The 72089-nt window shown below is 40.8% G+C and overlaps 2 protein-coding genes and 1 pseudogene across 12 annotated transcripts in view; all 3 read right to left on the reverse strand.

Annotated features, from left to right (window-relative positions):
* Window positions 1–16570: 16570 nt before the first annotated feature.
* LOC100483936 lies at window positions 16571–30560 on the reverse strand (annotated as a pseudogene).
* Window positions 30561–45204: 14644 nt separating this feature from the next.
* Window positions 45205–48608, reverse strand: PHLDA1 (pleckstrin homology like domain family A member 1). Its single transcript, XM_011226758.3, has 2 exons — window positions 46186–48608; window positions 45205–45733 (listed from the first exon to the last, which is right to left on the reverse strand). The coding sequence occupies exon 1, from the start codon at window positions 47364–47366 to the stop codon at window positions 46212–46214; it is 1155 nt and encodes a 384-aa protein (XP_011225060.2). The 5' UTR covers window positions 47367–48608; the 3' UTR covers window positions 45205–45733; window positions 46186–46211.
* An 11622-nt stretch (window positions 48609–60230) lies between these two features.
* NAP1L1 (nucleosome assembly protein 1 like 1) overlaps window positions 60231–72089 on the reverse strand; it is a 35573-nt gene continuing 23714 nt past the window's right edge. For 4 of the 11 annotated variants that reach the window (XM_034644514.1, XM_034644508.1, XM_034644515.1 and 1 more), the window contains 12 exons: window positions 71400–71541; window positions 71049–71126; window positions 70199–70327; window positions 69189–69260; window positions 68234–68373; window positions 67431–67576; window positions 67316–67335; window positions 65351–65508; window positions 64629–64658; window positions 64066–64116; window positions 62544–62587; window positions 60231–61826 (listed from right to left, as the gene is read on the reverse strand). In XM_034644514.1, the coding sequence (XP_034500405.1) occupies window positions 61717–61826; window positions 62544–62587; window positions 64066–64116; window positions 64629–64658; window positions 65351–65508; window positions 67316–67335; window positions 67431–67576; window positions 68234–68373; window positions 69189–69260; window positions 70199–70327; window positions 71049–71126; window positions 71400–71541 (1120 nt within the window). In that variant the 3' untranslated portion in view covers window positions 60231–61716. Of the gene's footprint in view, window positions 61827–62515; window positions 62588–64065; window positions 64117–64297; window positions 64394–64628; window positions 64659–65350; window positions 65509–67315; window positions 67336–67430; window positions 67577–68233; window positions 68374–69188; window positions 69261–70198; window positions 70328–71048; window positions 71127–71399; window positions 71542–72089 lie in introns of those variants that run through there. The other 7 variants (XM_011226763.3, XM_019801169.2, XM_034644510.1 and 4 more) reach the window with 6 other exon arrangements.

Raw genomic sequence — 72089 nt, forward strand, 5'->3', positions numbered from 1 at the left:
CCACATTTAGTGTGACTCAGATGTTTCTCCCTCCTGAAGTTAATGACATGGATTTGAACAATTCATAAGCACCTCTGAAAATAACTTCAACATGCTCTGTTAATCCCACCTCCAGACACACTCCAAAATTAAATCCCTGCCTTGTTTGTTTTCCCAACACCTGCTCCTTGACTGACCAAACTGTTTCACACAAGCATTTAACCTGCTCTCCTCTCGTGGGGAAACACCAGCTACAGGAACCACACTGGGGAACTGCCTTATAGGCAACATGAAAAGTCCCGGTGGTGCTGGAACCACCTCTTGGATAAGGTCCAGGATGGACAGGCAGCAAACAGCACCATACAGTGAGTAGCACTACAGTGCAGTGGATGTGTCCGGGGCAGTCCAACGCCATATTGTCTTCACTGTCTTCCAGTTAGCTTCTCTCACTCTATGCTTACAATGCAGACCACAGGCTCAAGACCACCACTGTGCTTCCTGACATCACGGGTCTGGCCCCCTCTGTGACCTGGTGCCTGGTACCCCTAGATGAAGGCGGTCAATAGTTTAAAAATAAACAATAATCATCATTGTTATTATTATCCCATAGTGTAATTAACATTTAATAAGATAATGGACTCAAAATTAGGGGTGCAATAAATGTTGGTTTTCCTTCTCTCATCCACAAACCTGCTTGAGCCAATGAAGGAAGTAAAGGAAGACAGGAAGTAAAAATGTTTAAGAATCAGGTTTTAAGTCCCATTCCCACTTCTCCTTTTTTTCTCATTCAGCAGAAACTATGACAGACCAAAGAAGGTCAAAGAATCTTTGTGGGGAATTGCAGTGAAGAGTATGATGAAATATTCTAAGTGGCATGCATGTTCTCAAAGGAGGAGGCAACACGGGGGAGAATCCAGGGCCAGTAAATGGGTCCTTTTCATGTCCAAGTTCTGTAGATTTTAGACCTTGCCAGGCTACTTCTCAGGAAAGTGAAAGAGAGGAGGACAGTATGGGGAGAAGAGGAGTGTTCCTACTCCTGTTACAAAATCGTTCAATTTTACTTGCAGCTCAAGAAACCCAGAACACAGAAGAGAGACCACTGAAATTTTCATGTTTGTTTCACCTCTTCACTGTCTTCACTGTAAACATGTGTCCTCGTAGGAATATTGTTAGTTCACGACACAGGAAACACAGATAAGCAGTTCTGCAGAATTTGGGGGTGAAGGAGAGAACAGGACATGTATACAACTGCACCCCAGTGTCATCCCATGGTCATTACTTAATGCAATGAATTATATAGTCCCACCAACAGAAGATAAAAGAGATATTACCTTAGAAAATAGCAATCTTTCAAACATAGGCGGTAAGAAAAGCAAGGAAGCGATTACCACAAAAGTCACAATAGTGGTTACCTCTAAGGAGGAGGGAGGAGGTGTGGTGTAGAAGGTAAACAAAGGAGGGGCTTCTGGGCTTGCCCTGGTCCATTTCTTGATTGAGGGGTGTTCATTTTATAATTATTCATTATACTATACATTTATGTTTTCTGTTTGTATATTCTGTTTCATGATTTTTAAAAGGTTAAAAAAAAGAAAGAAAATAATATCCCTCCCATCACTGAGGGAAAACAAAACAAAACAAAACAAAACAGTTTACCACAGAGCTTAGCTCTTGGTAATTTCAACATCTTCCTCAGCTGACATCCATGTTTCTCCCATAGATTGTTTTCTGGGAGAGAAAGAGGAAGACGGACTTTTGAGGAGCCACAAGTAGACTGATGACTTACCAGAGACGTTTTAATACTGGAGTATGTTTGGGATAGATTTTTTAAAGTCCAATTATTCTAGTTAGAATTCAGTGGGGCTCCACAAGATACCAGAAATTTCTCCAAGGGGTAGGCAGCATTCACAAGTCAGAGTCATCAGACACAAAGAAAGGGGATACAAATGGGCTTATGAACTCATCAGGAAAAAAAACACAAAAGTTTTAAGGAGATATTAAGAACTTAGTTCCTCCGACTCAGGGCATAGCAGAGCCTGGGGGCCTGCATGTGAAGAAAATCCCTCCTGTGTTTGGCATCTGAGTGACTCACCCAGAAAACCATCCACTGCATGCAGCAAAGAGGAAATGAATCATGGAAGCTTCTGCCCTTTGCCCTTGTCATCTCGGTACAGGGAAACCACCCACAGACAGTCTCAACAGAGCTGGAGACAGGGCAGTCAAACAAGGCACACGAAAAATGATGCAAATCCATTGGCAGAAGAGAGCAAGATAATCAGGTCAGGAGAATGCAGCTGGGGGCTGAGAATACAGAGTAAGCATTGATTTTCTAAGAAAACTTAGCAGTTGAATGGGCATCGCGTATGATCTGGCAGCATCCACTGGCATGTTGTCTTAGGCAGTTATCTGAACACCTTCCACCATTAGCTGGGGTGGGGGTGGAGGAGCAGCGTAGAGCGGAACAATGACCCGATGCCCCTTGGAATCCCCATCCTGTTTGGTATTTAGAGAATTTGCTTGGCTTGCTTCAAGGAAGTAGACCAAACTCAAACAAGTATGAAAGTTGGAATGAATTTGACAGAACCATTTACATTTAAGCAGATGGGAGCTCAATGTCTGCTCCAGAAGGGCAGAGTTTAAAATAACTGGTGGAGGAGTCCTAACACAATCTGAAGAATTGTCCACAGCCATAGTCCAACATTCAGGTTGTGATTATAGTTTTAAACAAATTCAGCATGCCTTCAAAATGTTAATCCAAAGGCTAAATATAGTTCATCCAAAAACATGTACAGGGTAGAAAGCCAACACCCAGGAGGAGAAGGCAAAGCTCTCCTTAATTAGGGTAATGAACACAAGTGCTTTTGCCACAGCCTCTCTGCTCACCAATCAATAGCCAGGGAATTGGTGACCACTTGCTGAGCTGCAGAGTTCTAAGGCATTTGCCTCCACTCCAAGATGAGCTTTTTAATGCAATTTTTCTCCTTATATGGGTCTACAAATAGCACAGCATCCTGGATACCTTATTATAAAATAATACACCATCCCTCAAAGAAATTACCCAGGCCTTTGCCCTCAGAAAGAATTTGGCTAAGAAACCTTGCCCTTGCTGGTTAGGAGAGTGGGAATTAGGCGCTCACATGCCACACAGCTTAATTCAGAGCTCTGATCTGTGCCTGGTAAGTCCAGTCCTAGAGGACATTAGGCTACAAATGATGTTCTGGTCCTAGTTCAAGAATGCAGATTAAGCTAACCTTAGAACCTTTCCTTTCCCTTCCATCCTTACTTCCCTCTTTAGCTACTTTTGTATTCTCTCTTCTTACCCTCACCAACATTATCCCACTTTATTAAATTAGAGAAAGGAGTTTAGTCATTTCCAGGTAGACAGGCAGGATTTCTTGGTCCGCACCCTGTTATTGCCCTGAGCATTTACTGATGGAAATGGAAGTGATTCAGTCTTCTCTCACAGCACGGAAGTGCAGGATGATCTATGATCCTTTGAGCACCGCTAAATGATTTACATACAATTGGTATCAGGGAGTCCTGCTATTATCTTCCTACTCCCTTTATAAACGTCTATCCTAGCAGTATTTTCAGCTAATGAGCTAGTATATTTTCTGTGACTATAGTAATAATTTTTTTTAAAACAGCTGCCATCTATTCAATACTGACTGTATGCTAGGTACTCTGCTAACAGTTTTACAGACATTAATCTTTTAATCTTCATAATAACCATAGCATAGAGGTACTGGGTTTTTTCTGTTGTTGTTGTTGTTGTTATTAACATAGAATGTATTATTTGTTTCAGAGGTACAGGTCTGTGATTCATCAGTCTTACACAATACCCAGTGCTCACCACAACACATACCCTCCCCAGTGTCCATCACCCGGTTACCCCATCCCTCCTACCCTTCTCCCCTCCAGCAACCCTCAGTTTGTTTCCTAAGATTAAGAGTCTCTCTTATGGTTTGTCTCCCTCTCTGGTTCCTTCTTGTTTCACTTTTTCCTCTCTTTCCCTATGATCCTCTGTCTTCTTTCTCAAATTCCGCATATCAGTGAGATCATATGATAATTGTCTTTCTCTGATTGACTAATTTTGCTTAGCATAATACCCTCTAGTTCCATCCATGTCATTGCAAATGGTAAGATTTCATTTTTTGATGGCTGAGTAATATTCCATTGTGTATATACACCACCTCTTCTTTATCCATTCATCTGTCGATGGTCATTTGGGCTCTTTCCATAGTTTGGCTATTGTGGACATTCCTGCTGTAAACATCAGGGTGCAGTTGCCCCTTCGGATCACTACATTTGTGTCTTTGGGGTAAATACCCACTAGTGCAATTTCTGGGGCATAGGGTAGCTCTATTTTCAACTTTTTGAGGAACCTCCATACTGTTTTCCAGAGCAGCTGCACCAGCTTGCATTCCCATAGAGGTACTATTTTTATCCCTACTTTATAGATGGGAAACTATAAGTTAGAGAAATCATGTCACTTGCCCAAAATGAAGCTAATTGGTAAAGGAACCAAGATTTAAGCCTAGAGCTGTTATCCATCTGAGCTTTTCACTATCGCATTGTATGGGCCCTATAAGTCTGGGGAAAGGAGAAGAAACCAGTGAACTATATTTGTTACCACACTGACTCGGGTCACCTTTCCCTTACACTCAGGTATCACTGTAATCACAGTAGGCAGTAGAGGGGAAACATAATAAAGTCTTTATTTCCATGTGGACATCCCACCTGTCATACGCATATTTTCTATATTTCTTTCTGATGTGTAAGAAATGAGAAAGGAAGATACCTAGCATCAGAAGTGCTAGCAGCCTGACTTCCCTCTTCCTGGATAATGGGGAATTTGACCTTTCTGAAAAGATGATCTTTCAAGCTTGACCAATAAAAGCCCCATCAGAAACACCTCATCAACCACACATTGAAAGAGACCGATTGAGTTCAGCGTCTCATTTGGAATTCATCTTCTGACCTTCTGCTGGGAACAACAGTAAAGATAATACAAATTGCTCTTTCATCTTTTACCTCCATTTTTAACCTGAACTAATTTATCAACAATGTACGGAGCATCTGTCATATGCGTTGGGATTAGAACAGCCGTTGGGTAGCAATCATGGAAGAATTAAACAGTCTGTTTTTAATGAGTACATGTTCCCCATAGCTTGGCATTTCAGAGCTGTTTCGTCCATTGATGATGTACAGTATAGAACAGTTGGTTTCTGATTCCGGAACCCACTATGTTCAAAAGACTATTTTTTAAAAATCAGCACAGATTAGAGAGTCAGAATTTCTTTGGGTTAATCAGGGTTCTGCCTCCAGGAATAGAGAGAGGACATTGCAAAGACAACTCAATTTTTAGATTTCAAATGAGTATCACAGTAGTTGGAAATTTTCCAGGGAAACTAACATCTTTGGGAGAAGGGAAGGGAATCATCTTGATTCTCATCTGCTGGTTTAGTTTAAACCCCATATCCTATCAGGAAGTTTTGTCCTCAGGAACATGTGTTTTAGAATCAGATCTGGTGCAAGCCCTGGTTTCCCACACTTACTATCTCTAACTTGGGAAGTTATTTAACCTCTCCGAGGATCCGTCTCCATCTGTAAAACGGGTTGTGAGAATGGAATGTATCTTCCATGTAAAAGACCGGCACAAAATAAGAGCTCGCTTCGTGGCATCTTAAAAAAACTGAAATTCACATTGCATTTTCCAGTCAACCAATGTGAAAACTGTAGATGCCAAAGACAGGATGGCCTGTGCTAGATAAGGTCTAGCAGCACAATAAGGACTCACCACAAAAACACTGGCTACTGAGCAGATTTTGCTAAAGGCAGGAGAGGGCATTTCCTTCCAAGGAATTTCACCCATATTACACTCCCTATGGACCTGAAAGGGGAAACGCATTTGAGACAGCAATGGATGAAGATTGAAAACTTGCCCTTAACTGCAGCAGAGTGAGAATTCGCCAAGATAATCAACAATAATTGGCATCAGAGAAAAAAGGCTTTTGAATTCAAACCCAGCTAATTGGCGAAAAAGAGCGGGTCAGACAAAGGGAGCCCGGGTACCATGTGGAACTGGAATCTGAGTTCCAGTTAACCCAGAGTCATTAAACAACTTAAACCAAATGACTTGAACCATGGAGATCTCTGGATCAAATAACTTCTTCCCAGAATAAAACCGGTGGGAAACTTTCGAGTAGAGTTTGATAATCTCGAAACAAAATATTAGTGGCAATTGTTATATGTTTTATCCCAGCTGGCAATGGTATCATAGACTTAGCATGGGGGAGAATCACCAAAACTTACCCAAATAAAGTTTCATTATTAGGAATGTATAATTGATTTCCAAATGAAACTGAGAAACCCACAAGTAACATAATGAATGTTAAAAACACACACACACACACCAAAAATCTCCATTCTGAGCCTTATTGATTAGAGTCAGATAGAACAAAAATGCGAACCAAATCTTAGCATAAAACAAGTCAAAAGAAATACAATGGGGGAGGAGAAAGGGGGAGAATAAGGAACAAAAAACAAGCCAGAGAGACAATTGCCAAGTTCTCACAGCATCTACAGAGAAGGGGCGGAGCAAACATAGAAGCTGACAGGAAAAGATTCAAGAAGGAAAGTGTGGGAAAATGTGAAAGTGCCTTGAGGAGGAGCCAAGTTTTAGTGGGTGGGAGAGATGAAATGATAACATCTGTTGCCGCCTAAGCTCTGAAGGGAAGAATCAGGAGTCTCCTGAAGACCTTTGAAGAAAGGAGAGCGCTCCCGGAGGTGGAGTGGAGGCCAAGACCAGTGAGCTTCAGGTGGGAAGAGCCTCACTCATCACAGCATGGGCCAAAGACTGTGGTTGTGAACAACAGCATAATAATAAAGGCTTGTCGCACCCCACATAGAGATTTTCTTTTCTTCTGAGGTAATCTGTATGGAGAATAACTCCCACATATTTCTTTCACAGCTGCTCTATTCTGAGGGGAAGTGGCAAGAATGGGTTAACCTGGTCACACGAAAGAACACTGGGGGTGGGGGAGTGACTGAATGGTGGTGGAGCCTTCAGTGACTCAGCTAGGTCGTGGCAGCTGGAAGCGTGGAGATGTGATATGCAGCTCAGACCTTCCATCTGTCGTCTGAGGGCTCTGGTGACTTGTCTTCCCCTGGGATTCAAGAGATTGCCACACACTGGCAGCTGCCCGTATTTCTCAGCTCCCTAAGACAGTCACACCCCCCAGTAAAGTCCCCAAAAGCAGGGCTATGAACCTCACCTTATTCTAAGCAGCCTTCTTGCCCATTCCTCACCCTTGTTTTCATTTCCCTTTTCACTTGGGTGAAAGGAAACAATTCCAGATTTCGCAATTTGAAAAGATACCTCGAACTGCCAACTTGACATCCATCTGGATATCTCATAGACATCTCTGACTGAACATGTCACACATGAACTCATGTTCCTCCCCTCCCCTGCTCCAAACCAATCCTGCTCTGCCTGAAGTTTCCCCCTTTCACTGAATGGCAACAGCATCTTCCTTAGTCCCTTCTTCTCCACTGGCACCCCGCATCCAGTCCATCAGCAAACACTACTGGTTCACCACAAAATATAGCCAGACTCTCACCACTTCTCAGCACCTCCATTATCCCTCACCTGGAGGGTTGCTGTAGCCTCCTAACTGGTCTCCGTGCTTCTGCCCTTGTCCTTCTTCGTGTGACATGGAGGGCCGACTGGCTCAGGTCACAGCACATCTCCACTCAGACCTTCCAGTGATGTCCAGTCTCAGCTAGAGTAAAAGGGAACATTCTTACAGTGACCAAAAGAGCTGTACACACTCAGGCGCCCGCTCCCTCTCTTACTTCACCTACTTCTGCACCCTTTCCTCACTCCAGGCCACCCATCGGCCCCCTTTCACGCCTCCAAATATGCTAAGTCTACCTAGAGTGGCCAGATTTAATAAATAAAAAACTGGACAGTGTGATTTTTTAGTGTAGGTATCCCCCAAATATTTCATGGCACATACTTCTATTTAAAACATAGGTCTTGGGGCGCCTGGGTGGCACAGCGGTTGAGCGTCTGCCTTCGGCTCAGGGCGTGATCCCGGCGTTGTGGGATCGAGCCCCACATCAGGCTCCTCTGCTATGAGCCTGCTTCTTCCTCTCCCACTCCCCCTGCTTGTGTTCCCTCTCTCGCTGGCTGTCTCTATCTCTGTCAAATAGATAAATAAAATCTTTAAAAAAAAATAAATAAAATAAAATAAAATAAAACATAGGTCTTGTTTATCTGAAATTCATACTTCCTGTATTTTCTCTGGCAAGCCCAGGTACACCCTCACCTCAAGCCCTTTGTACTACTTGTCCCCACTGCCTGTGAAACTTCTGTGGCTTGTTCCTTCACCTACTTGAGTCTTTTGCTCAGATGTCACCTTGCAAAGGCTGGCCCCAGTCACATGAAAAACCATACTCTGGTTCTTCCTATCCGCTTTCTCCTCTTTATTTTCTTTATTTTTCTCTAAAACATAATTTACATAATTTACTTGGTCTCCCCAACCTGGACTATAAACTCTATGAGGGCAAGGTGGGTGTTTTGTTGTTTTTCTGCCTGGTTCACTGCTATGTCTCTAGCACCTAGAACATTACCTGACACCTAGTTGACCATCAATGAATGTTTGTTGAATGAATGAACAAACCTCTCAAAGCCGTTGATAATAAACAGCCAACCACAAATTGCCACTGATTCAAGGATTTTTAGACTCTACCCTCCATCCATGTTGAGATTCCTCAAGAAGCCCACCCCATCCATTCCCGACAGTGCCACCCCAGAATGAATCACCTTTCCCGGCTACCCACAATATGGATTTCTTGTTTGATATCGATTTTAAAGATGAAAACTCCAAACTTCACAAAATGTAAATAATGCATTAACTTACTTTGCTTACTGCTTTACAACTTACAAAACACCTTCACTCCGTGAATTCCTTTGAAGGCCTTAAATGCAAGAGAATCAGACTCATAAGGACCAACAAGTTTCACAAGGGGAAAATTTGATTTTCATCACAGTAATTACATTTGCGAAGACAGTACCCAACTCAACCCAAAATAATTCAGCACAATTTCTGCCATAGTCACCCTGCTGAAAATGTTCTCTTTCGAATCCAGTTGAAACTGTTACTTCTGTGACAAAAAACTTATGAAAATATATTTGCAGTAGATAACATCTTGACTTCGTATGTGTGCGTATGTTGTGTGTGTGGTTTTAAGAAATTAATAACCCGCATCACCTCTCCTGAATAATGCTAGCCCAATTAATCATTAAACATGTGAAGGTTTTATGCTCATCAAAGTCTGTTCGGTGTTTACGTTAGAGCATGAGAAAAGTATACATTGCTATGTGCTTCAGAGTGACCAATGTGCAGCCCCTCTTAATTTTCAACTGGAGGGAAAAAAGTCAGAGGCACTTCTCTGACTCACATACTGCAAACCAGTCTCCTTGAGTCTTTCTGGGAAAAGGTAGGGAACACAGGTGTGTCTTAGGCTTACTGCAGCAGGGGTTCCTAGCCTCAGCTACACATTTGAATCACGTGGGGAGTGTTAACAATCACTTACTGATCCCTCAAACCTATTCCAGAGAATCTACTATAATTGATCTGGAGGGGGTCCTGGATCCTGGGAGTCTGAAAAGCTCCCTAGGTGAGTTTAAGAAGCAGCGGGGGTTGAGAACAACTATGGAAAGTTTCCCAAAAATACACCCTGGAAAGAAGCCCTTTTTTGTTTTCAGTGAGAAGTCACATTTCCTGGTTTCAAAAGCTCATCTCCAGGTTATAGTAAAGTAGATGAGTTTGAATGAGGGGGAAAAAGCCTCTCTGATTTTATCTAAAATCAATGTGTACTGTTCGAGAGGGGGAAAAAAATTATCCAGGCTTTAGTATAAACAAATTTCAGTTCAGCGGCCCTGGGAAACTCCCCAATTTAACGTAGCCTTTCAACGACTCTCACGTGCCCTAACTGTGGCAGCAGAAATAACTGACAATGTGCTCTTTATTCACACCAAACACGCCAGTGGTCTTCAAAAGAAAATCAACATTTACAGTTTAATTACTGTTTATTCCCTGTATTCAAATCAGCTTTCTTTGGCTGCCCCCTCCTAAATACTCGGAAGGGAATTTAATCATCTGATCTAATTCTTCCAAAGAATAGAAAGTTATCATTATGACAGCACAATGAAAAAAATCATTAAACAAATAAATCCAAAAGAGACTGTAGGAAGGATAACCACATTGGGTAATTTTTAAAGCCTCTGTAAAACGAAACTGTTCATTTTTTTGAAAGAATAATTTAGGGGTTAAAAAGCCTGATTTCTCTTTTTTTAAAAGATTTTTATTTATTTATGAGAGAGTGAGAGAGCATAAGATGGGAAATGGGCAGAAGGAAAGAAGCACACTCCTCGTGGACTTGGGACTCCATCCCAGGACCCTGGGATCATGACCTGAGCCAAAGGCAGACACTTAACCTACTGAGCCACCCAGGAGCCCGCTTTTTTTCCTTAAGATTTTATTTATTTATTTAAGAGAGAGAGAGAGAGAGACAACCTGATTCCTCTTTCTTAACTGACTTTCAACTTATTATGTCTGTGCTAACAGAACAAAATGCATCAATAAAAAATATTAGTGCTTAAACTCAGTGTGGTATATCTACACCTGTGCTATCCAATAGAAATATCATGTAAGCCACTTACGGAATTCAAATTTTCTGGCAGATATATTAAAAAGTAAACAAAAAAAAAAGTAAACGGGAACAGGTAAAATGAACTTTTATAATTTATTTAACTTTAACCAAATATAGTCAAAATACTATTATTTCAATGAAATCAGTATTTAAAATCATCAATAAAATACTCTACATTTTTTGTACTAAAAAATAACGACTCCCGTATATATTTTATATGCATAGCACGTCTCAGTGCAGGCTAACCACATTTCAAATGCTCAGTAGCCGCGTGAGTCGGTGCTGGAGAGAGCAGGTCTACAGCAACACAATAGCCTGAAAATTAAAGCGAGTATTTTCCCTTCTGGTCTTTACGTTTTGGCAAAGCACCTTTAGTTGTGCTAAACAGAAAGCCGGGCTTCATGACAAATGACCCATGCTGAGCACTTTCTACCCTTTAAATTTTTTGTGCAACTTTGCTGGAAATGGAAACTATCGTTGGGCCCTTTTCTGCACTAATATAATTCATGTTCACTTTTCATTAGCCAAAAAGAATGAATCTGACTCAGCCTGGTTCTTAGTTACCCCTGAAACTTAATAGCACTTGTCTCCAACATATGACCTATCCATGTAGACACAGTTGTGTTAGCACCTTGTTTCCCCTGGTTAGTAATATTTGTTGATTACACTAGAATGGCTCGCTCTACCTTTATTAACTGCAGTGTACTGGGATTTTGCAATTTTATTACAATATCCTGACAACAGAGCCTCTTAAACAGTCCGAGGGACTACCATTGTACACAATTTTTTTTTTTTACAACTTCATGTTATTACAATAAGTTAAGCTTATTCTTAACTTTCAATGACCTATGCAACAGGACTTGTTCAAATTTAACCCAAGTCAACTTCCCATAGTATCTAGAAGAGATCCAGGCAATCTTTACCTAGGCCTCTCTCCACACACTCTTTGAAGTTACATTATTTCTTAATCACTCTTCAGCCATTGGTAAATATGCTGCCTTCTCCAAATCAAACAAAAGGTCTCCATGTTCTCCAGCTAGTAGATGATGTCAGAAGAAAAAAAGTGAAGGCAACATTTGTATTTATACCACAAGTCAACACATTGTGACCCTCGCCTCAGCCTTCAAGGAAAGCAGATCAGATAACTAGCTACGGCAGTTTGTCCCAGGAATGGATTTCAAGAATTCGGTTATCAGTTGTGTCATTTACTGAGATCACTGGAGTGTAGTCATTGTGCACTGTGCAAATATAATTTGCCTTCTTTGCAATGGCTTCATTTCTTTCATGCACAAAGCTTTGCATTTTAAAGAATCTTTGCACATAGCAGAGCCCTTAGAAGAGGCATGAAGAATTCTGAAGGCTCAAGGACATATTTTTCCATCTTTTCTCAAGAAAGCAATCTCCCCACTGGAAAGGATTTATATTTTGACATACACAATGCTACACAAAACCAGAATAAGAATCTGCCAATGCCTATTACTTATACACCAAACCTGAATTCCTTCTGTAGTCTGACTTCACACAACCCATCATTTTATCTCACTTCTTGCTTTCATATAATCTTCCTTCCAATCAGGATGGCTTCTCTACTGCCCCTCACTCAATGCCTTTACTCCATTCACCGCCACCACCACATACTTATTCCTGCCTGCATGCCATTACCCATTGTTTTCCATGTACCTGGAATACCCTCAACGCTCAGGTGACCTCATAAGTAAGCATCAGTGAAGGTACCACACTTTATACCTTATCACTTCTAGGTTTGGGTTTGTGAGGCTAAAATTGATAAGACTCCTTTATCCCCCATCACAGTAATCATTGCCTGGCTTGACACTGTAATCTAATTAGCTAGGATTCACACAGGAATGTTTCACGGAAGTGGAAGAGACACTTTTTATTCTTAACTGCTCTTTATAAGTAAAGAGGATACTTATTCAGGGAAATACTAGTTGCATACTCATGTAATTTTTTAGGAAATGTTTTTAAATTGTGATAAGATACACTAACATAAGATTTACCACTTTAACTATTTCTAAGTGTTCAGTTCAGTGGCATTAGGTACAATCATATTGCAACCACTATCACCATCCATCTCCAGAACTTTCTCACCTCAAACTTTCTCATCTCAAACTGAAAATCTGGAGCACCTAGGTGACGCAGTTAAGCGTCGGATTCTTGGTTTCAGCTCAGGTCGTGATCTCAGGGTCTCGGGATCTCAGGGTCTCAAGATCAAGCTCCGTGTAGGGCTCTGCGTCAGAGTCTGCCTGGGACTCTCTCTCCCTCTCCCCCCCCCCCAAAAATAAATAATCTTCCTTCTGTCTCTATGAATGTGACTGTTCTGGGTACCTCGTATAAATGGAACCATGCCATATTTGTCCTTCTGTGTCTGGTTCATTTCACTTAGCATACCATCTTCAAGTCTTATCCATGTTGTAGCATGTACCAGAATTTCCTTCCTTAAGGCTGAATAATATTCCTTTGTGTATGTACACCACATTTTGTTTATCCATCGATGAACAAACTATCAAAGGAGAGGGCTTATTTGCCCTTTGAAGCTTCCTCTTAACCTCTGCTTCCCATCTCCCTCATGGCAAAGTGGAATTCCCATAATTCATTAAAACACACACACAGAAGTTTCCATAGCAACTTGCTATTAAAAGTTCACAAATAAGTCCTTTGAACATTTGGAGAGTATTTGATTTCCCAACCCCAGCTATCTCCTACCCCTATCAATCTTGCATCTGTTAACAATGAACTGAATTCAGTTTTTTTTTTTTAAAGATTTTTTATTTATTTATAAGACAGAGATAGAGACAGCCAGCGAGAGAGGGAACACAAGCAGGGGGAGTGGGAGAGGAAGAAGCAGGCTCATAGCAGAGGAGCCTGACGTGGGGCTCGATCCCACAACTCCGGGATCACGCCCTGAGCCGAAGGCAGACGCTTAACCGCTCTGCCACCCAGGCGCCCCTGAATTCAGTTTTTAATTCCAGACGCACTGACTGCTTCTCACACAGCTTGGGTATAGGACTAGGATTTCCTGAAATCCCTGTTGGTGATAGAAATTAAATTCTTAAGTCACATGTAAAGAGACACTAACGTCCTATGAAGGGAGCTTTTAAATACCTGCCCAGACCACTTCTCATTTATGTTCATCTCTCCTTTAACTCACATCTTTGTATTATTATTATTATTATTATTAATCCTTCAGGGCTTTCCATGGCATGTAGTATTTAATGCTATTCCATATTATCATTTCCTTGATTTGTGTCTTTTCATTTTGTCTTCCCAGCTCCAGTATAAATGTCTTCAAAGCAGGTTCTGGATCTTCTGTTTCTTTTTATTCCCAGTCTATACCATAACACAGCACTCATTTGTTGGTCCAAAGAAAATATCATCTGGCTCCTTAATTGCCTGAGGTTCACGGCGGCTCACACTGAGGGGTCTCAATAAAACAGTAAGCAAGAATCTCTTTCTCCATAGGTTCAAATGAATCATACTTCAATTTCACACTTTCTTCAAATATCCTGACTCACTAACTCAAATATCTAACCATTGATCTGACCACACTCAGTAACAAAGCAAGGGTGCAGGTGAAGCATGCTTCCCGCTGTCTTACACCTTGGGTGTGCTGCATTCCTGAAATGACTTAAATAGATTTCATGCTGTCTTAGAAACGCCAGACAACAAGCAACCAGCAAGTGGTCAGCAATGGAGAGGGGAGGTACTTGAAGGTACTACAAGTCATTCTTCAGGGAGGGACCCAGTTGTAAGTGGGGAACAAGTTTTCAGTAAGTGCACTTCATGAGCAAGGAAAGAGGCTGCAAATGCCAAAGCACCATGACTTCAGTGAACAGAAACTGTGTCCACCTCCATGGCGTGGTCTACCTGCCCTCGGAAAATTCTCTTTACTCATAGGGAATGATGATGATAACAACAATGACAACAGGTGACAACAGTGATCATAGCAACTACTGAACACTGACTTTGTACCAAGCGATACGCGAAGTCACTTTTTTCTAACACCTCAGCAACTCCGCTATTATAATATCTGTTTCACATGTGAGGTATTTCAATTAAATAGACTCCAGAATCTGTGCCATATATTTTGTCAGTCAGACCAAGCCTGAGGGGGCGGTGAGAATGTGCTCGAACTTACACTTTTCCTCGGAAGAAAGGTTAGTGCTGATCTAATATCCTGGACCACTCTGCTTAATCGCCTAGTATCTCAAAAGTTTGTCTGAAGTACAATGAGAATACCTACCGTAACTATCTAATGTATCATCCAAACTAGGTTTTTATTGTCTGGGACAAATGTTAAACCAACTAGGTCACCAGGTAAACAAGCATTAACTGGGACTGCCCAGAGAAAACTAAGATCTACCTACATATTAGGTTTTGACAGCAATATGGTAAATTAAGGGGCCAACTATTTGAAATATTAAATAGTTAAAGTATTTTTACAGCGAGGTCAACTGTACTATAATTTACATACAGTAAAAATTGACTTTATTTATGTATCCAGTTCTATGAATTTGAACAATCATAACAAGCTGTCCAAGTTGTTTCAACTGCTATCACAGTCAAGATAAGGAATATTTCACTACAAACTTTATAGTTCATCCTATCCCTGACCCTAGTCTATCCCTGTAGTTTTGCTTTCTCCAAGTGTTATATTAAAGGAATTATATAATGTTGTTTTTGAACGTGGCTTCCGTCTGTTATTGTAATACATTCGAGATTCATCCATGCTGTTGTGTGGATCAGTAGCCCATGTTTTTTTCTTGAGTGGTTCCCATAGTATGAATGTGCTTCCACTTGTTCACTATTCATCAATGGATAGACATTTGGTTGTCTCCACTTTGGGGCAAGTATGAATAAAGCTGCCTAGTAAACATTCACATGCAGGTTTTTGTATGGACATATGTCATCACTTGTGTAAATACCTAACAGTAGGAATTATATGGGTAAATATAAGGTTAATCTGGGGCACCTGGGTGGCTCAGTTGTTAAGCGTCTGCCTTTGGCTCAGGGCGTGGTCCCGGCGTTATGGGATCAAGCCCCGCATCAGGCTCCTCTGCTGGGAGCCTGCTTCTTCCTCTCCCACTCCTCCTGCTTGTGTTCCCTCTCTCGCTTAGCTGTCTTTCTCTGTCAAATAAATAAATAAAATCTTTAAAAAAATAATAAATAAATAAATAAATAAATAATATCAGGTTAATTTATAAGAAACTGCCAACCAGTTTTCCAAAACGGTTGTCATTTTTTGCATTCCTGCCAGCAATGGATGATGTTCTATTAACTACACAATTTTTTAAAAGATTTTATTTATCTGTTTGAGAGAGAGAGAACAAGAGAGAGAGAGCATGGGGTGGGGGGAAGGGGCAGAGAGAGAGGGAGAAACAGGCTCCCCGCTGAGCTGGGAGCCCGACATGGGCCCTGGGATCATGACCTCAGTGGAAGGCAGACGCTTAAGCCACCCAGGTGCCCCTAACTCCGCATTCTTGACAGCATTTGGTATCTTCAACTTTGGTATCTCAGGGAGGTTTTTATTTTCATTTCCCTGCTTATTAATGATGTTGAATATCTTTTCATGTGCTTATCTATCAAATGTCTATCTTCATTGGTGAAATGTCATTTTAAGACTTTGGCCTTTTTTTTTATTGAATGACTTTATTGTTAGTTCTTTTATTGTTAAGTAGTGAGAGTCTGTCGTCTATTCTGGATAACTGAAGTATTTTTGAGGTTAAAATATGTATGAGTGTGATCTACTTCACAACAACGTGAATATACTTCACACTACAGAACTGTACACTTATAAAAATGGTTAAGATGGTAAACTTTATGTCACGTGTTTTTTATTTGAGAAGGAGCACGTTCCATCGGGGAGAGAGCACTGCACGTAACCAACAGATGAAGGCAGCCTGGGGGGCGTGCTACACGTCACGCTCAAAAAGGTACACAGGAAGTTTTGCTAAGAAAGATCAACCAGAACGTGGGTTCCTCTGGGCAAGTTCCCCAACCTCATCCCTTCACGGGGTCGGGACACTCCCAACTATTTCCTTGAAGGCAGCTGTGGTCCACTAAAGATACAGTCCTCAGGGGTGTCTTCTAGTTTTTTATAAAGAAAATTTTCTTTAGATTTCTTGAAATCTTCATTTGTTACTTTCATTCTACGCTCTCTCAAGGCCATCAGACGAGCTTCTGTACAGATCGCCTCGATGTCAGCACCAGAGTGGGCATCTTTAGCCATGATCAGGTCATCCAGGGTCACATCACCGGCCAGCGTCATCCTGGCTGTGTGGATCTGAAAGATGTGCTTCTTGGTCTTTTCTTCAGGCAGGGGGACCTCAATCTTCCTGTCATTACTCCCTGGTCTGCTAAGTCCTGGATCCAAGGTTTTTATTCGGTTTGTGGCCATGATAACGTTCATGTCACTCCTTGAATCAAACTCATCCAACTGGTTCAACAGTTCCAACATTGTTCATTGAATTTCTCTCTCACCACCAGAATTTGAATCATATCTTTTTGTTCCAATGGCATCAATTTCATCAAGAAATACGATGGACAGTGCATTTTCTTCTACAACTCAAAACAATTCCCGAACGAGTCTGGGCCCATCATCTAGGTACTTCTGAATAAGTTCAGAGCCAACCACTCTCAAGATAGTGGCTGAGGTTTGGTTTGCTACTGTTTTGGCTAATAAGGTTTCACCTGTGCCAGGTGGACCATAGAGAATGGCCCCTTTCGGAGGCTTTATACCCATCGCTTCATAATATTCAGGGTGAGTGAGAGGAAGCTCCACAGATTCCTTAATTTCTTGGATTTGGTTGTCCCACCCCCCCAATATCAGCATAGGTTTCCTGGGGTGCCTTTTTTACCTTCATCACTGTGACCAAGGGATCCGTGTCATCCATGAGCACCCCTATGACGGCCTGCACCTTGTGGCTGAGCAAGACAGAGCAGCCTGGTTCCAGCAGGTCCTTGTCTACAAAGGAAAGAATGCTGACATAGCGTTCTGAGCCCACAGAGGTAGCCACGATGGCATGACTGTCATCAGTGATCTCTCCCAAGTTTCCTACTGACATTGGGGTCCCCCTCAGATTATCCACCTTAGATCTTTCCTCCTCTTGCTTTTCTTCTAAAGGCTTCATTTGCTCCAATTTATAATGAATTCTTCCTCCATGAGAAGACAGTCTTTAGTTCTAACTTCAATAATTGTAACCAGCACGGAGTGTGAGGTGTCACCAGTGGCAGCTTTGCTGGCAGCATCTGGTCCCTTTGTTTTCTTCTTCTTTTCCCCCCACTCTAGTTGGTATGGGAGGTTTGTATTTCTTCCGGCAGTGATAGTTTGAGTGGCTGAAGCAAGATCGGTCAGAGTCAGAGTGGTGGTCATGGCCCTGGAGGTGGCAAGAAGGATGACAAGGACAAAAAAAAAAAAAGAAAAAAAAGAAATATGAACCTCCTGTTATGTGTTTTTTAAGAACAATTTTTAAAAAGTATAATGGCTGAATGTCACTCTAGAAGTCAGATTGGTTGCAATGTGTGCTTTTCCAGGAAACCATCCAAGAAGCCAACGGCTAATACTCCCTCCTGCACTAGAAACAAATGTCTCCAATTCTACTAAGGCCAGAGATCCTGTCCCAAGCCCAAACTAGATGAACCTGGGAGCCCTGGAAATCTGAGGATGATGAGGTACTTGGAAAATTACTGATGAAAGTCATCCTGGGATAGCCAAGATGATTGGTGCAAGCCATGTGTGATATCCAAGATTCCTGGTGTGAGGCGCTGTGAGTTATCCAAATCTTCTGCTTTCAAGAAGTTTGTTTCTAGCTGGAATGAAAAGACATAGAAAATCAACAATACCAAGTTGCACAAAGTTTGTGCTAAATGAATTTTGCAGACAATAGGAGTTTAATAAGTCCAAAGTGGCAAGAGGAGCCCCAGTGGGCTTTACAGAGACTCTAAAAGTGGACACGTTTGGGAAGCAATGAATAGAAGAAAGTTTCCTGGGATCCAGGGAGATCTTACTAAGTGCCGGGTGCTGCACCTGAGAAAGGTATTACCCACTACACAGGGTTCTTGGGATGACTTATGTGCACCTAAAGTTCTCCAGGTCTGACACCTGTCCTCTGAAGTTAGCGGTTATTTCCTCACTTCTTACAACCCTGTAATGTGTATCTTATTCTTTCCACCTCTTTAACTTGTTATCTTGAACTAGTTTTAGACTTACATGAAAGTCACAAAAATAGTCTAGAGAATTTTCTCGTATCCCTCACCCTGCTTCCCCTAACAAACCTTACGTAACTGAGGTATGATTATCAAAAACAGGGAGTTAACACCGGTGCAATATTATTAACTGGAAAATAGGCCTTCTTCAAATGTCACCAGTTTCTCTACTCATGTCTTTTTCTGATCCAGGATCAATCCGGGATCCCACATTGCATGTCACTGTCCTGTCTCCTTGGTCTCCTATGACTGTTCCTCAGTCTTCCCTGTATTCCATGACCTTGACACTTTTGAAGAGTACTTGTCAGTCATTGTGTAGAATGACCGTCAATATGGGTTTGTCTGCTGTTTTCTCACGAATAGCATGAGCTCAGACATCTGGGGCAAGCATGCAGGAGAAATGCTGCCGTATTTCTTCTTAGTACATAATAATCATTATTTTCTCAGTTTTCAAGGTGAAGATTCTGAGGCTCATAGAAGGGTACACAGCTGGTGAGTGGTAAAACTCGGAGGTAAAAACGGGAATTTGGTTTTGACTTGCTTCCTCTGTACCAGGCTGGGGTGGGAGACATCTGGAAATGGATTTTGTGGAAGCCAGAATGGAAGGCTTTTTTTTTTTTTTTTTGAATGCCAAACACATGAGTTGGCGCTCTGTTCCGCAGAGATAGGGGAATACAAAGAGATTTTTAGCAAGACAGTAAGAGGCCAAAAGCAGTGTCAAAAGGGCGGGGCCATGGCAGGTGAATCAGTGAGCCTGTATGTAATGAGATAGCCCAAACACAGGTGAGAAAGGCCCACAGGTTTTCTCCAGGGGTGGCCCAAGAAGCAGTGACATGACAACTATCACTGGGCTTCTTAATATTATTTTATTATTTGTTTAAAAAAAAAAAACTCATTTACTAGCTCACAGTTTTGAATGTCAGAAGCCTGGGCAGGTTTAGCTGGGTTCACTGTTTAGGGTCTCACAAGGCTAAAATCAAGGCCTTGGCCAGGCTGAGATCTTATCTGGACGCTCTGAGGGAGAACCCACTTCCACACTCATTCAGATTGTTAGCAGAATGCAGTTCCTTACGGTAGAAGGGCTGAGGTCCCTGTTTCATTGCTGGCTGTCAGCTGAGGGGTGCTAGGGTTTTTTAAAATGTAAATACTTGGGCCACACAAGAGACCTTGGTTGAATCAGAATCTCTGAGTATGGGCCCAAGTAACTACATTTTAAACATGCTCTCCAGGTCATTCTTATACACATTAAATGATTTAAATAATTACAAATATAAAAACAGAAGGATCAGCTAAATCAAGGATCAGCAGACTTTTCTGTAAAAGGCCAGACAATGAATATTTAGGCTTTTCAGGGCATACAGTCTCTGTCACCTACACCAGCTACAGGTGGGGCCCAGTAAAAAAGAAAAATGCAGAGTCCCTTGTTCAAAAATTATTAATGACTTCAAGAGGGCCACAGCAGAGCACCAAATCAGCATAGACTCTGCAAACCCCGGGGCTCCGTGTAACTGCACAAGTCGGGCGCCATCAAAGCTAGCCCCGCCTGTGCCTGTAGCAACTCCAGCCCTGCAACTATTTGTCCCCACCATTGGTATGCAGAAGCAGCTGGAGACAACAAGTACGTGAATGGGCAGGTGGACGCAGGATTTGCCCAAGGGCTGTAGTCCGCTGACCACTGAGCTGGATCATCTTTTAGCATGAAGGCCTGATGTTCAGAAAGCTAGTGAAAAGATAATTAAAAAAAATACAAAATCAAATGAAATTGCATTTTTGCTGAATAAGCACCATTTCATACAGGGGCTAATTTAGCTAGGTAACTCTGCAAGTGGATTTTATTTGTATTGATAGTGTCATTTAGCGCAAGAGAATGAACAGGTTGCACTGAATGGAGAAAGAAACAGGGGAGCTTAGACACCAAAAAAACATCCTGCCATTCAGGATTTCTCTGTGGCAAGCCTTGTTCCTGGCTTATCTCTCATCTGCACACCATAATTCAGTTAAAATCTCTTTTAAAGGAATCGTAGTCTGTTGAATTCTACAAGATTACCCAAAAAGTAAAGACATTTTTTGTGTTTGGGTCAGAAACCAGATTATAGCAGTACGGGCTTTTCTATCAAAGTAACCTAAGGACGATTTAGAGTTCAATTGAAATTGGAAAAGGAAATAGCAACTTCCAACTGGAAACATCTAATCAGCTTTTTCCTGATGGAACAGTCCAACTATAGCGTTACAGGTGTCCTACTGTGTCTAACTTCATATCCTGTCTCCTACCAGATAGCATGTCAAGCCCCCGGCTCCCTCTACACTAATAAAACTAGAATCATTTTTAAAAACCAAGATGGTATATTTCGAAGTGATCCCATTTATAAAGAGCCTATACCTTGGACACATGGGAGGTGCTCAAGACATGTTTGCCATACTCTATTGATAAAATTATACAAAACCAAGCATTAAAAGAAAAAACATTATTAATTCATCAGAAGAGGGAAAAAATGCTGGCATTTTTTCCAGTCTTAATTGTCCTGGTGCCTGTGGCCATGACTGTTTGAGGAAAACATATGCTGCACAGCTGCAAATGTAAACCTGATTACCTCTAAATTAATAACATGGAAGAGGCAGCACTTGCAGCTGTGAGAGAGAGGGAGCCAAAGAGAACCCCAGTGCGATGCAATCCCCCTAACATTTGTAATGTTTTTTTTATCATTACCAGCTTTAAGGAATTACAATAAAAATCTCTGAAGAGGGGGGAGGCACAACAAAGCCATAAAGCTCACCACTGCCATTTTCCTGCTCTTGACCAACCCCTTGGGATCATCGTCATCTGAGACCTGGCTGGCTTTCTTTCCTGAGCCGCTGGCTCTGAGGACCTTCCAGCCCCCAACGGGGTCACAGAGGAAAGACTGCAAGCACCTTTCAGGGGTCAGGGAGCTAGCGTTTCCACTCTTAACACGTCAAGTCAAACATGGAAAGTTGGATATGAAAAATCACAGCTGTGAACTTCTGCTTAAGGTTTGTTTTTCAAGAGCAAAGGGAATGTTCCATGTAATGGGGGGCTCAGGGAGTGGGGGTGGGAAAACTTTGGGCAAAGCTCATGTATACTTCCTCAGGAGACAGTGTGTCTTTCAATATGCATTAAGAGGAAGAAAAAGAAAGAAGTTTGTAGGTAACTTGAAGTCTGAACGGTCTTGGGTTTGGCCTGAATGAAGGCTAACATCTAAGTTATAAAGATCCATTAGTAAACTCATCAATGAGACTTGTGTTATATTCAGGTTCAAGTAATCCTGACTGTGTAAGAACCTCCCAGGGATCTGAAAAACATATGGAGTCCCCAAGCTTGACCTAGAAGCTTTAACTCCATTTTTACTGGGGAAGCAAGAAGGGTTCTTACAAACCCAGAGAGGATTGAATACTGATTTGGTAGAGACTCTAAATGCTATGGGATTGGAAGAAAGAGAAGAGTAGTGGGCAGATTCTGACTGTAAGCAAATGATTTCACCTCTCTGAGTTCAGACTGCTCATCCATAAAATGGGTATAATAATGCTTGTATTACGATGTGATTGTCAAAGTGTCCAGCATCTAATAGGCCCACCAGTGTTAGCTGAGTCCGAATCTGAAGCGAATGTATGGAAAGTCTGGTCAGGAGGTACATGGGTCCCCCAGTGGCTCTGTGAAGCAGAGCCCTAGCCCTACCTCCAATCTTGATGCATCCCGGACCATTACAGGAAGAAAAGTCATTGTGCCCAAACTTTTAGGTCTGTTTGTTACCACAGTTTAAAATAATAATCCTAGGTAATCTAGTTAGAAAGCTGAGGGATAAAAGCAGAACGCTAACAAAATGACATGCCTGGGATTAAAGAAAAAAATACTAAAATAAGAACTACCACCTATTGAGCACCATCAAATGCTTGACATGATGATACGATCATCCCCGTCATCATAATGCTGATTATGTGCCAATAACTGCTCTAAGCACTTTATGGATATTGTGGATATTAACTAATTTTAATTCTCTGAGCTCCATTAGGTGGGTACTACTATTATCCACATTATCGACATTTCACAGATGGATAAACTGAGGCATAAAGTATTTAAATAACTTGCCCAAGATCACATCACTGTATGTAAGATCTCATTTGGCTCTTTCAACAACCAACTCTATGAGATGGGTCTTACCATCCTCATTCTGCAGATGAGACACCGAGACTGAGAAGACCAAACTAGGTGCGAGGACACACCACCAGGAAGGCGAGCAGCTGTGCTTGGCACCGAAGACCTTCCAGAACCTGTCTGTTCCCCCTCTCCCCAGAGAATCCGGAAGTCAGCATGGAGTCTTCTTGAGAACCCAGGAGGCTGGAGGGAAGACTTTATTTACACCTTGTTGTCAGAGCTAATTATCCAGTGGGTTAATCTACCGATCACCTTTCATTAGACTTCGTACTGCAGTTCAGTAAAATAAATAACGAGCTTGAATTTCACCAACCCGGGCAAATCCCACACATGTTACACTGTCTGAGAGATTCTGAGGCTTCTTATTCGCTTTCCCCCCGGGGAAAGGCTGTGACTGAGACGGGAGCGCTGCTCGGCAAAGGATTAATAGAGTGATGGCTTGATTAACGAATCCTTAAAAACTACTTTATAGCAAATTGCATGTCTTTTTTACTTGAAGGAAATTAGTGCCAACACCACAAAAGGATATTATATAGAGACAGGCAGGAGAAAAGCGTCCCCCGGGAGCTGCCCTCCCAAGGGTGAACTGACACCATACAAGGCCAAGTGGGAGGTTTGTCTTCCACTCTGGCCTCCACCCATAGCCACACCCCTTGTCCTATATTTAATCAGATGGATTCGAGTCAGTCATTTTCAGGCACACTGACTACATACACAGTAACCTGAATGCATTTCAACCCATTACTTCAACAGCATTTGTATTTTATCAGGTGTTCGTCTAAGTCTAATTTGGGGGCAAAATCCATGGTTTGCTATTAACTGAATTTCATGTTCTCTCCTGACAGGTAGAAAACTGATCATCTGAAACACCTCTGCCAGACTCCTCCAGTGACATGCGAGTGCACACACACACACACACACACACACATCTATCTATCTATCTATGATCTACCTATCTATCTGTCTGTCTGTCTTTATCAGTGAGTTCATTTGGAACAGAGAATTGTGTCTTACTCAAGTTTTTAACACAGACCTTATCAAAGTTCCTGGCAAGTAGGAAATATTCAATAAATAGTTGTTGAGTAAATGAAATAATGAAATATTGAATAATCCTTATTCAATATTTATTTAATATGTATTGAATGAAGAAATGAAAGGGGGAGAAATGATAGACTAGAATCACATAATGGTGGTTTCTTGTTTCTTGAGTATTCTCAAACACACATGCACACACACAAACATATGTGTTCAAGTACACACAAATGGCACACACACACACACCCCATTGCCGCCAACATCCACCCCCAGTTTCCCAAGGATTGGCTCAGAAATAGCTACAAGGGGAACGCCTGGGTTGCTCAGTTGGTTGAGCCTTCCGGCTCAGGTCGTGATCCTGGGGTCCTGGGATCAAGTCCTGCATCGGGCTCCTTGCCCAGCGGGGAGCCTGCTTCTCCCTCTGCCTGCCCTTCTCTCTGCTTGTGCTCTCTCTCTCCGACAAATAAATAAATCTTTTAGAAAAAGAAATAGCTACAAGGGACGGCACCTTGGGGTGAGTGGTGACAAAAGCCACTAGTCCTTGTCAATAAGTCCTTCAGAGGCAGCCAGAACAGGAATTCTCCCGTCGCTCCCTTTGCTGGTAGAAGCAGAGCAGGGCTCCTTCCTCGGTCCCCCTGGGCCTCACCTCAGTCCAGCGGCTGCTCAAGGCTCTGAGGCACAGATTCCGGGTTTTCACCGCACTCAAAGTCCCCCCAGTCAGTACTGAAAGTCTTACTAGCCCTTACTTCTGTCATCCTAAATTACATATTATTACCGTCTCTCTTATCCTACCCCTGGTGATGAAGTCTCTAACAAGATGCTGGGAAAAGCCACTGTTGTGCTATCTTCTCAATAAACCTTGCGATGTCCTTCATCAGTAAAAGGAGCGCGAGTAACAGGCGGTACGTTTTAAGGCTCTGCCGGGGGCTGACCTTTGTGGTCACCTCCTTATTTAATCCTCGCTGCCGATCTTTGAGGTAGACATTACTACTACTATTATTATTCTTATTTTCCCTTTTTTCTAGACGAGAAGCTGAGTTATAGAGGCACGAGATCGCCCAGGATCACGCAATGGGGGAGCTGGAGCTGGAATCCGTGCGCTCTCACGACGAAGTACGTGTTCTTACCGCCGGTGTCCCAGTTATTCTGAATGTGCCATTCGTCTGGGATACCAGAGTGAATATTGGAAAGACCCTGGTTTGAATCCTGGTGGTGCTCCTATGTGTTTGTGGCAAGTTCCGTGACCTCTCTGCTTCCTCACCAGGGAAGTTCAGATAACAAGAACTAATGGAGAGTTTATTGTGGGAATCGAAAGAGGTACGAGACAGGAAGCATCCTACCGCAGTCAGGCTCCAGGAACGGATCAATCACCCCTTCCTTCATGATCCCCCCCTCCCCACTGCTTGTAGCTCTCATCCAATGACTATATGTCAGAGAAAAATGTATTAAACCGTCGATGCGTATCCCAGGAAAAGTAGATCACCTCGACCTGCTAGACAGATCGAATGACTTAAAAACAAAACCAAACCTTTCTATCGCAGGGGAGGCACAGGGCAAACAGTCCTTAGCAGACACCTGCGGGAAAGTGGGGGTGGAGCCGTGAGTTTGCTCTGCACAGAACAGCCCTCCACACCCCACTGGGAGGTTTTTATTTAACCGGGCGCCTTTGCTATTAGAGGGGGGCGCTCAGCGTGAGAACCATCAAAGCTATTGACTCCTGCCGAACGAAATGTGTTGGCACGTGACGTATCACAAGCTAATAATTTTAGACTCTTTACATACATGGTCCAGGACAGCAAATGTTTCCTGTCCGCTTATTAAAGAGCCCAGAAAATTGGGAAGAGTGGAAGGTGGCATAAAAATGTTGTGTCTATATAGAAGCAGAGTCAAGGAAGATTATGTCAGATAGTAAAATAATTAAAACAGTTGATACCTAATAGTTAGGTTTTCAATTAATTGACTGTTTAAAAGTAGAGGGTTTTTTGGGGGGGGATGGGTTTTGTTGTTGACCTTTTACCTCTAGGTCTTTAATCTACCTATAGAGCCAAATGTCCCAATTCTTAACACCATGTAGAAGTTTAGAAACAGTCAGGATTAACACTTGCTGAAATATGATATCGTTTCTTGGTACAAATAGAGATCACTTGTGAAATATGAGTGAATTTCAAGTAAACAGATGCGAACAGAAATGTCATTCTATTCAAATCTCCCTTTTCTGGCTGAGATTCTTATTTAACTAAACTGACATATAGCAGCACTCCATTGTATTAAGAATCATGGTTTGGGGCGCCTGGGTGGCACAGCGGTTAAGCGTCTGCCTTCGGCTCAGGGCGTGATCCCAGCGTTATGGGATCGAGCCCCACATCAGGCTCCTCTGCTATGAGCCTGCTTCTTCCTCTCCCACTTCGCCCTGCTTGTGTTCCCTCTCTCGCTGGCTGTCTCTGTCTCTGTCAAATAAATAAATACAATCTTTAAAAAAAAAAAAAAGAATCATGGTTTGAAAAAAAAAAAGTTTTCTAATAGAAGGGTGATCACAAAATGGGTGTATTTCCAATCTTTAATCCAATCCCAGCCTATGGTAAGCACTCACTGACCAGTCACTACTTTATAATACTTGTGGAAGTACTAGAAGGGTAATAACAACAGCAATATTTATCTCCTGTATGCCAAGCACTAAAATATATTTATTTATAATTTCAAAATGAAATTATCCTATCCATGGATCTGGCATTATCAGTCCCATTGTTCAGATGAGAAAACAGGTCCGGTAAGCTATCAAGTCTACTGAGTGATGGAGCTGAATTTTGGCTCTTGACTTATCTAATTTTGAAGCTCACGTAGGCCTTGCTCTGGGAGACCAGGCGTGCTCAGCAGGATTAACTGGGAGATCAGCAAGGTCATGTGTGTCAAAACCATAACCACCAGAAACCCATCCTGGGTGGACATCAGATGAGATCCAGTAACCCGCCATCTTGGCCTCCTCTTCCCCTCTTCTCCTGTCTCAGCCATCATTCTTCTTCCCAATGCCAGGAAAATCTGGCTGAAAGATGGAGCCCACTGGGGAGGCTGTGTCTGAGGGGCTGGACATGGCTGTGGGTAATAGACATGCGTGTTTGCTTGGTGAAAGTCAGAATGCCCCAGCATATGGGGTGCTATGAGTTGGCAAAAGCCAGGAGGGCATTTTTTTCTGTGTGCCGAGTCGCTGAGTTTCACATACACAAATCGCTCTTCTTTGAAGCTCTTCTGCTGTGTTTACAGTTATGCCCTAGTCATTAGCCAACAGGGACTTGGGGAGTAGAGTGTTCTGGGAATACTTCCTGTCAGGTTTTTCCCAGCCTCTCTTTGGAATGCCTCTGCAATCCACTTTGTATCTCTGGGGGTGGTCCAATGTGCCCAAAGGGATTCTGCCTTGTATTAGTCAAAAGGATTCCCAGCACTCAACCTCAAAAATAGCTCAGGGCCTAATAAGACCTCATTGAAATAGTCTCTGTATTTGCTTAAAAACACAAGTCTGGCCTGGTCTCTACAAGTCTGTCCATGAAGAATGATTTTGCTACTTTTTAAATGATATGTCACTGTGGGGTACTAATTTATATGCTTATTTTGGAAACTGTGAAATGGGACAGGCTATCAGGTTCTCTCTATCTGTGTGAGGAAGCCCTAAGCCTCCCAGAAAAAAACAGCAAAGGGACTTCGGTCTTGACGGTAGACACCTGGTAGACTGGGATTAACACTCCTGAGCAAATGCTGCCTTGATTTCCTGGAAAAGCAGTGGGGAGGTAAGAGAGATGAACTGATAATTGGGGACCACCCAGGAGGAAGGCAGCTAAGGGCAGGTCCTGTGTGGGGACCTCCGCTGCTGGACACTTTTCAATATCACACACACGGGGGTCACAAATGACATCTGGCACAGACCAGGGAGGCCTCTCAAAGCTCCTCAGTGGATGACAGTGTAAATTGAAAGAGCCAGACTCAACTCCAAGATCTTAAAATGTCCTGTGGTCACTGCAGGGACAAACCCAAGACAGCCATGAAAGAGGACATGGCAGCAGTCACGCTGATAATAGCTTTGACTGAATGGTCAATACCAAGCATCCAGCAGGCTGTCTATACATTCTAGGGAAAAAGGGGAGGAGACAAAGGTGAACAGGTGGGGGTCCAAACCAAGTACCACTGTCAGCATTGCCTACGCATTTATCTCCATGATCAGGGGTCTGGGGACATTAGGATTCCTTAACAAGACTATAATGCTAATGGAGACTGGCTCAGCTCTTTTCCCCTTTGTGCCACGCATGCTTACTCCCACCTGTGGGTTCCCACAAGGCCTCACTCTTTCCTCTGCCATCTGTAATTCTGATCCTCCACTGAGCCCCATTTCCATCTCCAGCTTCTCTCCTTCGCTGGTGTTGTGCTATCATACACTTTGACTGCGCATGCTCACCACCAGGGAAACTGGAGCTTCTCCTTTCCTGGGATCCTAACCCTCTCAGGGCCCATGCACTCCATGAGAGAAGTCTCCTTCTAGAAAGTACTGTGAGCACCCTCATGTTAAGTAGTCAGACGTGCACCGAGAGCAGAGTGTGTGGAAAGGAGTGGGCGGGGGGAGGCACAGACTGTGGGCAGGAGTCAAAAGGGAAGGTCCCCATCCACAGAGTAGGCAGACTGCCCAGATGTCAAGCACAGGGGCACTGGAGGGATGAGGTTGCAGACCAAGGTGGGGGTCAAGTGGGGAGTACAGAAATGCAACTCTTGGAAAGAAGTTCACTACTGGGCAACATCATCACCTGCTGTAGAAGGAATCGGATGGAATCAGGTAAAAATGTGAGAGCCTCATTACGCTTCCAGGCTATTCACCCTTAATTTTCTCTTTGTAAGGGCTAGAATTTGCATCTGCACTCAAAATGTCTCCCCCTTCTGCTTCCTAGGAAAGTTGTCTTGCTGTTTACATGTCTGCCCTCTCTGTAACTTCCACATTCCTTAGAAAAATAGTCATCCTAGGAAAATGTCTTCCACACACTCACACTTGCTCCCAGTGGGAGCGAGAGGGGGCCCCTTATAAGAAGGAGGTGCCTCTCACACCAGATAGCAAGCCTGGATTCCACAGCTTTTCCTGAGCCCTTGTTCTGCAGACTGAGGGAGGCGTCTCTGCTCTGGGGCTCTGCAGAGGCTCTAAGGGCAAGTGAGACACAAAGCTGGGAGGAGAAGGTCAGGGGCAGCTCCTCCCTCTGTGCTCCCACACCGAGCCTCAGCCCCATCTGCTCGGGCGGTAGTTCTGCCTTCACTTCCTGGGGCCCTGCGGATTCAGCCTGGATCCCCCAGAAATGATGAAGGAGCTGGAAGAAACCAACGTAAGGGGTCTCATGTTGTATTGTTCTGGCTGGAACACCCATGGCGGTGGGATGCAGTCAGATGAGAGAGCCAGGGAAGGAGGGGCTGCAGGCCAACCTTAGGACAGCATCATTTCTGTGATACCATGAACCCCTCAAAATGCTTATGTTTCTTAGAAAGCAGAGAAGCAAGAGGGTCAGAAGGGGCCAAATTTGATAAATTACTAAAAAATCAAATAGAATCAAAGGCTGGTGAGAACAGGAAGAAAGAAGTATGGTGAGTGGGCCAGGGCTTGATTCCTCATCCCCCTGTCTCTTTTCCACTTGTGTTCTGTGCAGGTGTCCTCACCCCACTGGCTGGACAGTCCTCCACCAACCTTCCCATTCACTGTGATTTATGTGTCTTCCTCGGATAAGGCCAAGGGTTCGGTCTTGGCAAGGTGGTGGTGGCGGGGGGATGTTCCCATTAATTCTCCAGGAAGTCATCCTGTCATTNCGGGGGCGGCAGGGGTGGTCTCTGCAATGACAAGATGTTCCCATTAATTCTCCAGGAAGTCATCCTGTCATTGCAGTTGGGAGACAAGGCTTCCATTCCATTCCTTATAAAGGCACGTGTGTATTTATTTTTTTAAATAAATGCTAAATGATACTAGTCTTTATGTTTTTTCCCCTTGATCCACAACCCCATCCTCTGGAAATAAAATGATAACTTCAAAGCTCGCAGACTGCTTGGCAGGGTGGTCTGGGAAGAGAATCTGCAGGCTGTGTGATGGCCTCTGGCACCACACTCTTCTCTGGAAAGTCAAACTGGCCTTGCAGCTGCCCTCTGCCAAGGCCCTCTCTCCCCAGGAAAAGGTGAGCTCAGCTGTGTTTGGGGTCCCCCATTCCCGCTAAGTCTGAAGGGCTGGAAGTCTGCCTCCCATTGTGGAAGGAACAGGGCCTCTGGAGTCTCCCAGATCTGTGTCATTTCTTCTGATCTTGGAAACTTATTTAACTTCTGTAAGCTTCTATTTTCTTATCAGAAAAAGGGAGAGATAACAGTACCTACCTTGGGGCGCCTGGGTGGCACAGCGGTTAAGCGTCTGCCTTCGGCTCAGGGCGTGATCCCGGTGTTATGGGATCGAGCCCCACATCAGGCTCCTCCGCTATGAGCCTGCTTCTTCCTCTTCCACTCCCCCTGCTTGTGTTCCCTCTCTCGCTGGCTGTCTCTATCTCTGTTGAATAAATAAATAAAATCTTTAAAAAAAAAACCAGTACCTACCTAGTAGCACTGTTAAGATAAAGGATGCGTCAAAAGCAAATGCTGGAACAAAATAGTAACTAGTATTATTACAACTTTAGTATTTCCTCAATCATTATTGTCTCTGGTTACATTATTAAAGGTAAACACTGCTCACTAGAGTATTCAGGTAATAGAGGATTCAGTTCAAATAAATTTTCCACCTAAACCAAGTCTTTCAGAAGTACCCATTTTCTTTTCAGGCCGGCATGTAGAAAATAATTCTAGATCATGTTAACACTGTTTCCAGTTCTAGGGAATAACCGGGCACTTGGGTCACATAGCGGCTTCCATCATTCTGGTCAGCAGCTCTCACCGTACAGTTGGGTTTTCACTGGATAGGAGTTGAAGGAGGTTGAGTTGAAGGCATATGGGACTGTCGAAACAAGAAAAACAAAACCCTACAAGTAAGCATGTCTTGTTGTAGATCCTTCTTTTTCCTAAAGGAAGGATGAGGGGAAAGCACAGAATCAAGACAGATGGTCTTGTAAGCTGATGGAGATTTTCACTGTCTGTGGCTCCAGTGGATGGAAATAAAGGGGTCATGAGATGGGGATGCCCTTTAGCACACACTGAGACAAGCTCTTCGTAGATGTTTTGCCTGAACAGACACAGGCTTCCCAGCAAGGAAAGAGGTCTTTGGTGTTGTATCTAAACTTAAATAGGTGAACAGAAGAGACCATATATTGACCTATGGGTATAAGCTAGAAATCCCTTCCTTTCCTGCTTTCCCAATGCAGACAGAGATGACATAAAATATCTATCAATCTCTCTCTTTCTCTTAATTGGATATAAAATAGATATAATGCATTAAGTATTAAAAAGAAGTGCTACATTGGGTTAATAACATATTGATTGCATTGACTGATCACGTACTAATACACAGAGCACTTTCACAAGTATTATTTATTTTAATCTTCACAATAGCTCTATGGAGCAGGTTTCATTATTCTCATTTTACAGGTGAGGAAACTGAAGTTCCAGAATGTGAGGTGACTCATGCAAAGTCACACAGCTTAGGAGAGGCAGAGCTAGGAGTAGAACCCAGGTCGTCTAAATTAAAAGTTTGTACTCTTTTCAAAAAAAAAAAAAAAAAAGGCAGTTGAGTCTAGAAATAACTACAAATTGTAAAATATTATCATTGAAAGGGAACAATCGAAGACATAACTTTAGGTGAAGTCATTTGCTTAAGATCACACAGCTCATTAGCAGCAAAGCCAAGTCTAGACTCCAGGATTCTTTGCACTACTCTGCTGACCCTTGAAGGAACTCCCTAAAGAATAAGAAGCTTTCAGCATATAATAAACACTTAGCGTGCTCCTCTCGTTGAGCATGAATGAAAATCATTCATTTCTTCTTCTGTTTCCCTGATTAGGATCTTGCCGTGGAACCTATACATGTGGGCAGACATGAGGTCTCTACAAGGGCTGGCTGCCGTAAAACCCCCAAGCACCACCGATGGAGACCCAGCTTCAGTGCCCCGGATTCCTCTGAGAACCTTAGACCTGTCTTGTAGCTCTCCTATGTCTGACACAAAGGCATGAAAGGAACCTCATTGTTTGTCTTAAAAATCAGTTGTGTTCTAAATTGTTCAAATGTAAAAAAGAACCAATTGAGGGGCGCCTGGGTGGCTTAGTCGGTTAAGCGTCTGCGTTTGACTCAGGTCATGATCCCAGGGTCCTGTGCTCGAGTCCTGCATCAGGCTCCTTACTCAGCGGAGAGCCTCCATCTCCCTCTGCCTGCTGCTCCCTCTGCTTGTGCTCTCTCCCTCTCTCTCTCTCTCTCTCTCTCTCTCTGACAAATAAATAAATAAAAATCTTAAAAAAAAAAAAAAAGAACTAATTGAACATCATTACAACACTACCATATTTGAAAGGAACATGTAAGACCTTGGTAAGAATTGTGACAATACACAAAAGACTGTAGGTTAGTGTTTCTAAGCATCCCCTGATATCTGTGAGAGGTCTGCCTTGTATTTTCACCCCAATACATGGGCATGGCTTGCATAGGGGTTAAATACAAAGGCCACAGAGTTAGATGCCTGAATGACAATCCTGGTCCCACTGTTTGCTGGCAAAGGTCTTCAACTCCTAACCCTCAATTTCTCAACTGCTAACTGGAGGGTGACTAGAACCCTAACTGAGACTGCTAGCTCTCTTCCCCCAAATCATTCTTGCCCCTCTTTTTGCTGACAGAACCCTGATGTTAGTGGGGATGGCACTGTGCCTTCCTGAAGGGATACCTTCCTGGCCTTCCTTGCAACTTCGGATGGAAAATAAGATGTAAGTGAGAGTCATCCTGTGGGAATTCAAAAATTTCTCTAAAAAAGAAATACTTATCTGGAAAGTGTTCCTTTTGATCTGCTCCCAATTTCTCTTTCTTCTTGTCCAGGACTCAGATAACATATCTGGAACCTCAGCAACCATCATGGATCATGAGAATATATGCCCTGTACCAACTGGGCAGTGGAAGAGAAAAATAAAAGGACCTGATTCCATGATGACCAAGAAGTCACTCTACCCACCCTAAACTGCCCACCTCCGGACTTCTTTTATATAAAAGAGAAGAAAATCTCTATCTTAATATGCTTGTTTGGAGCTACTTGTGAAATGCCATCAAATCTAATGCTGATTGAAGTACCTACATCCAAGATCTCTATACTAAGCAAGTAAGATAATTCCTATAAAACATGTAGTGTAGGGCCTGGCACTTACTAATTACCCAATAAATGTTCGTTGCTCTGCTGCTATTACTAATACTCTATTAACTATGATTAGTGCTAGATCACCAATAGTACTGTGTCTTATCTTCCCTGGGCTTCAGCTGTAAGTTTCTTGAGAGCAAACTTTCTAGTTTATTTCTATTTGTATCCCCTATAGGCCCTGCCACCATCCCCTGTACGTAAATTTTCTTAAAGACATCTTCTACTTATAGAAAAAATAAGTCTAAGTTTATTTTTTAGCTAAATAGGCTGAGTAGAATCAGGCTTATCCACCATTGTTAACAAAACCTGGAGAAACCATTCCAATTTTTATACAGGTGTCTGCATTCCCTAATTCTTGTTTTAAAGTAGGTGTCTTATTTATGTGTGAATTAGCAACCAGTTTTGCTAAGGTGTGCTATTAACAAAACATTATCTTTATTTACCAAAAAAAAAAAAGTGTAAAAAATCATGGCAAATCTGCCCGCCAGACCCCACAAAGATTTGCCCGCGACCAGCAGTCTCATTGTTACTATTATAGCTAGTCCTTACTGAGTACTCACTGTGATCTTGGCACTGGTGAAGCACTTTCTGAACCTTGTCTGAATCAACAGCTGGTATCAATGCTGTGGGACAGACAGGATTGCCTTCACCCCTTCCTGTAGTCAAGTCTCATATCAGCTCTTCAAACTCAAGCCTAATTACAGAAACTGTTTCTTAAAAGATCTGAGCCTATATAAAACGCACAGAAGTTCCCCTTTATTCTGCATTTATTTCCCTTTTGTTCTCATTTAGAGGAGAAACAGTTTTCAAAAGAGAAGAAATCTTAATTCGTCATTTCCCTTTTCCTCCAAAATAATCTCTATTTAAAAACAAAATGTTCAGAGCACCTGGGTGGCTCAGTCGGTTAAGCGTCTGCCTTCAGCTCAGGTCATGATCCCGGGGTCCTGGAATCGAGTCCTGTATGGGGCTCCTTGCTCAGCAGGGAGTCTGCTTCTCCCTCTGCCTCCCCCCCACTTGTGCTTCCTCTCTCTCTCTCTGTCTCTCAAAAATAAATAAATAAATAAATAAATAAATAAATATTTATTTTAAAAAGTTTTTTAAAAATGTTCATAATCCCTTGTTAGAAACAAATCAAACCCTTAAAGGTCTGTAGGAACTTTACATCCTGAGAAAAAGGGAAATATTCATTGGTACTTGAGGAAAGTATGAATTGAGGAAGTCTTTCGAAAAATACGTTCTTTGGCCCTCCATTCTCTTGCAAGACCTCTTCACTCCCTGGGCCTGCCTGTGTCACCCTTACAACTCACACCCCCCCATTTCACACCTGATTCTTTCCATATTTCTAATTTGCACACATTCTTTGTCTCTTGTCCCTGTTCTGCATGTTAATCGCTGTGCAATAATTTGAAGTAAGAATATTGATTTTCTATGTTAAGTTAAATGCACACAATTAAGAGGATCCCCTGATTACGACACCGATACCGTCCTGAATTTGTTTAGGGGCACCGAGGGCCAGCTAATCCTACAAAAACTGCTCTGTGGACCTATGCTACACAGTCACTCAGCTCAACAGCTCAACTGGATCTTGTTTTTTAAAGCCACGTTGAAATCAAAGTGTTTTCCCAGGCTCTTGAAGTGCCCGGGTCAAGAATGCTGACAATCTGCCGTCAGAGAGAGGCTGTCAGCATCCTTCCTATCAAGCCCTTCCAGCCATCACTTGCAGAAGGACAAGCAGGCAGCCCGCTGCCTTGTGACAAGCGCTGTGACTCCGGGAGGGAGCCAAGTGCTATGAATGAAGCCCTGTAAAAGGTCATTTTATGTAAGAGGGAATAATGGCGTCACCGCGGCGCATACATAATTTTTGAATCAAAAACCTGTTCACCGGATGCTGGAGTACACACACTTGTTAAACATCGTTAAATATCGCTCTTCTTTCTCCCCTCCCCTCTCATTAAAAGGTAGGCGTTCTGAAATCTCCAAGCTGTCTAGTTTGGGCATTTAATGTCCTAGGTAGGTCAAAAACTGTTATTTATGATTGAATTTGTAGCCTTGTGGATTACGTTCCCCTAATTTCCTAAAAGGGCAGCAACAAATTTTACCATCCCACCTATTAGGATTTCATGGATGCCCATGGGTCCATCACCTTCCACAAACTCTTTTCAGGGAGTATGTCTCCTGACACCTACACAGAGAGGCTAGAAAAGCCAGTCAGCTACCTGCTCAAGTAACTGTATAAACATTTAAATCACTTCAACATTCTCAGCTTCAGAGATAATTCCAAGACCTCAAGGGTGACTAGTAACACTAGAAACATTCCCTGAATATTTTAGAAGTCATATGATAAATTCCCAACAGCTTTTTAACCCAATTCCTAAATAAATGATTTTCAATAAATTAAATATATATACATATATATATATATATATATCCCAAACACCCATACTTTAAAATATGTCCTTTGCAAAATACATATCTGCGTTCTTTTGTGAATTTTCCTCTTGCTTAAGGTTTCTGTTAACCCACACACGGATTATATTTGAAAGTTCTAAGTTACAACTCACTTTTTAAACTTGTGGAATTGAATTAAAGTAAATGGTTTATTTTCAATGTCGATAAACTCCTTAAGATGGTTTATATAATTTAAATAAAAATGTATACTTTTGGGGGGGAAAGCTGTAATGTCTGAATTCTTCAAGTAATTATCTGCAAGAACAGCAACACCTTGAATTTATGTAAATTATCTTCCACACCTCACAAAGTAGTGGTTCAGTGGGAAAAACATTAATTAAGAATCATGAAAGCTGGATTCAGGTTCTAATCTGGTAATCGACTTTAACTCGCTGTGTGACCATGGGCAGGTCTTTGCCCCCCTATTCCCCTCTACTCCCCTACTCCCCCACCCCCACCCAGCTTCATTTTCTTCCTCCACAAAAAGGGGAAGGACGAAGGAGAATTTGTCTAAACTCCTAAAATTCCATTTTCAACTCTGGTCTCAAACTCACCACTTATGCAAGAAGAAGAGAGTTATTATTGCCTATCATTTTATAGAAGGCAAATACAAAGAAGGGTCCACTAGCTGTTGAGACAATCATGCAGCTCAGGTCTTCCAGTAGCTACCTGGCACTTTTATAGGCATTGGGGACTTAATTAGAACTTCTGGCAATAATTATAATTATTGAATAGTGAGCCTGTGCACTGTGGAAGGATCAGATTCACTTTCACACCTGCAAACACAACTCATATTCTGACATCTACATTAAGAGTCTCCTTTGTTGTCAGAGACTAAGGATAAAGTTACTGAATTATTCTCCCACTGAGATGTAGCCATTCCCTCCAGTGGTGGTGTTGAAACATGACAACAGGAAATTGCAGAGGGCCCTGGCACCACCACAGACCGCTGCTTTGTAATAGGAGTTTAGGCAGGGTGGGGTAACCCTCCAAGCAGGATGCTCAAGGCTCTGAGGCAGCCAGCTCTACCCAATGCCTTTTCAAACCCTTCGGAGGTCACGTTCTGCAACAAAAAACTGACCGACCCGTCTTCATTAGCCATGAAAGTTACTAGCAAGAGAAGTGAACACACACGTATACGTATTGGGAGTTACTTAGAAGGATTATTAAAGTGCATGTTTACAAACTGCAGCCAAGTTTTGTAGAAATGGTTATTACTTCGACAGCAAAAAACCAGAAAGCGAATATGCCTAAAATTATTACAAGTTTGGCTTCTTTGACCATGATTAGTCACAAGGCCGCCCTGCGCTTTTGAGGTGATGAGTCAGCCCTGACGGGGTTAGCTCCAGTACTTGGTAGAATTTGCTCCAGCAGAGTTCAGAATAATTGCAAAATAACTGACCTGTGTGAACGATCGGCGTCGGGAGAGAGCCAGCGGAGGACAATGACATAATTAAAACGTTGAGACTCTTCAAGAGTCATTTCCTGTTTCTTTCTGTCCAACAGTCGAATACTCATTCATCAGGATGTCTGGTCTTACAGGACGGCGGTGCGTGTTTGCTCGCTCCATTAGAAGCGACTCTGGCAGGGTTTGAGAGAATGCAACATAACCGCACGGACTCTTTTTTCCAGTCTGCATTTCCGGAGTCTACCTAAACCGCAAATGCTTCAGGTGAATGCCCTGGCAGGGAACAAGCCACGCTCACATCGACCCCACCTCAGGGCAGTTCATGGCGACCATCAGGTAACAAAGTGGACGTCTCCATCCTCAGGTGCTAACAATCTCTTCAAATTACAGTCAGATGCCAAACAACCCTCAGACCACGGAGACCTGCCCACATCCGCAATGCACCCACATCGTCTCAATCTCCAAAGTCCTCTGGTCCCCACCTGTGCCATCTTTGATAACCAGATTCACTCTGTAGGCGGGCAAGACCTGAGCTCTAGAACTCACACCGTGATACTTACTTGCCTTTCTGTGTGGTGAGAGTTTCCAACAAGGTCTTTGAAAAAGAAGCAAAGCAAGTAAGAACACCTTGTTCAATATATTCATATGGCCAGTGAGTTCATTACTCGAGTTTTCCTCTGTCAGTAATTCCGGACAGTTGTAATGTTATACTCACGTGATTCTTTCCTCTTTAATATAAATATAAATTTGGCTTAAATTCTATTAAGAAAAAGACCAGAATTACTTGATGCTATTTTTTTAGTTGCAAAAACCTACTATTTCTTAAATCCGGATTATTTGGATTGGAATACACATATGTGTCTTATATACACATATGATATCTACAGGTATAATAGACATATAGATATAATATCTAATCCCTCTTAAAATAGTATCCAGATAGTAACAATGTTTTCATTTGCATGGTGTTTTGCTGTAAGTAAAGTAGTTAAGTGGTAGCTCTGGGACTTGAACTCATGGAGATTTCACCACCATTTCATGGGGTGTCCATAATATCTCCTCGAGAGCCGGGCTAGTATTCCCACTTACAAATGAGACTAAGGCTCAGAGAGATTAAATGAGCTGCCTAATGTCACAAAATTAAGCAGAGTCAGAACTAGAATCCAAGTCCCAGCTCTTTTCAATATGAGGCATACGTGAAGATACTTACTGAGGCAGTATTGACAATAGCATAAAAACAGAAACTCACTGGATAATAATAGGAGAATCAATGAAAGAATATATCAAAACAATGGGATATGATGTTGCCATATGACTTTAAATAGTAATAGTTAGGATGATAGCTATCATATATTGAATGCATGCTTTGTGACAGGAACAGTGCCAGGCCTTTATGAAGCTACCTAGTTTTGGGTTCACAATTCCATGAGACAGGTGCTAGCATTGTCTGCACTTTACACATGAAAACTGAAGTTAAAATACACCACTTGCCCAAGGAAACTCGGCTAACAAGAACAAGATTATCTGGCTCTAAAGCATGTTTTCTCAACTTTGGCACTATTGCCATTTGGACTAAATAATGCTTTGTTGTGAAGGTCTGTCTGTCCTGAGCATAGTAGGATATTGATCCCTGACCTCTCCCACCCCCTGTGAAAACCGGAAGTGTCTCCAAACATTGTCAAATATCTTCTGGGGAAAAAAACTGTGCCAGGTTGAGAGCTTCTATTCTAAAGCATAGGCTTAACCATTATACTATATACTGTGTCCGATACCGCCAGCCTTCCTACAGAACATGGTGGTAGAAACCAATATTTATAAATACTATATGTGTGTACATACAGATGTATAAGTATGTATATTCATACATTCTCTCTAGATAGGTATTCATACACAGACATAGTCACAGACAGGGTTCCTTGAGAAAGAGGTCTGAGACTCTGATTTGGTTGCAGGAGGTTTGGGTGGGAAGTGGGGAGGAGGGTCAGGGTTCCCGGGAACCTTCCCTGTGAGGGAACAAGGGAAACAAGGTTGGTCAGAGGGGAAGCCGAACTGCAGTGCAAATTGCTGTTGAGATAGTTCTCTGAGGAGCTCTGGGAGCTGGGATGTCCCTTACACCTGTCGTGATTGACACAACAGGGCCTGGTCTTTATCCACTCTCCACAGACCAGTTACTGGCTGTGGGCTATCCCCAAGGAGGGGTGCATCCTAGAGCAAGGTGGCTCTCCCTCAGACAAAGCTGAGGACAATTTCAGGGAAAGGACTCTCTGAGAGGACAAGAGCCACCAACACTCCCATACATGGGGATCCAAATCTCCTCCCTGTCCTGAAGTGGCAATCTGGGTGATTGCCTCTACGGATACATAGAAGAGTCTTTTTATTGTTTAATGGTAACTCACTTAAAATACATAAGCATGTGGACCAAGATTGGAAAGTAATAAGCAAATGAAAATAGGAGCACTATGAATGATGATTGTTTCTCTTTTTCAAAGTTCAATACAAGGATGTTGCCATCAAACTGGCCTTACCCTTTAAAAGAAGTGCTGAGATCTCGGAAAATACAATTCATATCTTTAAAACGCCATCTATTATACATTCATACAGCTGTAACGATTCTTTTTTTTTTTTTTAAGATTTTATTTATTTATTTGACAGAGACAGCCAGTGGGAGAGGGAATACAAGCAGGGGGCGTGGGAGAGGAAGAAGCAGGCTCCCAGCAGAGGAGCCTGATGCAGGGCTCGATCCCAGAACACCGGGATCACGCCCTGAGCCAAAGGCAGATGCTTAAGGACTGCGCCAACCAGGCGCCCCTGTAATGATTCTTGAGCCAGTTTATCTGCTGTATGCAGGTAGCTTCTAAGCACTTCAATGTGTGCTCACTTACTAAATCTTCTCAATAACCCTAAGGTAGAAATGTTTATTAACCATTTAACAGAGAAGGAAATTGAGTTTCCAAAAGGCTAAGACATGCAAGATGTACATATCTGGTAAGTGACAGAACACAGACTTGAACCCATGTACTAGGACTCTGAGGCCCTTCCAACCCGGCTTTACCACCTGTTCACACGGTACCCCTGACATCCCCTTGTAGTGGCAGTAACTTGTCTTCTCATTTTTCATTTCTTCTTTAAAAAACAAAAAGATGACAGAGTAATAGAGCTATCACTGTAAGACTATGCTAAAGTATAAAAAAAATTGCCTTCAAATTCCCCGTTTGAAAGTCTTTTGAGATGTAATGTATTTTAGATGCCAGTGGAGAGTGTAAGAGTAAAGTTATATTATTTTCCTTTGAAGAATCAAGTTTCTCTTCTGCTCTCAACACAAAACAGGAAGCTTTATAGATAACCTGTTTGAAGAATGATTCTCTTAGAATCAAGGCTTCAGGGTCTCAAGAGACCAAGGACTCAAATCTGTCAGGAACTCAGAGGGAACTGCCTTCAAGCTAATCACTAGGGACCATTTCTCATTCTCTGGGGTGTTATGGAAAATTCAACTCAAATTCATTAGCATTCTGAAAGCTAATTATTTCACCAAAAAATCTTAGTGAATTTCTACATTCTTATTAAAAATTCCCAGGTAGGGGGGTGCCTGGGTGGCTCAGCCATTAAGCATCTGCCTTTGGCTCAGGTCATGATCCCAGGGCCTGGGATCAAGCCCCACATCCAGCTACCTGCTCAGCAGGAAGCCTGCTTCTCCCTCTCACACTCCCCTTGCTTGTGTTCCCTCTCTCACTGTCTCTCTCTGTCAAATAAGTAAATAAAATCTTTTTAAAAAAATAAAAAATTCCCAGGTAGGGGCACGTGGGTGGCTCAGTCGGTTAAGCACCCAACTCTTGATTTCAGCTCAGGTTGTGATCTTAGGGCTGTGAGATCGAGCCCCACATGGGGTTCCATGTTCAGCTCGGTTTCTGCTTGAGATTCTGTCTCTCCCTCTGCCCCACCCCCGCAAGTCCTCCCCCCAAATAAATAAATAAATAAGCCTTTTAAAAAAATTCCCAACCTCAAAAATGGTCCTTCTCTTCCCAGAATGGCCATGGCCTTTATGACAGCCAAGACCTTAGAACCTGTCTCCCACTGGAACACATATGGTACATGCCACGTGAACAAGGCCTCCAAAAGGGGCACAGGTCGGTCATCACAATGGATACTTTATTTGAAATGGAATGCATTTTGAAAATATGAAAAATAAATCACATCTCTCCAAAATCATTTGAGACATATTTACACAAATTACGACCACACTATTAAATTCACAAATGTGACATTTTCCAAAGCATTTGGTACCTGGTGATGCTTGGTTTTTAGAAGCCGAGATTTGCTTATTCTAAAACTTTAAGCAGAAGACTGATGATGGTGGAATGTAACGGACAATAGTTTTATATTTCTTCTCAAAATAAATACAGTGATCCAGAAGGACCACCTATTATCAACCTTCCCCAAGGCCTAACTGATCACTGACAGGTCACTTTAGAGCAGGTTTTGGTAGGTCGCACCAGCTTTTATGCTTTTATGCAGATGCTTCCGGAGTCTTTCTGCTGCCTTCACTGGACAGTCGTACCCTCCCAGGAAAACCCTGTTGGATTCTATCCTCCATTTGGCAAATGTCCTGCCAACAAAGTCATAGACCCTTTTGCCATCCAATCTTCCTAAATTCAGATTGGCTGTTCAACACTGCAGATCAAAAAGTCACCGTTCGAATTGTGTCAAGAATTTAGAAAACAGATCTTTACAACCCCTTCAAAAGAATTCCACAATTAATACATCTTAGATTGCTTTAGGTCAATATATGTATTTCTCTTGAAAGAATGGCTGACATACTCAATATCGAGCTCTATAATTCCCAAGTTTAAATTTCAGGCTGCGGCTGAGGGCAGTTTATTGGTAAAGCAAAGCAAATTAGCTTGACATTTACAAAAGAGAAGAAGAAATGCTCCAGGGCTCATTTTCACCTACAAAGCCCTGAGCTCCATGGGGTTGTTCCGGTCTCACTCAAGTCTCAAATCCTCTTCTCAGCCAGCCACTGCACAGGACACTGCAAACACTGGAGCCCAGCGAAAACCAGCTGGGACAGCGAAATCAGTCCCTTTCCCTGTGGACAGAAAACAAGCAATGTGCTTGAACTCACACACTGGCAACAAACTCATGTAGTGTCAGATTTAAAGTGAGGGGCCTTTAAGAGAAGCAGAGCGTTGGTGTATGAGAGCAGGAAAGAGTTAAAGCAGGCCTTTCAGCTTAAGCCAGACTTCCTCATGGTGTTTACACGGGAAGGGAGCTCCCTGAAGCAATGAGTTGCTTTTCGTTTTTGTTTTTAACCTCCGTCGAAAAAAACACGTGAAGTGAAATTATAAAGTCGGGTTGATTTCTACATGATGAGAGAATCCCAGCTTCCTCTATGACGGAAATGCTCACTTTGAAAGGGCCCTTTATAGCCATTTACTCTCTGACCTCAGCACTCCCTGTAGGGCACACACAGATCTATGTGCATTTCTGCAAAGAAAGTCTGTCTAAGGAGCTTCATCTTGAGGCTTAGCTTGCCCAGTGGTACTTGTCCTCAGGAACAACATGAAAGCAAGGGAAGGAAGCACTGTTTGATGCAAGAGAAACCACCTCCTGGATACTGGGAGTTACATATTTTTTTTCCTTCACTCATTTGTCCCAACGAACAGTGATTGAGCTCACTGTGTCCGAGGCTTGGTGTCAACACAAGTTCAAGGACAAAAGTTCAGTTTCCAGATGGGGACATTTCTTTTCATGTCCTTGTCCATTCCTTTTCCAACTCTTTACATTGTGTTTATTTAGGGGGTGCGTTTTCTATTGGACCTGCCCTTTCCTTTTTCCTTTTCTTGGATTGAAATTATCATTTTTACCTTTTTCCATGAAGATGATTTGTCAGGCCTCAAAATACCTTAGGTGGTTTGTATCATTTTCTTATAGAATATGGTAGAATTCAGCCACTGACACATTAAGTGATTTGCACTTATATTTTGTTTTGTTGAGTTTTGGCAAGCATGTTTTGTTTGTTCTGAAAAAATGACTCAGCCATAATCATTTCAAAGGGTCAAACAACAAAATAACACCTTATTCCTCTCCTTTCCAATTTCTGAGATTTCACAGGTAAATACTAAGAAGGGTTCAGATTAGAGAGCCCCTAAAAGGGTCAACTCAATGTAAATATCATAACAGACCAAGGAATAAAGGCTGTGGAAAGACAAAATAAGGAACTATGATTCTGGTGGCCCCAGCAACAACCACAGCCATTGTGGCGGGGGGGGGGGGGGGGGGGGGGGNNGGGGGGGGGGGGTGGGGAGGGCAGAAAAAAAATTCCAGCAGCCAGGAGGCCTGGGCATATTTTTTTCAACAACACTACCTAGCCTATATATCAGCTTACAACGTACAAATGCCTTTTAAAAGCCCACAAAATGTTAATTTTAAAAATATTTGGTATGGATTTTACTTTTTTTAATAGCACAAAAACTTGAAAGAAAAAACTATGGTTTAATCAGGGGTTATATGATCTGCATATATTAAAACAATAATACAAGAAGACATTATCTAAAAAGCACAGCAATGGTTCCAGAGAAGCCAAACCACACTCGACTTAAGAACTCTTCAGATTTGCTGTCGGAACTGTCCATCATGTATACATCCGTGTGTGTGTGTGTGTGTGTGTGTGTGTGTGTGTGTATGTTTCTAACCTTTGCAGCATATTTTCAAAACTGTGACTTAGCCACTGGAAGTGGGAGTCCCTTAAGTTTTGCTTGCCATTTGCCTGAGTTTTAGTTTTCCCCCCAACTTTTCAGATTAGAGTTGTGATCTCAAAATTTCATCATTTAAATATTGCACTAAAAAGTAATTTGATCTAAACTCCTTTCTAGGTAGAAGGAGAATAAAGACATCTCTCATATGAAATTCCATTTACTTGACTACCTAATTTAGCAATAGCCTAATACCGACCATTCCAATTTGTATGCTGGAAAAATACTGATCAGGACTTTGTGAAAAAGATAATGGGAAACAGAGATCATCAATAAAGCCATGCAGATAGGAAGTGATTTTCAGCCCCAAGAGGATTTGGTATCAACTATGGTTCTTTTTAAGCTTAAGTAGCATCTGCCCTTGTGGACTTTGACCATCCTTTTGATTTGACACAGAAGAGGGTTTGTTCCACCTTTAAAAGCACATCCTCCCCCTCCACCCCGCCCCTCAGAGGCCTGAACAAGTAGCTGCTAAAACAAGACTGGGTTGTTTTCTTACTGAAAATCCAGTGTTTATCCAGTCCTTCCTTTTTCAATTTCTGAGTTTAGCTAACCTAACTACAAAACATAGAACCCTCAAATTTCTCACAGAGCAATAAAAAGCAAAACAGTTTCTCTGATCAACATTATTTTCATATGAATACAAAAAAAGCTATGACTCCTAGTCCTTCGAAATATTTACAAACTGTATTTTAAACTATGAGATTCTAGAGTATATTTCTAGAATACAGTAAAGGGTCAGAAAATGTGGTTCAAGTAGAGTGTGCAAAGCTCTTGGAGAAGGGTAATCTCTAGTGTGGATAAGAGCACAAATGTTCTCTCAAACAAGTTGAATGGTTCTCTTTTCCCCCCACTGCGTTTTTTGAAATGCCTAATGCATTCATACTCGGAAATCATAGAAATCTCCTTATTAGTCCCTTCAAACAGATGGTATAAGCAAGATTTTTCCTACATTACACCAGCCCTACCATATATTCATGATATGCTCATCCTGCCATCAGTTGGGTTATTATTAAATATTTGGAATTAGATATCATTACTATAAATTTCCTTTTAGAAAAGCAATTAGATTTTCAGAGTTATACAACTCTGAACATTTAGCTTTTTTTAAACTTCTATTCTACAGAAGATATATGTCTAAGGAAAAAAATCTCAAAAAAAATAAGTAATATCACAGAGTTTAATTTCAACCACCTGGCATAACAATGAAAGTGTCAGACCTTCTGAAAATGCCCTAGGAATAATGAATTCTTAATGCTTTCCCCTCCACCGCCCTTCTACTTTTTTTTTTCTTCTTTTCCAAGATTAGAATTTACTAGGGAATAGGTTTTTGAAAATAAAGTTTTTTGGAAAATGGCCTACATTCGGAAATGTCTTAAAATAAGCATTAAAAAAAACTAATAAATAATCATAAATCAAAATACATTAAAATAAAATTACAGTACATCATTGCTCCTAGAAGGTCCACCATACTGGAAGATCCTTTCAAAGGTTCATAAATAAAGCCTTCTGGACTGAAACCGTTTCCTGCACTGTGATGAAGAGTATGCAGAAAACTAAGAGGAATCTCAAGTTATCAGTAGGGTGATGTCCATACTACTTGATCCGGTGCGGGGCGGGGAGACTTTTGTTTTCGATTCAAGTGAAGACAATAGAAAGGTGCTCGTCCCACTTCTTCTAGTCCTCAAAACCTGGAAAGAAATGACAGACAATTAAGTCATTGGCTCAGAAGCCTCCAAAACCCAGCTCTGTTCGGGCCAGTCCGGCGGACAAAGCGTGCTCAGAAAGACACCGGGGTCGCTCCCTCGAGTATCCAGACACAGTCGAGCGGCGCTGATGACACCGACAGAGCCAGCAGCGTTGCTGGGAAGCGCACCACCGGACCCGCGCGGGCCAGAGTGGGAGGGAAGCGGTCCGCGAGGCCTCCCAGCCTAACCCGAGTTCCCCCAACCTCCCCCGTCTGCCCGGCCTCTCCTTGCTCCAGCTTGCTTCCCTTCTTTCTACACCTCCAGAAACTTGTAATACCTTCTCATTTTCCCTCCAAGAATCACACCCGTAAATTAGGCTTCCTACTCCTCCCAACAGCCTCCCGAGACCTACTCCTCGGAAAGGCCCTCGGTAGCCTGAGTTCCCGGGACCTTACCTTGTCTGGCCCGGGTGCTGCCCCCTTCAGGCAGAGTTGGAGGTGCTGCGGAGAAGCCGGTGGCCGTGCGGCTGCGAGAGCGGCTGTTGGTGCGAGTGCGGTAGTTGGTGCGGGTGCGGGTGCTGGTGCGGATGTGGATACGGGTAGAGCTGCTGAGGCTGAGGCTGAGGCTGGGGCTGGGGCTGGGGCTGAGGCTGGGGCTTGGGCTGGGGCTGCGGCTGAGACTGTGACTGGGGCTGAAGCTGAGGCTGAGACTGGGGTTGAGGCTGGGCTTGGGGTTGAAGCTGCGGCTGCGGGGGCTGCTGCTGGACCAGGTGCTGCTGCTTCTGCCGCGTGGACTTGACCGCCAGGATAGCCTGACGATTCTTGTACTGCACCATCTGCAGCGTGATCTCGGCGTTCCAGCCCTGGTCCTGCGGGCACCGAAAGTCGATCTCCTTGCCCTCGGCCATCACCACAGTGAAGTACATATACTTGCCCTTGCGCTCCACGCAGTCCACAGTCTTCATGTTGGAAAAGTGCAATTCCTTGAGCTTGACCGGCGGCTCGAGGCTGGCCACGGCTGGCCCTCCCGGTTGGGACGGTTCGGCCGGCCCCTGCCCAGGCTGTTGCTGCTGCTGCTGTTGCAGCTGCTTGGGCGGGATAAGCAGCAGCCCCTCCTCAGTAAGGATGCAGCACTTTTTCTTCCAGAGCTGCAGCAACCCGTCGCTGCGCTTCTCCAACACACCCTCCTTCAGCGCTTTGCAGCCACTGCTCTCCAACATCCTCCCGGCATAAGGAGGGGCGCCGCTCGGTTCGGCCTCTCCACTTCCAGCCGCCCGGGCCGGGGGCAGCAGCAGCAGCCGCGCGCCGTCCTCGCCCCAGCGGCTCCCGCGGCCGCTCGCCCGGAGCGCGCAGAGGAGGCTAACACGCAGGAAGCAGAGCGGCGGCTCGGGGTCCGGGCAAGCGGGCAGCCGCGTCCTGATGCGCCACAAGATCCCGGAGCCGCGAGCCTCCGGGCCTCTGCCGTACTCTTGCGAGCGCTCACTGAAGGGCACTGGCCGGGCCCCCTCGCGGCGCTTTTGAATGGGCCATCCCCCCCACCCCCAAGTGACACCCAGCGGAAAAGGCGGCTCCTGGCGCCCGCACCGCGGGGGAAAGCCCAGCTCGGAAAGGCGCTCCGCAGCCGGCGCACGCCTCATTAACTTGGGGCCTTTCCAAAGCTGGCCGCGTCCACGCCCCCCACATCTCTTGCTCCGCCTCTCGCCGCCCACTCGCTTCCGCGCTCCTTCTCGGCGGTGGCTGCAGGGACCTGAGCCCCGGAAACTCCTCTCCTCCGCCCGCGGCGACAGCCGAGGGCGCCCCAGCTGCCCGGCGACAAATGCCGACGCCCAGAGGGCGCCGAGAGGCCATCCTACCGTGCCGCCTATCCCCGGCCCGCGGGACTCTCCGCTTAACAGCCTCAGAAAATGAGGACGGGGCTGCGAGGGTGGGTACGGCTACCATGCAGTGCCTGGAATGCCAAGCTGTCTCCGTGCCCTCGGGAAGCAGCCCCGGGGATTCGCGATGAGCTCCGAGACCCTATGGCCTCTCCCGGACCCTATGTAAACATCTCAAAGCACAAAGGCCTAGAGGACACGGTGCCTTTACACTCATGTTTGCTTCCAGTCATGAGCTCTTGGAGCAGAGGGCGATTGTTAAATCAAGGCAATAGCGCTACCGTCTGTCCCGTTTGTAAGGGGTAGAGAAGGGTGACCCACTTCAGAGGACTTCTCGCCTTCCTTTTCTCGACCCCGGAGCTCTAGCACTAGCTTATCTTTACCCAGGACACAAGCTCTTTAGCCTCCTTCTGGACCCATCCACACAGCCTGCAACATCTCACAACAGTAAATCAACAGCAGTCACAGATCCCAGGAATGTCCAGTGAGACCTCACACTTCAGGCACAGCTTAGCCCTCCAGACAGCCGACTGGCCTCCGCGGGTCTCTCTTTGGAAACGCCTAACGGGCCAGATGTTTTGTAATCTCATTCATCCGTGACTTGGGTAAGGTAATGCTGTACTCGCCCCTAGCTCCCTCCTACTACTCTCGCATCTTTAAAAAAATTCTACAGACATTCGGGGAAACAAGGCAGAATAGAGAGCACAAACCAAAACCACACCTGTTGGTGGGGAAATTCATCAAGTAAACAGAGTCCCGACTGTGTAACGACCCTGAGTTTACAAAGAAGAAACACACGAAGAAATAAACCAGAGTTGGCCAAAGAAAAGACTGCTTCTCGTGCCCACGAAAGAAGGGAGGACTTAGCTCGCCTGCTAGTTTCCTATGGCTCAAACACAGAATTCAACAAGCAAAGAAATGAGCAATGAGCTTGGGGAACAACAGTCAAATCCTTTGTGTCATACTGAAAAATTTGAACTAAACTCTAAGGTAATTGGAAACACAGGAGAACTTTTAAACACAGAAGGGTCCTGAATCTTAATATAAGAGACAATGTCTTAGCAAATGGGACAATTCCAGCACAGTCCTGAGTCCAACTGAATCACACTTGGCAGGATCTCAGAGCCTTCAAATTATTAATGGAATAGAAGTCCTTTATGGAGAAAGGCAATTATTAAAATCATATAAAGATTTCTGTAAGATTAAGTTTTTTAAATTGAGCAATTCTGTATACCAGTGACAAACATTGCACCTAACATCTCCGTTCTTTCCCTGCCTTCGTGGGACAAGTGAGCATTCCAGAGAATTTCTACATGACCAGCTGTTCATCTTTTTAACAGAATGCCATTCTTCAGCTCACGTGGAAAGGATAGTGTGCAACTCAGAGTCGCTGAGGGCAGGTGTAGTTGAGAAGGTTATTTCAAACTTGACTGGGGAGAAAACTAAGATGTAATCTTGAAGCGCAAGACATTTTCTTAAGAGAAAATATGTTCAGTGTTATCTAGCCTTCTGCAGTTAATCAGCATGCAGCAGACACATTCTAAATGACTTCAAAATGTCTGAAATCCAGCATGATTTTCAAAAGCATTTATTTTATTATAACTAGATACTTAACCGCTCGATTTCCAGCTGGATATTTCATAATGATTAAGTAACTTTGCGAGCAGCTCTGAAGTGAGTCTACAATGTGCCTTCCCTGACCACAGTGTATCGATATTAGAGATCTCAGGTGTGTAGGAATCCTGTAGTTCACTGACAACTTTGCTCTTATTTCAAGTCACAACCAATTCACAAAAATGGCCCTGTTAGCCATTTTTTAAAAAGACAATGAAATTCACACACAAAAAAATGAATTACAGGAAATAACTGTTCTGCCCAAAGTACAACTTTAGCTGATACAATGAAACCGTACAAAATGTCACAAGTTACCAAAGCCTCAAAAACAAACTAGTGAAATCACTACTTGGTAAACCAGTTTGAGAAGGCGGATTCCAATTACGTATTACAGCTGTCTACATCACTTTGTGTATCCGCAGCATCTGACAGTTGATTAGCTTCCCCTCTTGAATACAGTTCTTCACTTGGGCTTCAGGCACATAGCTCTTCATTTTCCTTCTACCTCCCCAATCACTCGCAGTATCCTGTACAGGTTCCTCCTCTTCCCCCCATCTTTCAGCATTAGCATGCCCCAGAGCGCAGTCCTGGTTCTCTTTATCTATAGACTCACCTGTTGGTCTCATCTGCTCTCATTTTCAAGGACATGCCAGAGACTCCCCAACTTATATACAACTGCTTGTTGCCAAAGAATAAAACAAAGGCTACCACATTTAATAATATTAACATGCAGGGCAAGAGAACACATACAGAGTAGTTCACTAAAGGGAAGAGTCTAAGGGGATTTTAGGCTGTGGAAAATAGGGTTCCTAGAGCTTTTGCTAATAAAAAAATTGAAAAATATCACTCTGGATAGGATGGAGTCCACCACAAGTTTATATATGATTGGTTAAAACAAATTTCTGTACTGAACTGGTTCAATAACGATCTGGAGATAAAGCCATGTTTTTTATGTTTCGGTTTTTTGTTTTTTAATTAAGTTTTTTTAGTTTTAACAGCCTCCAATTGTTATGTTCAGGCCCGGGTTACTATAAGTTGAAAATTTACTCTTCTCCACAGTACTATTTGGATATCTAATACAGAATTCAAGTATTATATGCTCCCAAACATAGCTGTTCACCCGATCTGCTCTACTTGCAGCCCCCTTCTCAGGTGATGGCAATTCCACCTGTGCAATTGCTCAGGCCAAAAACCTTGGAGCAGTATTGCCCTTAAAACAAGAGGCCCTTGGGGCACCTGGGTGGCTCAGTCGTTAAGTGCCTGCCTTCGGCTCAGGGCGTGATCCCAGACTCCTGGAATAGAGCCCGACATCAGGCTCCTCTGCTGGGAGCCTGCTTCTTCCTCTCCCACTCCCCCTGCTTGTGTTCCCTCTCTCGCCGCGGCTGTCTCTGTCAAATAAATAAAATCTTTAAAAAACAAAAAACCCAAGAGGCCCTTATCCAGAGCCCTGAGCTTTATTTGAGAGTAAAAATGACATGCCTATCTAGAGTTCATACTCATTCTAAACTGACTCTAGGTACTCAGGATTCCAATTACCCTGCCTAAATGGGCTCAACTGTTTAAGGAATGCATTACATCATCGGTGTGTGCACTGGTGTATAAGGGGGGTGGACAGACTTTTTGAACATGCAAGCTAGGATATCCATATAGATGGGCAGGAGGCCCCCCTTGCTATACAATTCAGACAGGGATAGGAAGAGAAGGGTGGGCTGAGGGTCAGCTCTCCTCTTGTGCAATGTTCTTGCACTGGACTTTAAATCTGGCTTTTCAGGTGTTTATGAAGATACTATGTCAACACAGGTGTACTGAACATATTTCCATTTAACAAAGCTTTTAAATATTCCATTTGTGTCTCCACTGCATTCCTGCCCCAGGACTGCAAATACTTATAAGCCTACCTGCTCTCCTTATTTCTCTTGATACCCGATCCACAAATTGAGTCAGGAAATTCAATCAGTTAGGTCTTCAAACTATATATTCTATTTCTCTCCAATTCTTTCATTACCACCCTGATCCAAATCACCATCATCTCTCCCATGAATTATTGCAATGGACTCCTTAACTTGCCTCCCTAATTCTACCCTTGTCCTATAACCTATTTTCAATGTCAGGGTCATCCCACTTTCTCCAAGTCTGCTCAAATGTCATCTCAATGAGGCCTATCTAATCACTCTAAAATTGCAACCACCCCATTCCTCTTAATTTCCCCATAGTACGTATTATCTCCTAGCATCTACTGAATAATTTATTATGCCTATAATTTCAGTTCCTCTTCAAGAGGGAGGGCAAGAACCATTGTTTTGATGTGTTCCAATCACCTTGTACAATTCTTGGCACACAGGAGCTCAATATATGCAGAAACTTAATCAGAAACTCTTATGTGTCGTAAAAAGAAAATCAATGTGTTCAAAGGCTTTGGACAGATTTTTCATAATTCATGCTTTTATAAGAGACTATGAAAAAACTCCCCAAACTTGCCATACCAGTATGTATTTGGTATAATCTTTTAAAATGAATACTACATGTTAGGCCTCTCTCTAGATCTTAAATGTTATGTCCTACAGATAGCTATCTAAGTCCTACGAACTTTTCTGAGCAACACACAATTTAATATTATGAGAGGAATTTATACAAACTATCATTCTTTTGGTTTCTAGTTAAGAGTAATCAAAAGAAAAGAGAAACAGTAATGGAAGAGAGTTGATAGCAGTTTCTCCTACTTGGCAAATAGCCAAATACTTGTTTAAAAAGTCCACTAATCAGATTAATACTGGCTTAAAGACATTTGACTTAACATGAGTTGGTAATTTATTAAGAACTGTTAACTTTTGTTTACAACTTGATTACAAGATTATAAAATCTATGAACTTCCTAATTTACAGTACACAGTAGACTCTCACAGCAATGTATTATTAAAGATTGGGTTATAGCAAGGTTCAAATATATTTCAAAAAATAGCTAAAACCCCAGTCATCTAAGAAAATGTTTGGTCACTCTCACCAGCACACAAAGGTCCACAATCAGTCTGCAATTTAGACTTTTTAGCCATTCTGTTCATTTTAAAATACTATTCAGCAGAAATACTTTAAGAAGATTCTAATCTCCAAAATGCCCAGTTGAAAAGGTTAAATACTAACTCAATTAGATACAGAACTATCCAGACTTAGGTTCATCTGCCTAGCCGACTTTTTCACCTCACTAGCTGATGAAGTGATGCCTCCTAGTGATCAATTTGTATAACACAGCTTAAAACAAGTCAGAATAGTACATAGGCTGTTCGCTGCTCTCTATTCATGGGTTAAAAGTATTACAACCCAACTGTGGTTCAAACACTGCCCATCAGCTATCTCTGTCCTTTCTGCCAATAGCCTAATTCAGGTTTTTTCTCTTATGTACTCTAATAGGCTAACCACTTGAATCTATACCATTCCATACATTACACTGCTGCCAGTTCTATTCCTAGAACAATATAAAACTTAATTACCTCTCACAGTGTAGAACATTCCAACTCCTTGTCCTGGCATGGAAAACCCTCCTCAGAATAAGCACCACTTGCCTTTACAATTTACTCTCCTTGCACTCGACCCTGTATTAGCTCGTCACTTTTTTGTGCACTTTACTTCTCTTTACCAAGTCTTTTCCTACCTTATCAAAACTTTTGTTCTCCAAAGTCCTATTCACAAATACCATGGCTTAGCTTTCTTTTGGCTGAGCAGATTCCTTCTTAATCATAGCCCACTACTTCTAATTTGATCAGTAGTTAATATCTTAGATGAATGTTTTTATCATTGTACCTAGCAGCATGGTGGATCAGCAGTCTAAATGTTAGTTCTGGTTGAAAATATATTCAAAATAAAAAAGGCAGGTTAGAGACACCTTACTGCCGATGTCGAATAAGTAACTGAGTTCAGGAGCATTAAGGTAATACATTAAGGTAATTATTAGCTTTGAAGTGACAAATGAAAATATGAATGGATGAAATGGAGCTGGGGTCCAGCTCTCTTTTTATCCTAAATTCAGAATGTAGGAGATACGTTTGAGCAGAGGAAAGCAGCCCAATGAAGGTAGGTTAAGAGGGTATGATAAACTTGCTTGGGTGCACAAAACCGCTACTACTCGAAGTACTGGTACTCAGAAGCCCTTGGGGTGGTGGCAGAGAAGCATCAGGTACTCCAGCGACTAACCGTGGGAGCACTAGCGAACCGGTTTTAAATTTGAGCACTGCCCTGCCTCCTCCACCCCCCGCAATTAAGAGCCCATGAGCACCTAATATCCTTTCCTAAATCCACTTCTACTCAAACTAGGTAAATGCTCCTGTTGTTCACAACTCAAGTATCTGATAGCCACTTGGGCAAATCTCTTCAAGGACTAGACTGCAAAATGACTCCCTCTTTTGCAGTCTATTACAACACAGCACATAGTCTGAAAGGATAGACTATTCGATTTGATCATTATTATTAGTTTAAAAAAAATCAGCAAATGAGCAAAGCCTTTGTTAGGCATTAGAGGCAAGCAGAAGCAGTGTAGATAATGCTTTCCAAAAATACAAGGATGAAGGAAAATGGTAGGATAAACTTGCCTGAGTGCCGTAAATGGCAACACTACTTTAGAAGAGGAATTCAGGCTGCAGGGCAAGAACTGGAGGGCAGAGGTTGTGCCACAGAGGACAGGACTGACAGGATAAAAGAGCAAAAGGGATGAAATGAAAAGAACTCTGTGAGGTAGCCAAGCCCAAAGAGGTAGAGAGATGCTTTTACCAAAGATAGAACCTTATGGCAAGCTTCCACATTGCCAATAAACCTATTAGGAAAATCAAAATCTCCCATTAAAGGGAACAAATTTGCCACACAACTCCTAACTACAAACCACCTGATTTAGGTAAATCAATTGAGTAACAATGACGATCTCTTAACAGATCAGAAAATAGAACACTGAGCAGTTGTTGTTCCTAATGAGATCCCATTTACACTTTTCATTTCATTGTCTCGACCTCATCTGTATACCCAGTTTCCAAGGAAAGCATCATGCACGATCAAGTGAAAAGCCTCAGATGAAGGACAGGACTCGGCTCACAACGCAATCCTTTGGGCTATATTCCTAAACCTTACTGGAGCCTGTTTACCTATTTCTGAAATGTAGTTATTTGCCTTTTATGTTCCAGGATATCCTTGATGAAACAATCTTTTTCTAAACCTGAAGATCTTCAGTATATGTGACCAATGTGGTGGTCACCTTAACCTCCGTCCTCCCAACTCCTACCAAACGCAGCTTCAGCTTTAGATGTCTAGGTCTACCCTATTTACCAGTCTCCCTTTGGTGCTGTAACCAGGAATCACAGGCTCTTCTTTCAAGAGGACTGGATGCCAAGTCTTTTACCTCCTTCTGTCCCACTGCTGCCTAAAAACCAGTCCATGATGGGTAAATGGGTAAGAGGGCAGCAGCCATTTCAGCCAATAAAGCAGTTTAAAAAAAGATGAAAGCCATATGCCATAGACAGCAAAGCAAAAGCCTGTTTGAGAACTATGACACTCCCAAACCATCCCAAGTTTAATTTACACCTAGAAGAAAACTCCTTTTAACCCACATTGCATTTGGTTTGTTCAGCCAACATGTGTATGCACACCAGGTGCAGGGGAGGGGGCAGCATATCTAAAGGCTGTTTAAAATTGATTCAGATAAACTCTTATCTGCTCTAAAATATTTGATTTCCTGAAACCCCTAGCTTAATGGAAGTGCCTATTTAACCAGTAGTGCACACAGGAATATCTGCAAGAAGCCAGTGAAGACTTCTCTCACGAGTAGATAGGAGCATAGGCAGAGGACATCACGCTGGCTCCAACACAGACCAATGGTGAGGACGTGTTAAAGTTATTCAACTTCTATCTTTATGTATAAAGAGGGAGTTAATTATCATCCTCAAGTATAAAGATTAAATAAAGCATTATTTCTATTATCTTAAATGGGTACACATTTGGATCTTTCAAAAATGATTAAGATCTGTATTGCTATAAAAGCAAAGTTCCACCTAGTTTAAAATAGAAACAGTATGGCGATGTTTTTCTCTGAATGCCTCACAATGTTATGCCTACCCTTTAAAACTGAATCTATACTTAATGGTCATCTTAGACTTACCATTTAAGGTTCCTTTACTAATCAATCTTGACATTTTTATGATTAAGAATGAGCTAATTATGTGTACGTTTAGGAATCTCAATTGTCCAGAACAGTCAAATGATAAAAGTTTCTAATATGATGGGGTAAAACATTCTTTCTCCGTTAACAGGCATACAATATTTATTTTAAACTTTCTATGTTTCTGGTCATTTTGAAAACCTGTTGTAGCCAACTTGTTTTCATAAAAATAAAAAAATTGTGGCCATTATAAGATTTCAGTTCCTCTCATCCAAAATCTTATTCCTCCAGGAAGATGTAGTCCCCTTCTGTAATTAAACCAGGGTGGGTGTGTGACTGACTATAACCAGATTAGGTCATCATAAAAAGGCACTATAAGGCAGTGTCTAGGTAGAGATGTGGCTACATCCCAGCTGAGGTCTCATCCAACATCAACCACCTTTGCATGAAAAGCCTTCAGATGATTCCAGTCCCTGGCCTTCAAAAGCTGCCCCTAATGATGCTCTCAGTAGAGCAGAAATGAACTATAACCAAGCAGACTCAACAAAATAAATTATGTCGATATTTTAAGTTTTGAGAGTGGTTTTCTCATCCAGTACTAGATAACTGCAACTATTGATACTTTCCATGGTCTCATAGAATCACTGGATTTACAGAATATACACAACCCAGCACTGTTTTACCATTTTTCTCAATATAAGCCAACAAGTACGTAGGATTTGACAACTACAAAGGACCTTAGACTATCTTGGTTGACAGATTGAACTAATGAGAATCCATCATCTATCTTGCAACAAGACCCCATAAGAATGGTTTGTTTGGTACAATGGTCCAGATAAATCCTAATTGATCTACACGTACAAAAGTTTGCTGTACACTTACCATCTTCCAGGCCCAAAGTTAGGAAATCCAACACTGAGTATGCAACCCTAAACTACTTCTTGAACTGGCTTAGAACTGAAGGACCAGAGTAGGTATTAAATCAAAGAAAAAAAGATTCTATGTTGAATAAGACATGCACAGAAGACTAGTGGCAGGAAAAAGGTGAAAGAAAAGGCAGCCAAGCAAAGCTGGAACAATGCAAACGCAGGTTAGGCTGGGTTGTTGATATCGAAGTTCCTCTAAAGGTTGTAGGCCCATTCATCAAGCCAACTGAACAGCAAAGAGATCAGATCCAGCTTCTAGTTTTGAAACTTACATCAACTAGCCTAATCCAGTAACATCTTATTTCAGAACAGACACCTATCTCATTGTCCACCTCTGGGTTAACCATCACAATGAAGAGCTCCAGGTAAATGTTAAGGATGGAGATGATGGGCTAAATAGTGACAACTTTGGTATTCTGGAGCATTAATATCTAAATACTATCAGACTTCATTTCTGGATGCGAGCCAAGGCCAAAAAATTAGCATATGAAAATGTGTAAAAAAAAAGGTAATGAGATTTTTTTTTGAAATAGCTGACTTTACAGAACAAATTATTTTCTATTTTAATTTTACATCAAAAACTTTCATAAGGGGGAATAGGTTTACATTTCTCATCTAGTCTTAGTCTGTTCTTTTGTGTATCAAGTAGGGCACTTCTTAGCTAAGAGCCATTTTTGCCTTTAGAAACACAACAAAATCCCAACTAGTTCTAAAATTAATTGCCAAAATCAACTTAAAATGTGATTCCAACTACAAGTTCTAGATTTTCTTATGTTTGGGAAGCTCATTATTTATGTATCAGGTTCTAAGTACTAAAACCATTAATGTGTTCTCATTAGTGCTCACCACAATCTTCACAGAACAGTGAGTCTGAATTAACAGTGACAGATGAACCCAAAGCCTGTATTTAACCATTCTACCTCTATCACCCAATGTATTAACTTTGGAATAAATTAATTTATTCCCACATTTAAAAAATGCTAGTTCATCACTTGTTTAGGGGCTATATGGTTTTTTTGTAAAAGATTTTTGTTTTTTTATTTATTTGACAGAGACAGAGGCAGCCAGCGAGAGAGGGAACACAAGCAGGGGGAGTGGGAGAGGAAGAAGCAGGCTCACAGCGGAGGAGCCTGATGTGGGGCTCTATCCCACAACGCCAGGATCACGCCCTGAGCCGAAGGCAAACGCTTAACCGCTATGCCACCCAGGCGCCCCAGGGGGCTATATGGTTTTAATCTAAAATTAGATCTTTCCCATTTTTATTCATGTTTTTTTATTCCTACAGAGCAACCTCACCCACAATTCTCATTCCTGAGGCCACCTACTTGATGAAGGTAGTTATAAATATGGACTGGAGGAAGGCTAGGAAAAAAATCCTGTGTTGGATTAACTTTGAAGCATTCAGTGTGTATTCAGTTTTTATTTTTACTGGTCAAAATAAATTTGATTGCACATTTAACATTACCTGTACTGTGATTCTGTAAGAATATCTTCATAATGAGAAAAAAAGCAGCATTTGAGGGTAAAAAGGTAGGATGCCTGCAACTTTATTGAATAGTTTAGGAAAAGTGTATATGTATGCATAAGAATATAGGGCTATGTAGCAAAATCAATAAATGGTGATGTAAGAATACACAAGAATTCTTTCAACTATATATTTTCAGAGTTAGAGTTACACTATCTATCATGTCTTAGTTTAAAAATTGCCTTCATGGAAGGGTCATCCTCACTTTAAATACTCATCAGGTGGTTTTTAGTGTTTTAAACCCTTTAAAAGGACTTCTATAACTAAGTCTTCCATGGCTTGGCCCCTTGTATCTCCATCCATTCTTTCGACACCTTGAATATGCCTCAGATTGTCCTACTTCAGGACTTGTCAGTCTGTTTCCTCCAGTACCTTCACCTGAACTGCTCTCTGCTCAAAGGATCCATCTTTCACTACACAAACTCCTAACTCATCCTTGAAATCCCAGCTAAAAGCTGTCACGTTAAGTTTTGAGTTTTCTGGTAGAAACTACTTCACCGCTCCATGAAAAATTTATCGGAGCCACAACTGTTAGGAGGCTGTCAACAGCATTAACTCTTGATAGGAGGTCTGTCAACTTCTGGCACTTTTCATCGCTCATCCTCAAGTTCCTTCTTGGTTTTAAGTTTAAACCACACAAGGAACTAAAAACTGTTATCCTAAAAACTACTGTTATCCTAAGCAACATTTTCTCCTGAGTTTCAAAATAATAAAACTCAAAACAAGTAATTAAGAGATCTACAAAAGGTTCAAACTCTCAATTTCCAATATGAAAATCAAGTAACTGGATTAATGACTTACTTCCCACTGGCAATTTATTATTTCTAAATTGTTATGCTCCATTTCTCATCTATTTTACACTTAAGATAGTCGATGCCTTAATTTTTTTAACTGAAAAACCTAAAAGTACATTAGTGATATCAAATGGAAGAAACACAAGATACAAAGTATATTGTATTTTTTGAAAATATAATTAATACATCGATTAAAAATTTCTCATGGATAAACACTCATCCTTTAAGTAATTTCACACTCCAACAAAGATGTTTCCATTTCTCAGAAGTCACATAAGTGATTCCCTAATTAGTCCAAGAACTTGGTTTTTTAATCCAAGTTATATTCTGATACCTGGGTTTTTAAACCAGTATACAAAATCACTATACATCTATAAGTTAGTTAATTTCACCATTATCATTTACATTTACTTTTCAGCTATTAGACTTAGTGCTTTAAGTAGCAAATTACCTAAATTATGAACACATATTTTCAAAAATAAAATCCAGTTCACAATTACCAAGTATATATACAGTGCAGAAGATAAAAAAAAAAAACAAAAACTAAAGTAGCATAGGATTTCTCTTTCCTAAGGTTCCTATTAAGAACATATACTTCTTCTAAACTACCCATTTATTCTGTACATTTAAAATAACATTTGGCTTGACTTAAATAGTCAAAAAATATAAAGGCTAAAATTTTTATAAGACTAACCCATAAAAATGGACTAAAATTCTAAACCAAGCCCTGAAACCAAGCATTCAAAGAATATCTGAATATTAGTTTAATATTTCTGTATTGTATGATAAGGTTTTCACAAACAATAATTTAAAGTTTTATTTTTAATAATGGTAATGGCCTACAACTCAGATAAACCCACAAATTCATACTGTCTTACAAACAGCAGTAATATGAACAGTTAATTCAGTTATCTTAGGGCCTTATAATACACTAATCAGTATCATTAGCCTATTCACATTATAATGAAAATATTTCTATCAAAGCTAATGTCCACCTTTCAGGTTTGTTTTTATTACATGAGCTAAAAAAGGAAACAGAGGTAGAATCCCATTTTTCTTAAGATTACTCTGTAAGCCAGTTCCACACAATTAAGATATTTTATGTCACAGAAATATTAATACTATTTCAGTAAACTAAAGAATTCTGAAAATTACATAAACTTTCAGACATCTGTCTTAAACTAAAAAACTAAGTGATTAATGAAACTATTGTTCTGTTTACTTACCATATTTGAATGACCATAAAATGACAGAAAAAATTTTTCAAAGTATTAGCTCATATAGGTGATTATATGAGATTCTGCCATTTCTAGAGAGAAAAAAATAGAACTTCTTGGTAATCTGTGCCTGAGTGAGGGGAAACTATAAACTGCAAATGTAAAGACAAAATTCAAAGTGTCTCAAAAACGTCTATCATTAACTCAGTAAAAACCTTTCTAGTCTTCCAATAACAAACTCCACTTAGCAGAGCTTGGGAGGTTGCTTTTAAAATTATACAAATTTACAGGCCATTCTGGCCTAAGCGCAGAATAGCCTACTCTAACATCTCTACTCTGCTCTTCAAAAAAAGAAAAAGTGTATATATATATAAATGTATTCATATTTTTAAAAAAACACCCAAAATATCACCAGTACATTTTATAAAATTAAATGCAAATTTTATTAAGGATTTCAAATTACATATTTCAAATTTCTAAAATGGAATAGAACCATTTTGGAACTGGAGAGATGGCAAAGATGAACACTGATATCCCTCACGATGCCAAATTTATTAAGAAAACAATTCCTCTGCAAACCACATCCCCTTTATGTAACAAGATGAAATAGTATCTGCCCCTTCACTTTGGCAATAGCTATTACCTAAAGGAATGAAAAAAAAAAATAGTGGTTCTGCTACTTAAGTTCATTAAAAATGGGATTCTATCTTCAGATTAAAATTTTTTAAGTTCATAAAGGCTGTGATCAAATGAGCTATGGGTAGAAAAACAAAAAACAGCAAAGAATGTGTAATCAAAGCAACCAAAAGCATTTTGAAAATAAAGAGGAAAAACATAAGGTGTTTCATGGCATTTTTTTTCCTACAAACTAACGCAACTGGTTAAGGATTTCCAGTAGTTAATTAAAATCTCAGGAAGAGGAATGAAGAGTATTATACAAATAAGATGTGTTCACATTCCAAGATCTTAACACTAAATTTTCAAAAAGGAAACTCTATCACCTCTAAAAACAACGTAATTTTATTAAGAGCAGGAAATCTAGGCGTCCTCTAATTATAATCCATTTAGTCCACCCTCACTGTCAAAGCTTTTAAGCTCATCACAAAAAATTAACAGTAATTAGCCTGAGGTATTTTAAATGTGGCTCTACAGTCTCAAATTTAATGGCGTTTCCCCCCCACTAAAAAAGATCTTCTTCCTACTTTAGTCCCATGATCTCTGTAGTATTTTACTACAATATGGTCATATAAAAACAATTTGGACCTTTTCGAAGAGTTGCTCATCTATTAGCTTCTATTAAGATAGGAGCCACACAAAGATCTGCAAGAGTGTTGCCTGACCAGATCCTGAATGGAGGTACTTAAACCTTTGTTTTCCAGTGGAATTATCAAACCCTGGTATGAATAAAATGCGAAATATCATACTTGTGGTACAAATAGGTCCAAATTTTTGAGCTTTTAATGAGATCGAGAAACATTTCATAAAATTTAACTTAATATGCCTTAACATATCTGTGAGGTAGTTAGGTAAACAGTACTACCCATTTTCATACATAGTAAACAGAAGCATGGGTAAATGACATACTCATATTTTAGAAGCAGTAAGAATCAGAATTAACCATAGAGGCTTGGGGCCTTCTCTCTAGCTCTAATCAAAGGAAATAAAATTTCAACCTTTATACCTTTCTTTTAAAAAAAATTACATCCTTTAAGATTTTGCCTTTCTTTTCTATACTTTCTTAATTAACAGATGTAGTACCTCTCCCAAAGTTGACACACTTCTCTTCCGTAATATGGCAAACTGGGTACAATGCTGAATTCAAGCTAGGCCTCTGCTTCTACCTGAATTAGTACAAAATTAAGACATTATCTTATGAGAACTAAAATTATATTTGACATTTTTATTTTAGGCTGCAAAAACAAAAACAAGCAAACAAACAGTAACAACAAAAAAACTTGAAATAGGCTTGTCAAATGATGTAAATTCATCCTTTCCAGGGAAGCAGAAGGTAGACCCTACCATAAAGAAAAGATGCTTAGTTAATGGAAGTTAAATTTAAAAGTACAGTTAAAATAATGAGGCTTAACTTCTGAAAATAGGTTTTATTCACCTCCCTACAGTAACCAATAACCACACTATCAGTTAGGTTTCTTAACTACGGTTTCCTTACTAGGTTTCTAACTATGTCACCTAAAATACAAAAAATCCATTAATAATCTAAGTTATCAGTTGTGGTCTTACTGGAAATTCTTAACCATATATTTGTCTCAACAAGTTTTGTTTTTTAAATGAGGAATTATCTTAGTGTAAGTCGTTGCATTTCTATAACAAAGTAATGAAAGGCACAGCTAGTGCAAGCAAATGTAAACCCAATTCAACTACCAGCTGAAAAAAATACTTTGGTTCTTCAGGAAAAAATAGCAAAGCCAAAAAAAAAAAAAAGTTTAACAGTTCTGTTCACTTTCATAGCTGTAATCTTAAAAATTACTCCAGAAGAACCAAACCATGTAGTGATGAATGAACATGCGTGAAAGAATTTGTGCAATCAACAGATCTGGCAGAAAAACTAGAGTTAAAATGCTAAGTAGAACAAATTGGTCTTTAAAATTATTAGTTCTTTCCTTTAAAAAAAATTACTGAGTCTACCAAGAAAATACAAAAACATAAGGCTGTAAGTAAATAATAGTTGTGTTTAGGCTATTACAGTGCAGGTTATCCTCAAGGCCACATACATCCTGCTTCACTGCTGCTTGCACTCTGCTGGGTTTTGATCCTTCTGTTAAAAAAAACAACAAGTCAATCTATCTTCTTCTACCTGCTTCAGTTAATTTTCAACAGTAATTATTGTAATTAATTATCTCATTGTTCCATCAAAATTTTTGCCAAATTAAAGAAATGGTATAGCAAGGATGGTAATTCATTTACTCAAATACTACCAAGTCACAAAAATGCTAAAACGAGGCCCAAATTTTACATTGCGGAATGAACTCCACAGAATAACACACTAAATCATAACCTTAAAAAACAAAACAACAAAGCAATTTATGTTAGTCATATTACCAATTACTTTTGCCTTTTTATGGATCAATTATTCAAACATACTAATTCATACCCTTTAGAAAATTTAATTTGATTTTTAACTATCTCCTCTCTTACCTGCTCACTAGATTTTAAAGTATCTTCTGGATATTTTACAGTATCTAGCAAATGAATGAATGCATTTAACAAAACCAAAACTTTCAAATGAATCCTGATAATATACTACATATTTTCGGGGAGATAAAGGGCTTTACTAACCCTGATATGACATATACCCAAGAACAACAGATTGGGAGTCTCGAAGATAGAGAAGAGAGGTGGTTGGGAGAACCTAACAAACAGTACTGCTTCCCTATTCGCATGCACTCCTGCAATCGGATTATTTAAAAACTGACCTTGTTTATAAAGCTATCCTTTAGAGGGAAAACCTAAGAACACAAGCAATAAAAATTTCAAATGCTTCTAGGGGCACCTGGGTGACTCAGCTCAACGCTGACTCTTGTTTCTGGCTCAGGTCATGATCTCAGGGTCCTGGGATCAAGCCCTGCGTCCTCCAGTCAGGCTCTTTGCTCTCGGGCAGGGAATCTGCTTGAGGATTCTCGCTGGCTCGCATTCTCTCTCTCCTTCCTCTTTCCCTCTGGCCCACCCCCACCCCACTTGTCCTCTCTCTCTAAAATAACTAAATAAATCTTTAAAAAATAAAAATAAAATGCTTATTAAAAAAAAAAAAAAGCCCAGGGCACCTGGGTGACTCAGTCAGTTAAGTGTCTGCCTTCAGCTCAGGTCATGATCCTAGGGTCCGGGGTAGAGCCAGGCATCTGACTCTCTGCTCAGTGGGGAGGGTGCTTCTCCCTCTCCCTCTCCCCCACCCCCATCTCATGTGCAGTCTCTCTCTCTCTCAAATAAATAAATAAAATCTTAAAAAAAAAAAAAAAGCCCAAAGTAATGTACATTAAAATAGAATCGTAGGGTTTATTTAGCCTGAGACTAAGAAAAATACAAAGTCAGAACCAAAACTAAAATTTCTTAGGAAACGTGCATTGAAATTTCATGTACTGTTGAAATGCCAGCAGGGATTAAAGTGGACTATACATTATCTCCAGTCAATAGGATTTACTAAAGAGTTTAATGGACAAAAATAAACTTTGTATTAAGAAACATCAACTCTTATAACCTGCCTTAAACTTAACAGAAATCAGCACTAATTTTGCTCACCTTTGAGTCATAGTCTGGATCATTTTCCTCATCTCCTTCTTCTTCCCCTTCCTATATTAAAGTTCAAAATGCATCCATGAAGTAGGTACACAGTAGGAAGAAATGGCTCATAATGTACGGAGAAATTTTAATACAAGTTACTCTATAAGTCAAAAGATTTTCATGATTACAGAGTATGGTGACAATGCAATTTAATTGAAAGCTTCTAATATGAAAAATTTCCCAACACAACTTGAGACATCCAGAGAGCTTTTATTGAAAAGATTTACTGCAGCCAACGTTGAAAAAGTTTACTGCAGCTTTTGACTTCTTCAAAGAGCTGATAACCCTGCAGCAGAACAGAATTATTTGAAATAAAAAAAATGTTCTGAGTTTTGCAATTTATTTATTGAAACCTCATACATACATTGTTTGGCTGTAGAATTCTAAAACCATATTTTTTTTCCAAAAGGTTTATATCCCATATCACAGAATAATGATTATAGCAAAGGAATACATAAGTCACTCAATTTGCTTCTCAATGTGTTAAACAGAGAATTATTTGCTCATTTGGTAAACATTACCTCATCTGCTTCTTCACCTTCTTCATCATACTAAAAAGGGAAAAAAGGATGAAGTTTGAATGAAGCTAACACACATTTGAAAACTGCATTAGTTACAGCCATTTTGTATCCACTAACAACTAAAAAAAGGAAAATATACTTTCCCTAAGGCAATTAATTATAAATTAAACAGCTGCGGGAATCACTCAATTCAGTGCTGTTATCTATATCTGACAATTTAAAGAGTTAACACAGTACAATTGTGCGTAAGTGTGATCAGACAACTATTACTGTAAATATTACTTGCCTGTACTTATGTGAACACACAGCACAAAAAGGCCCTAAATCTATCTGAATGACTGACATTTAGAAATAAAGATAGCCAAAATATTTGAGGGCAGCCTAATTTTACCTTAATTGTTGCTTAATATTCCTTTGGATAAAAATTCTATGCTTCCTAGTATTTTTAAGTAATAAAAAATATCTTAGGCATGTTTGCTTGGTCAAAGAGAAGAGCATAACACATCTACAACACTGACCAAACAGGGTAAAGTTGCACTAATTCAGAGTAGTCTTCCTATTAGCAGGAAAATAAAAGCTACCAAAGATCCTAAGAGGACATATTTAAAACAATTCAGGAAAGTTATCTATGACATCAGTAATTAGCCTTTGAATTATTCTGTTTTTTAAAAAATTACATCTGTTCATTTCACTGCTCACCAATGTGACCATCATACCCTCACCAAATGATTTCGCTGCAGGATTCAGATTCACTCACATCATCATCATCATCTTCAATAGCTTCTCCAGTAAAGTATAACACCGATCTTGGGATTATGCGCTCACGTAGAAAGTGACCAATTTCAAAGTCTGCAGCAAGGATGGCTTCAGCATCATCGTCCTGGTTGTTTTTATTTTAAAGGAAAAAAAAAGGGCAAAAAAATTTAATGACTGTTATTTAATTAGGCACATGCAAGACTCTTGGGTTTAAATTCTATGAAACAACATTCAACTTCACTTTTAACTTTCTGTCATTTTAAAATTAGCTTGTGTGTGTGATTAAACAGTCATCTATATGTACCTTAGGTTCATTGGGTTTTAATAAAAAGAAAGTTACCAAGTCAGTGTACATACTCAGAAATTTGGGAAAATAAAAATTAGAACTGGTTATTATTTAGTTTTTTGACTTAAAATATAAAAACAACTTTCTATGTAACTGTGATTTTCCTTATAAATATTCACTATTGAACACACCAAATGGAATAATACTAACAAAGAATCTCAGGATTTAAGTAACATTAGATATATGGCACATAATGAAAGAATATGGAGGATTACTCATGATTCCTTAAAGATAGTACAGAAGCAGTTTATGTATAATGCCAAATGAGGAGTTAGAATCCTGTTTAATAAATCCTGAATCAATCTAGGATTTCTACTTAATGACAAAGCACAACACAGAAATGGTGCTGACATTATTCAAAATTCAAATAATCCCATTTAAGTTCCACGATACCAAACAAGTAAACATTCCATGAATGCCTGATTCATCAACATAAGCCACTATAATAAACAGCCAAAAAACACAGAAGTTGGCAGTGGACTTTTGAGGGAAAGACTTCTAATCACAGGTGCAGGTGTTCTAGCTTTAACTACTCAAGACCATTTTGTTACCATAAACATTTGACAACAGAATTAAAAAAATCACTTCAACACAAACTCCCAACCCACTCACGGACATGCAAACAGCATGAAACTCTCAACGTTCGTAAGTAGTTCTACCTAAAATTCAGGTGCTGCTTTATAGTCCCCTTTTTTGTCCCATGGAAAACATTTTGAACCAAGCCACTTACCACTCTTTACAGGCAGAAATACTTGCCTTTTACAGATCTGGTCTTAGCCTTAGCCAAAACTATTCCAATTCAAAAGTATTCAAAATAAACATACTTTCTAATTCTGTATGTATATAATTATGAAACTATCTGAGTTAAAGCTGAAAAATCTGGCCAACAGACGAGCAAATTCAAAACATATGTAGCTTACACCCTGTCTGCACAGACCTCTCTTAGGCTGTTCCTCATTCCAGGCTATACACAGGCACTATCATAGCTCTTGGCTACATGGTCACATAAAACATGGCCACAACATGAAACCATGTTTCCACTGGAATAACAAATACAGAAAGAGTTCTAACCAGAATGTGGTTAGGAATTTCAGTAAATAAATAGTACAAATGATTTATTTAATACATCCTAGCTTTTTTTTTTTTTTTAAGATTTTGTTTCTTTATTTGACAGAGAGAGGCAGTGAGGGAGGGAACACAAGCAGCAGTAAAGGGAGAGGGAGAAGCAGGCTTCCCGCTGAGCTGGGAGCCCGATGTGGGGCTCGATCCCAGGACCCTGGGATCGTGACCTGAGCCACCCAGGCGCCCCTAATACATCCTAGCTTCAATAAGAAAACTATCATCTTTAGAACCTGAATCCCCCACAATACTTCCAAGCCTCAAAAGAAAACTTTAGCCTTTCAGCATTTCTCAATGGAAGCACCACAGGCATTCTGAAATAATTTCAGATCCATAAAGGTCTTCTCCATGCACTGCAAGCCTCAGAGCAAAATTCAAGTAGCAACTATGCAATTCCCCACTTTTGAGAACCAGTTCTTTAATTTCATAGTGAACAATTCAACAAATAAAGACCAATTTAACTTACCAGATCTCCACTCTCAGGAACTGCAAAATTGAGAAAAGAAGTTCAAATGAGTAAGAAACTAAAGAAACCTTAATAATAAAACAACCATTAATACCCAAACTAAAACACTATTTACCTTCAGGAGGGGCAAAAAAATTAAAGAAAGAGTCATTGGAAACTGTTTTGGTCACAGTACGAACTGTCCCACGTCCCTTATGTTTCTGCTTCTTCTTAATGGTTTTCAAAGTGACATTCTTTCCTTTTTTCCAATCTATCTGGCACCTTGCAAAACAAAGGGCAAGAATCTATCACAATTAACATACTATGCTTAATTGCTGGAAGAGCTAAGATTTATCTAATTAAATTTATTTTTTAAAAAGATTTTCTTTATTATTTTATAGAGAACAAGGGAAAGAGAGAACAAGAGCGAGAGCACATGCACGTGAACAGGGGGAGGAGCAGAAGGGGAAAAAATCTCAGCAGACTCCAGGCTGGCACCGGGGCTCGATCTCACAACCCTGGTATCATGACCCGAGCCGAAACCAAGAGTTGGAAGCTTAACTGACTGAGCCACCCACGTGCCCCAAATATTATTTTTAATTACAAATTTCAGAGGGAAAAATTGGCTCAAATGCTTTTGATAGCAATATAAAGAGAAAAATTTTATTTCTAAACATTTTTCAATAAATATATTGACTATTAGCACAAATTCACAGTATAATGAATTTAAGTGTGTTTTCCTTTGAAGAAATGTTGTAATACTGTAAGCCAAGGAGAATTCTAGGAAAATAGGTGTGCTAATCTAAGAAAACACTTTTCTGAAATGTTCAGATATAAATTATGTATCAAGTACACACTAGGAAATACCAAATATCACAAATAACAAGTAAAAACAAAGAGAGACAGAATATTCTGTGAAAGCAGTAAAATTAAACTCACCCTGTACAACCCATAATTTCTGGTCCATCAAAAGAAAAGGGATCAGAATCATCTGGTTCCGACCTCATCCTGTATGTCTTTGTCAACACTTCATTTGTGAAATATTCATTGGGTTCAAAGTGAAATTCTAAGACAAAACTCTTAAAAAAATAAAAAAAGACTATTGAAATTCCTGCAACACAAATGTTAGTGCTTTAAGTAATAAAATTCAATCTGCTGATTTTTATAAACACATAAACTTCTAGGTGATAAAGCCTTTCCTATTCTGGGACAGGGTCAGATAAAACCCCAAATTATGTTAAAAAAGCAAAACAAGACACAAAATAAAACTGAATAAAACTCAGCTCAGCTTACAATTTCTACTTAGTAACATGTTTATAAAATATGTTAGAACAACTGGATAAACTGACCTAGTACTCCTTCCTCCTTCCATCCTCATGAAGGGGACTTTAAATCATCTTCTAACCCGAATTTGACAGAGGAACAGCCTAACTTTACTACACACAAAAGAAGAATCTACAGTCTATGGTAGCTTTGCCCATACTTCACATAATACTGATGGTTTTGGGGAGAAGCTAGTGGCTGATCTTTCATCATGGGGAAGTGGGGGCCCTCTAACATCTTCTGTTTTATGTAATTCCCAGACACATGCCTTTTAAGACAGAGTTAAGTATTTAGGGTGCTATTTTTTAATCTGTATTTAATCTAGGATCAAGGACTTACTATATTTCAAAAATAGTTTTATGTTCAGAGGGAGGAAAAGGAATAAATTCTGCATCACAATTACCAACATCCAAACATTTATTTGCTACCAACAAGAGTACCAGGTATGAGTTTTAACTTCTTTCTCACCCATCTCTAGGCTTTAGAATATCACCTCTTTTTAGAAAGTTCCATATATCCACCTATAAACATCTAATATTACAAAATTGAAAATATTTCAAAGTTCTTTTACCATGGGCTGGCCAGCATCTGAGAACTTCACTTTAATATCTTTCAAGTGCTTCAAAATAGGTTCATCATGTTCCTGCAAAATTAAGAAAATATTAAAATGAGTATCTATTACTGGACAATAAACATTTAGCTGACTGAGACATTTATAGTGAGACTTTATGTAACAATTATGAGCCATAAGACCTACTCTTATGTAGATTATGGCTTATACTAAAGCAGTTTACTTATAAACTCTACTTATTTCTACTGGCAAAGGTAGAAAAAAAGTGACTTAACAGAGAATTACATTATCATCAGACTGAATGGACTGAAGAATATAAAACCAAGTCTAACTCAGGCATGTTTGCTTTAAAAACATCTCCTTTTCCAGCTCTTCTTGTTCCTTTCATTCTGCTAGGTCCTTTTTTACTTTGCCAAAGTAGAAACGCAATAAGCAGTCACTGTTTTGAGATTTCTTTTTCTTGACTTTAACTTTCAAAAATCACACTATAAGGCAACAAGTACTATAATGCACATGGTAGTGGCTCAAGAAATGCTTCTGATTAGGACAGGAAAAGTTTCCCAGAGAAGGTGGTATCTGTGTTGGATTCCCAGAAAAAGTGACAAATGTAAAAGAGTTAAAGATCTTTATGTTATTCTTTTAAAATGTAAATGTCCCTCGGCATATTTGTTTCAGACTGAAAAAGTCTTTTGGGGTAACATAAGTGAAATTTTAAGTTTCCTTCCTTCAATCACTAATACCAAAAGCACTTAAACACTGAAGACACAAGACTATGCAAAACATTGCTCAATGGATAAGGAACTGTCAAAGGGACCATTTCATTACCTAATTTCTGAAAATGAATTACAATTTATTTACTACATTAATCAAAGATGCAGTTTTCCTACTACAGGAACAGGTTTCAAGAGACAGTGATCACTCTATAGAGGAGAGATTGGTCATCACAGCCATTTAAATTTCAAAGGTTTTTACCCTTTGAGGTAAACTGATGTCTTTATGAGTAAAATTACCTGAACCATATCACTGAGTAAGTCAACATTCTTAAAAACAGTCAACCAGAATTCAGGAATTCCCTTGGGGTCTTCTTTTTCTTCATCCTTTTTCTCATCTTCGATCTTGGCTTTTTCTTTCAGCTCCTCCTTGATAAATGATAGTATTAAGTTATTGAATTCCTAAATCAGACCACTTGATAAAATCTTAACCATCCCCTTAACTTACATCCAGCGAAGTACAGAAACCAAAAAATCCTCAATCACCAATTGCAATTTTCAATCAAATAAGTCTAGCCCAATTCTGTAATCACTGCTGTTACCCATAACAAACTTTACTTCTATAAATATTGCTACTACCATACCCCTCCCAAAAGTGAGAACCACTAAGAGAGAACCTATGAACTATAAGAAAACAGTTTGAGAGAAAAAAATTTTAAAGCTTCAGGCAAAAAATAAATAAATATAAACTTTGTCCAATTCCTCACTCCTTGGTGTTCTTGATCAAAACATTATGTTCTCCTTATCAACCAACATTAAAATAGCAATGCTGAGGAAGCAGTCATGTAACAGAACACTGTGTTTGTGTCACAACCCTGCCATTTATTAATTGCAGGCAAGTCACTTAGAAGCCTCCATTTCATCATGTGGAAAAACCAAGGACAATCCTTTGCATGTCATCAAGTTCAAAGGAAAAGTTTACATAATCTATAAAATTTAAATACTAAAAAAATGTAAAGGAAAAACGAATTTGGGTACAGATGATGCCAGCGTTAACAGTGGCTCATCTGTTCTGATTGTCGTTAACTCACCATCAATCTTATAATAAAATATTTCCAAAGTATAAAAACACACTAAAGTTGGTACCAACCGAAATTTCATCTTCATCTGGTTTCCATTCACATTCTTCTTCTGTAGGTTCATAAATTGCATTAATGATCTCAAATCGCTAAAATGATTTAAAAAAAAAAAAAAGAAAAACTTGCATAAACACAATGACATCCAAGCCAGAAACTAGCTGTTTCTCATTAAAGGTGTACAGATTTAATGAATGCATACCACAACCCGAATTGCTATTATTGATAGTTTTCCCGAATACCTCTAATAACCATTTTGCTTCGAGATCTAAAGACTAAACCACCTGCAAGTTTGTTCATATTTCCAGAGCTTTACTATAATCTCAAATTTTAGATAAAGAAAATGAAGTAGTAGAAAGCATTACCTTATCAAATAGAGGCTGATAGAGAACAGCATACTTTCTTTCAAGATCATGAACTTCCTCATAGAATTTGGCTTCTATCTGTGCACATTTAACTTGAAGATTTTTGAGAGCATTCACTCGTCTTTTAACTACCCTAGGCAAGCTGAAAGGTTGGAACGCATCAGTTAAGCAGCATCACAGTAAAACACAAGTCACACTTCTATCATATTGAAAAGTAAAGCATAAAAATTAGTGAATGAGAGGTTTCCTATCTGAAGCAAAAGGTATACTCATTCAAAGTAATTAAAATTCAAGAAACATAAATACATGGTCTTGACTATAAAATATTTCAAAAATGAACATGTAAATAGATACAGTAAGCTGTGATAAGAAAATGTAAATCATATCAACCCTAAATCTTTCATTATAATCAAGTTCAGCATTAGACTTGTCAGTGCTGGCATCTAAGCTGTAAAACAGTCTATCTTAGGGAGTTAAAAAGTCATGGACTGACCATCCTAACGGAGAATAAGGACAATAACCTTGATTTAAAAAAAAGCATGCATATCTAACCCAGTCCAGCTATTTTTAGGGAAAAGGATATTATATTAGAAAAAAGGATAGGGGCGCCTGGGTGGCACAGCGGTTAAGCATCTGCCTTCGGCTCAGGGCGTGATCCCGGCGTTATGGGATCGAGCCCCACATCAGGCT

Source organism: Ailuropoda melanoleuca, chromosome 15, assembly GCF_002007445.2.
Source record: "Ailuropoda melanoleuca isolate Jingjing chromosome 15, ASM200744v2, whole genome shotgun sequence".
NCBI lineage: Eukaryota > Metazoa > Chordata > Mammalia > Carnivora > Ursidae > Ailuropoda > Ailuropoda melanoleuca.

Bases quoted from the DNA above. Each gene is read 5' to 3' on its own strand.
- PHLDA1 (XM_011226758.3), bottom strand. From the start codon at position 47,366: ATGAGGCGTGCGCCGGCTGCGGAGCGCCTTTCCGAGCTGGGCTTTCCC.